This window comes from Homalodisca vitripennis, chromosome 8 (assembly GCF_021130785.1).
Source record: "Homalodisca vitripennis isolate AUS2020 chromosome 8, UT_GWSS_2.1, whole genome shotgun sequence".
Classification (NCBI taxonomy): domain Eukaryota; kingdom Metazoa; phylum Arthropoda; class Insecta; order Hemiptera; family Cicadellidae; genus Homalodisca; species Homalodisca vitripennis.
In genome coordinates, this window is record NC_060214.1 from 111500372 (window position 1) to 111567747 (window position 67376).

At 32.7% G+C, this 67376-nt stretch overlaps 3 protein-coding genes across 3 annotated transcripts; 1 reads left to right on the top strand and 2 right to left on the bottom strand.

Moving 5' to 3' along the window:
- Window positions 1-1231: 1231 nt before the first annotated feature.
- On the top strand, window positions 1232-21650 carry LOC124367900 (tRNA (guanine-N(7)-)-methyltransferase-like). Its single transcript, XM_046825097.1, has 7 exons — window positions 1232-1478; window positions 6464-6588; window positions 7384-7568; window positions 10469-10582; window positions 14335-14436; window positions 18234-18353; window positions 21224-21650. Exons 1-7 carry the CDS (start codon window positions 1384-1386, stop codon window positions 21266-21268), a joined length of 786 nt encoding a protein of 261 aa, XP_046681053.1. The 5' UTR covers window positions 1232-1383; the 3' UTR covers window positions 21269-21650.
- A 2497-nt stretch (window positions 21651-24147) lies between these two features.
- LOC124367897 (putative phospholipase B-like 2) lies at window positions 24148-36604 on the bottom strand. Its single transcript, XM_046825094.1, has 9 exons — window positions 36067-36604; window positions 32178-32424; window positions 31353-31444; window positions 30408-30560; window positions 28832-29036; window positions 28119-28258; window positions 26782-26958; window positions 26532-26702; window positions 24148-24528 (listed from the first exon to the last, which is right to left on the bottom strand). The coding sequence occupies exons 1-9, from the start codon at window positions 36258-36260 to the stop codon at window positions 24258-24260; spliced, it is 1650 nt and encodes a 549-aa protein (XP_046681050.1). The 5' UTR covers window positions 36261-36604; the 3' UTR covers window positions 24148-24257.
- A 6236-nt stretch (window positions 36605-42840) lies between these two features.
- Window positions 42841-63858, bottom strand: LOC124367898 (putative phospholipase B-like 2). The gene is given in 10 exon segments (XM_046825095.1): window positions 42841-43227; window positions 45107-45219; window positions 45221-45278; window positions 45362-45538; window positions 52658-52797; window positions 54936-55140; window positions 56529-56681; window positions 58513-58604; window positions 60829-61069; window positions 63337-63858. Coding segments are annotated over 10 exon segments (1644 nt in total). The 5' UTR covers window positions 63531-63858; the 3' UTR covers window positions 42841-42956.
- Between the last annotated feature and the right edge of the window lie 3518 nt (window positions 63859-67376).

The following is a 67376-nucleotide window of genomic DNA, read 5'->3' on the forward strand; positions in this document are numbered from 1 at the left end:
ACAACATATATATATATATATATATATATATATATATATATATATTACATTTTTAAAGCTGGATGCTGCAGGACTCAGCGCAATTAAATTTATTTCATTAAACCTTGATTTTACAACGTAATTAATGGCAGGCAATTACTCTTGTCTACATACAAATAAACCAATACAACGGAGTATCGAAAGACCCAAAAAGACGTAAGGAAGTCTAATGTAACAAAGTAACCTCGTTACATTCAGTGGCGTAGCTATAAAACAGACAGAGAAATATATTGCTATTGCTATAAGTTAAAATTTGATCGTAATAATTTGAGGTTACTAAAATATGAATACTTAACAAAGTGTTTCAAATACTAAAGTTCTCAAAAGAAAATACGATAAGATATCAAAGGACATGCCACAGAAAGGAGATATGAGTCAACCAACACTGCAACCCTGCACCTGGCGTAGAAACGCTGGCTTGACTTATCAACTATGCAGCCACTTCCGTTTCATCCCAAATTGGACTGGTCTTCCCTCCAAAATTATAATTAGCTCAGAACTAACAATCAATAATTTTCAGAACGTCTCATCGGACAGTAGCAGTGGTGTGGTGTGTGTACTACACACACACACACACACACACGTTTCTTTTTTAATCTTTTTTAATACCCTTAGTTTATTACAGCTATTACATAACTCTTATTACAGATTTTGTAGTGTAATTATTAATTTATTTACTACCAATTAAGGACTCCACATTATAATATGTTGCTTTTGCCCTATTAATTTGAATATATTCCAATAGCACAAAAAGATTATGACATTTTATTCGTTGTGCACCATCTCACATTTTGTAATGTGTCTTTGGAGTTATAAAGAAAGTTCAATATTAATATAATTAATTCGATATAATTTCTATGTTTTGCAGATATGTTCGTGTAAAGTGTCTTTGGAGTTATAAAGAAAGTTCTATATTAATATAATTAATTCGATATAATTTCTATGTTTTGCAGATATGTTCGGATATAAAACGACTCATTAATTCGGATATAAAACGACTCATTAATTCGTGAGATAATAGAAATCAGAACCGTTCCGAACTGAGGTCGCTATCAGCCGCATGTACAGAGTTTGTCAGGAATTTTCGGGATTTATCGGTACTGCTCGGCTCTGCTCGGCTCTGTCCCCACTCTTTCTCTCCGCCTCGGTTTGATCACCCCATTAAATTCCAGGCGTGAGGAGCTCGTGCTTGCACATCGTAAAAGGGAAAGGTCTATGGATTGCATGTGGCCTATGTGGTGGTTCGTGGAGTTTAAAGTTGTAAACATAACCTTAACTTGTAGAATTGGAATATAAACTTATTTTTTCTTGTGTTATGATTTATTTTTGATAAAAAATTATAAAATGTCTGTTTCTACAACTCCAAAATCACTTCCTCAAAAGAAGTACTATAGACAAAGAGCTCATTCAAATCCTATTGCTGATCATTGTTTTGAATAGTAAGTAGCTTGTACAGAAATAGAACTAGCATAGCAAAATAATTTTATGCATAATTTAATCTAATAGTTTTCTAATTAAATTGCACGTTATGAAGATATAGCTTAAGGTTTAACAGAGACCCCAAGGCTTTAGGGCTGTATACCTTTCTATGATCATTTTTTTAATTTTGCAGGCACTTTGTAATGGTCTTTGAATACAAGATTTGTTAAAAAAAGGGGGTAGGGTATGATAAGCGGACCCGGTTTTTTATATCGAAGAATGTAATCATCGATACCTAATATTCACATCTCAAATCCTAGACTATCAATCGATATAAAAGTATCTGTAGTCCTCAATAACAATCATATGTTTTAAATTAAAATATGGATTTAATATTTACAGTGATGAAACAAATTATTATAAGCAAAATTAGGAAATCTGAAGACGACCATACTTGCTCCTCTCACAGTTACAGTTGTTTCTTTCCCACAAATTTCACATGATGGATTTTTCGGTACGAGTCCAACATGTTGAAGCCACGTAAAACATGTCTTATCATATTTCAAAGTAATGTCGTGTAGTTTTCTAAAATTGACTGCCATATTTAATAATCAAATGTTACTTATATGTAAAATTGAAATATTACCTTGTGTATTATTTGAAAGTGTTTACAGCTGTTGATATAGATTATTTAAGTTATTTGTTCAAAATAATTAATTAGTATCGATTGATTATATCGGTGGTTATGATTAAGTAATATCGTTTGCCAATTTCGATATAAAAAACCGGGTCCGCTTATCGTACCCTACCCAAAAAAGGTTTTTTTTATAAGGTTAGTAAGTAATGGGATAATCTGAGCTATTAAATGTATTTCAACTCAATTTATAATCTTTAAACAGCTGCCTACTGCAATAAGAGAATACATTAAAATTATATTGCAAACACGAATTCATGCTGCAGCAAGCGATAACAGAATTAAAGTTATGATAACAAGATCACGTGATGCCTGTAGAACAATGAAATATTATACTGTGTGAGAAAATTAATTCTAATGTTTATGTTCTATAATTTTGTTATATGTCACTTCCACCTATTGAAACCTTATAATGTTTTGCTCAAGAGGACGATAGCAGTAGGTTAATAACGCGAAACTAGTATTTTGCCGGGTCGGTTGTTAACTTCACAATTACAAGAAAAAATGTTGGCGAGAAGGAGGCCAGTAGAGATTACTCTTGCTACTGTTTGTTAGTAGGCTATATAAGTAGGTAAAAACATGTACGTATTATATATTTCAATAGTTAATGAGCACTCACATGGTCTGAGCTTGAATTTGGGTACCATCTCGAAGGATGATTTTTGCCAGAAGTGCAGGGTTGGGTTTATTGCATTGTACTATAATAATAAAGACCTTTAATTTTATATGCTACTCGACTTGTGCTCTCATTAAAACTATTTCTCTGACTTCATGTGGACCGTCTCCCTGAGAACGTAGTGGTCCTCATTGTGATAATTTTTCATCATAAGCAATTACTAAAAATTTACTCTATTTTGACTTTTGCTGGCGTGATCACTGTATTGTTTGTGGTAATAAACAAATTGACTTGATTGACATATTTATTGATCGATTTATTGAATTTATTCCAATGGTACGGACCATTTTACAATAAGGTGAAAATTAGATGGCAAATAATACAATGTAAATAAATAGTTAACAGTAGTGTATAGGCACATACAAAGCTGATAAATATGTTATAAAAGTAACAGTTTACAAAACAAAACAAAAAAAGTAATAACTGCAACAACAAGTAACGAAAAAGAAAATAAATACTATAGATCTCATAACACCAACAACCTACAATAAATAATTTAAATAATACTTACGACAACTAACAATATAGATAAACTGAATGAAACTTTGAAAGACTATGTTGCATATAAAAATAAATAATAACAATGTAACAAAATCAACAAAGATAAGTAACAAACTGTAGTAACAGTAGCAGAACAGTATAACAACAACAATATATATATATATATATATATATATATATATATATATATATATATATATATATATATATATAAATTCTAGAACTCTAAATTTAACATTAACACTAACAAATAACAATAATACTTAAATAAACTTTATAAATAACATGTAATTGTTAGTAGTAGGTACAATGCATGAACTAAATGAAGTCTACCGTTGTGTGTATGCAGTCTTGACATTGTGTTAGTGAGCTGAAGTCAGTACATCAAATCCTACTCTGAGGGCATATTTGTTTTGTACAGTTCGACAAAACGTATGGAACAATGATTTTGCATCAGGTTTTGTTAAAAACTATATTTTCCAAATTGAAACTATTCGCAAAATTCAGCACATCTCTGGGAGAAGACGTTTTTAGTATAACTCATATAAAGAAGTGGTACTAACAACTTTAAAGATGGCCACACTTCGGTGGACAGTAAACTTCGGTCTGAAAACCCGACAAATAGTCAAAATAACAAAGATATCAATGAAATTTCTGTTTATTTGTGTTCATGAACTAGCTACAGAGGTAAAATCAGTACTAGTGGTTCAGTTTATAAACAATTTTAACAGAAGATTAGGTCATGTGCAGAGTTGCTGCAACATTTTTACAAAAAAAAAAAAAAAACTTCCACAGCACAATACTAGTTGTGGCTCTTGCAATTTTTCAGGACAAATCAGAATAATCAAAATTTTTTCTATATGAATTGTGGTTGTTCCCTCACTTAACCCGGAAATGCCCCTGAAGATCCTAATACAAGGAATGACATAATGCTAAACTTGATGGCTGAACTAAATTCCATTGTGAAAAAGGAAGACTTGCAAGAGCCAGGAGACTTGCTTCTGAAAGTGGCAGGATACTAGAATAAGTGTTTGAGGTACAAGGGGGAGGAGAGGAGATAAATGAAGGACACAACTTGTTAATTAATAAAGAATCTTTTTTCCATATTAAGACTGGTTACATTTTGAACACATTTTGTATAATATTGATATATAATCTATCCTCATAAGGACCCCTTGACTCTCAATTTTCTAAGGTTGACAGAGTTTAACCAATTAAGAAAATCCAAACTATGTTGGGATTGGAAAATCCCACCAAAAAGCATGGCAAGGAGTGAAGAGAAGTACTAACAGTATACTGCTCCCATATTAATAAGTATAATAGTGAAAGTATGTTAATATGGAATAGGTTAACAAAATTCTGTGTTGAGTACCCCCAAAAGTACCCGTTTGGGGGTTATTGGAGGAACCAATAATCCTCCTAGTTTAAAACATTGTCCAGTTTTTGAAAAATTGGATTTTTAAATATAAATTTTGAGTTTAGCTCTATTTCTCCTTCTACTTCGTGCAGCATCATAAGATCTGACTCTATCACAGACTTTACTCCTGGAAACTGGAGTCCATATCCATCTGAAGGAATTCAGTATGACCAAAGCAGTAGGGTACCTTAGCAATACAACTCAGTACTTGCTGTGATTTCAGTATTCAAATCACACTCATGTCTACACAATGAGTTCTTAGTTATTTTTGTGTTGCATTGTTTGAACGTAAGAGACACTTAGGCCACAACAGAGCTCTATCTGGTTTACAAAAGCAGAAATCCAGTGCAATCTAGTTGAAGAGGTATTCTCATTGTCTCATGATCAGCGATTGTAGGAGACCTTGTGCATACTTATAAATTATTTCTTCTGACCAAAATAGATTTACCACGCTAACTTCACGTCATTTCATCACGGGAGATTTTTTACTTTTGTTTTTGATCATAACTTGTGAAAACTGAATTGTGAACTGAACTGTGAGTGAATGGTCTTTCTGATGAATGATCCAGACAGCCCAACAACAATTCTGGAACGAAAATGCTATTCGTAGTACATCCACACATTAAAACAGCAGAGTGGAGTGAAAGTAAAAAATCCTGTACAGTATTGTTAGAATTGCTATCATTCTTACTTCCTCCGGAACCAAAATAGACTCGTACAGTTGTAGTATAGGCTATCTACTACCTCCCTCATCCTTGGAAATGGCAATTACTTTCGCTATTTTATTTGATTTTACTTATATTTTCATGAGATTTTAAATACTGAATTAAATGGTTTATTCTGGGATCTGCAAGTTTCACAAAATCACTCTACATAAATCTTTAATCAGTTCAACTCCATTTATGGACTTAAAATAACAACCCTTGTAGTACTAGTTAGATATTTAAATTTTACTTTCCAAATTTGTATACTTGCAAAAATATTACTGTCTTGAAAACTTGCATTAATTATAAAGTGAATTCAAATCTTCTTATTTCCTTTTTGTATAAAAATTAATACAATATCCATGTAAAAGAAAGCTACCATTGGTAAACAGCAAAACTCCCATCTGAAAATCTGAAAATAATAAATGAGCTACTTACGCAAAATCCCTCGTAGATGGGGGAAGGTACTAATAAGACGAAAAAACCACAAACTCAATTAACCTCAAAATAACACTCCAAAAAGACGTCGAGAATCGCGTGTTGTAGCTATTTATACCTCCTCTTCCAGTAATAAACCAGCTAACTAAAACCAAGCCTTTGATTGGCCTCCAACGTTAACAAACTAGACTACCAGAAAAACCTGCGATCTCATTGTATCATCCTACATCCGCAGACCCTTTCTTGAGAAATTACATAATTTAATTTATCTATACTTTGACATCACTAATCAAATTCTAAAATATTTTCACATATATTTTCTCCCATAGATATTTAACAAATTTTAAATTGCCTATGTAGCAATTTAAATTTAAAGCCCTTTAACATTTAGGCTTACTTCTAAATTCATTGATGCTTGAAGACTGTTAAGAACAAGTTCTTTGATGTGCTATTGTTTTCAAATACCACTCTCTCTCTCTCACAAAGTTCAGCTATTTGGATGATTGTTTACAGTGAGTTTTATTTTATGTTGAAAACAAGTGAATTACCTTTAATAATATTGATTGTGTTGACAGCCCTGTGTCCCCTGATAGAATGGACTGGTCTACTCTCTATCCACAGTATGTGAACACGGCAGATCAAGGCATGGTCAAGAAAGTTGAATTTGCTGATGTAGGATGTGGTTATGGCGGTCTTTTAGGTAAGTTATCCCTCCAGAATATTCCTTCTTAGGGCTAATTTGTAGAAGGTGATTTGACCACTGTGAGCGAGCCTCCGTAATTTTCATTTTGGCCGATTCTCACAAGGCTCTATTGAGACTATTTATGGACGTAGTAAAGGGATTACGCTGCGGTCAAATGGTCTACTAATAACATCTGCCAACGTTGCAACTTACAGGGCTGTGTATAGCAGATATTTTAACTGCTCATTCACTCTCAGTTTTGCCAACTGCAGTATACAAAATTCCTGTCCAGTATGTCCTGTCGTTCATGTTTCTGCCTTCTGTCCATGCAGTTGTGGAGTGAATGTCAAAATGTTCACTATGGAAAGGATTTAATGTGAAAATTCTAAAACAGAAGTCATTGCTTCCAAAAATCCCTCTACTTTTAGTATTTTCAAACTGTTCTACCACCTGACTGATGAGTTCCCATACCATTCCTATTGGTAATGGTTCCCTACCATTGGTAATGGTATCCTCCTTTGGCATGTAATCATCCCTCTACTTGTGGTCATGGCTGTGCACCAATAGCTTGTGATTTTGTCACTTGTTTGATCACCAATGGGAAACATTCACCAGTGCAAAACATACCAAATTCAAAATGAATGAATGCTTCCGTTGAAGGGGGTCAATAAATGAAATACATTTTGGTCTTTAGTAGCAGATCAATAACTATGCTATGTGTCTATTGTATATATATATATATATATATATATATATATATATATATATATAATTTAAAAGTTAATTTATCAATCTCTTGTTTGCAACTTGCAGTAACTCTGTCTCCGATGTTTCCGGATACACTGATGTTGGGTATGGAGATCAGGGTGAAGGTATCAGACTATGTGATGGACCGTATCGCTGCCCTGAGATCGCAACACGAGGGGCAGTACCAGAATATTGCTTGTGTTCGCACAAACGCAATGAAGTACCTGCCCAATTATTTTCACAAAGGACAGGTTTGTTAATTCTGTTACAATTTTAATTTATTGCATCATATTTTTCTTGCATGCATAAAGTCGTTGGAAATAATGAAAGTTTAACATATTATTATAGTCCATAGTTTATATGAGGGCTATTCAGAAAATAAGGAACGTTTCTACCTGATGCTACCAGGCGTTCTCCAATCACTTATATATTGGTGTGCTCATACTCGGCACCTTAGTCAGCATTCAGCCGTAACTACGGGAACATCTCCGTGCTGCCAGTTTTTTTTTATATTTAAATCTGAAATGTGTGCTGCAATCGATAATCCCACCCATTGTGAAGTGCAGTCTGGGATTAGTTTTTTGTTGGGAAAAGACTTAAAACCAATAGAAATTCATCAGGAACTGTGTGAAGTGTATGGGAACAACGTAATGACTGAAAGTTCTGTCAAAAAGTGGTGCATTCAGTTTGAAAATGGCAGAAAAAAACCGTTCATGATCTAGGTAAGAATAGATGTCTGAGCAATGCGACTTACGATCTGGTGGCCAAAGTTGACGAAAAATTGGTGAAAACTGCTGTTTCCCAATAACTGAGCTTTCTCTTTGTTTTCCACAAGTTTCACAGACTTTATTGTTTGAAATTGTTTCACAGAAGCTAGGCTGCCACAAGTTTTGTACAAGATGGGTGCCGAAATGCTTACAGATCACCATAAAGAACAACAAATGGGGGCAACTTTGATGTTTTTGGAGGCCTACTACCACAGTCATGGTGATGCACTACTGGATAAATTGGAACAGGAGACGAAACCTGGGTGAAAATGTGAACTGTGATACAAAATAACAGTCCATGGAGTAGGGGCACACGTAAGTTCCCCTAAAAAACCAAGGAAATGTCTGCAAACTTTGTCAGCAAGAAAGATCATGGCAACAGTGTTCTGGGACAGTTAAAGTATTCTTCTTATTGATTTTCTAGAGCGTGGTGCAACAATAAACTCTGACCGGTACTGCCAAACATTGCAAAACCTTAGGAGAGCTGTCCAAAACAAGCGCTAAGGAAAATTTTCATTCAAAAATTTTGCTTTTACATCACAATGCCTGACCTCACACGGCAAACCGTACACAAGAACTCTTTAACTCGTTCAACTGGAAAGTTTTCCTCATCCCCATACAGTCCTAATCTTGCTCCAAGTCATTTTCATTTGTTCCCGAGAATGAAGACCTGTCTAGCAACCCAGCATTTTGATGATGATGAGCTCCAGATACGCATCACTGAGTGGCTGAGATCACAAGTGGCAGACTTATATGACGACAGGAATTTCATAGCTTGTCCACCGCTGTGATAAGTATCTGAATTTGTATGGTGATTATGTAGAAAAATAGTATTTTAGTCCCTCTTTCATGTGTATGAAATAAAATATTTTTGTTGTACTTGGTTTTTTTTAAAATTCTAAAATGTTCCTTACTTTCTGAATAGCCCATGTATAAAATTTATTGAATATTATTTTTAAATTGTTAAAATTCATATCAACAGGTTTGGGGAACAGACATGTTTAGATGTGTCTGTGGCCTTAAGAATTAAAATTATCTATCATCTTAACATTTTATCTACCAAGTGACTCAATGTTTGATAGTACAAGTGTCATCTCTACCATTATTGTGGCCTGCAGCAGTGAATGTGTTAATTTAATTTTCAACACTGTTGCTTATCTTTTAAATAAATGTAGCTTGTAAAGAGTTATGTAAATAAAAGATAATACAACATGACACGTGTAAAGGACTTAACACAAGAAGTGCTGATTAAGAAGGTGTTTTTGTAATGAAATAACACAACATGTGAATACGTTTTTCTTTAAGAAGAATGCAATTAAATTGAATTTCAAAAGTGAATTGACTTGGTGTTGGGTTAATATTATACTATGTAGGGCCTGTTGGTAGTGCACTGAAAACGTGATTGTCACTAGAAGCTTAATTCTATTGAAATCAATCAATAAGATATTTTTTGTTAGTAGAAACTTTATTGTACTTTACAATTTCCGGATATTTTAGTGATATATACAATATTTTTTTCAGTTTATGGTGTAGAAAACCAGTTTAATAACTTCCATGGTACTTCCAGGTCGTACCGAGTTGGGCAACAACTACAAAGAAAATTTTCCATTACCATCACTCCTTCTTCCATTAAGCACACAGTATCAAAGCGCATTTCCTGAACAGTATGCTACTTGTATATTAGTAGATCCTGAAATAAACCGGTCCTGATTATTCTTGTGTAGAATTAACTGACTTGATTTACAAAAAGCAAACAAATCCTGAGCTAAAAGTTGAAAGTAAAGCACTAGAATGATGAACCTGTTCTATCCGGCTACTTGTGTATAACGGAGTTGTCTGCAAAACAAGCCAATGCAATATAGTGTGCCATAATTCGATTATTCCCAATCTATTGACATTGGTTGAGCGATACAGTTAATATGAGATGATGTGTTGCAAGTTTTTTTACAAATGGACTGTTTTGAATTGTATTATAATAGCTTTTAACATTACAGAATATCTTGTCCAACACTATCTTGACGATTTATGCATATCACTGCTCGTGGCTTTGTCGAAGTTGAGCCTATCCAAAAAGATGGGTCTATCTAGAATATTTATTAGCATGAAGTACTACAGCATTGCCAGCCAGTGAATTAAGAAATTGGCTCAACAAAAACATTTTTTTTTCGTTTATGATGTATATTTGTATAATTGTTTGTTTGATCACATCAATAATATCTCTCCTGCTCCATCTCTGTATTGTACCCATGAAAAGTTTTCTTTTCCGGCATTAAGTACCTATAAAATGTGTTGAACGTACCATAATGTAGAAAATACAATCTAGAAAATGCCTTACATAACAGTTTTATTACAATAAATTGATTGTAAATTTGTTTTTGTTGCAGTTGAAGAAAATGTTTTTCCTCTATCCTGACCCACATTTCAAAAAGGCGAAACACAAGTGGAGAATTATCAACACGACCTTGCTCGCTGAGTACGCCTATGTTTTGGCCGAAGGTGTAAGTGTTGCAATGTCGTATTAAGCCTGGTTTCTATATCGTAAGTTTATTTAACTTAACATGGTACATTTTAAGCCACAGTTGGCTGGAGAAGATATATTATATGTAGATGACATTCCTTCTGTCTAAGTCTATTGCAATGCACAGCATGGGTATGAAAGTTGTTGAATGTGAAATAAACTATTAATATTGTACTACACATATCCACCTCATGAATCGATGAATTTTAGTAATAAATCAACTCATCTTTTTACTTTAAACTTAATACCTGCCAAAGAGATATTGGAAGTTTATTAATATTGGAACAATCTGTATTATCAGTCAAACTTGTTTCTATGCCTGAAATTTGAGTTTAGCAATAATTAAATTTAGGAGTTTTCTGGGTATTTTCCAATATTCAGTATTTTTTTCATGGAAGCACTGCGTTATGATTTCTTCCTCAGCAGTGCAATAACAATATGAAAGAAAGAAAGAAACACTTCTAAACAAAACACACACACACACACATTCTCATTTCATTCATTTTTTTCATATCTTTTTTTTTTTTTTTTGTGCACTTGCACATTTCTTCTTTGAATATGTGCAAGAATTCAAACAAGGTAGTTGAAACAATCACAGTTTTTAAAAAACCTTTGGTTTAATCCCTACATCTTTCTATATTTTTTTCCATCTGTGAGGTTACAAAAAAAGGTAAAGGAAGATTTTACCAGACTCCTAGATAAAGCTGTATTTTAACAGTTTCTTTCATTTTGTCATCTGTAGCGAAGTGGTTGCTGCCGAGAAACTCGTTCAGGTAGGAAAATATGTGAAAACAGCTCAGCACCAAGTCTGAACTGAATGAGTGGCAGAATGGAGTCCATCTGCTTAATAGTATTTTTCCGTAGGTCTTCAGGGACAATTACAGCATTGTTATACCATGTTTACAGCATTATAGGGTGTTCACTACTGTTGAGACACTGTGAGGTCTCCATATATATGCGATATTGTACTGTGTTACTAGCAATATTTGAAACCCATATTATGATAGGATTAGATTGTGTGATACAGGGTGGTAGGAAAATGATGACGGATAAAAATGTAATACATCGGAGTACAAGCTAAGGGTCTAATTAGTTATATGAATAGAAATGCTACGAATAAGATGTATGTAAACATGCATAAAAAATTAAAGTCTATTAGCACAAATTAAAACTTCTAAGGTTAATAAAAAATCTTAGAAGAAAAACAACGACATCATAAAAATAGCCACAAAAAATCACAGATTAGAGCTATTTGATGTATAATACATATAAACCTTTTCTTAGAGAAAGGCAACAGAATAATATCTTTTACAAAACGGTACATCACAGTACAAATTTAGAACAGAGCAAAGTGTACATAGAGTCTTTTGTTGACAAAAAACAAAACATGAAGACAGTGTTGATGTATTGTTCCTCCAGTCCAAGAACTCCTTCACTGTGCATTATGAATGTCAGTTGGTCGTGGCAATCTTTTTCTATTCACAGGAAGTCTCTTCAAGTGGTCAGGTAGTGAGATAAATAGACAATATTCTTTATTTACATATTCATAGAGAATAGTAACAGCGTTCTTAAAACTAACAATATTAAAATTTTGAAGAACACAATACAATACAATAAATTGGTCTTTTGTTTTTTCTATCAAACATCTCTTTCTAGATATTCTTCAATGGTGTAGAAGGGATTTTCTAGCAGCCACTTCTTTACTTCACTCCTGGAAGCCTTTGTGTTACTCTTCTTCAGATCTTCTGGTAAATAGTTCCACAGCTTCATACCCATGTATGATGGCTTCTCCTCAAACAGGGCAATTCAATGCACAGGAAGATGAAAGTTTTCTGCCCTTCGAGTGTTGTAATGATGGATGTCACGACCTCTTGGTAGTCCGTTATTGTGAACAAAGGTAACTGCCTCCAGAATATAGAGAGCCGTGACCGTCAATATTGATAAGTTGACAAAGAATGGACGACAACTGTCTCTCTGTTGTAAGCCAGTCAGTGCTCTTACTGCCTTATCTGGATTACTAAGATGCGATGTAGGTTGCCTATTGAAGAGTTTTCCCATACTAAGATACCATAACGGAGATGAGATTCTAAAAGAGCATGATATGCTATAAAGCTGCATCTTTGTATGCAGGCTTTTCTTCATAAAGGCTGAGATAGTGATGATCCAGGAGAAAGTTATGCCTATTTCTGGTACTGTATTGGTGCTATTTGATTTGATGTTTTTTGGCCTGTTGGGAATATGCCCTGTTCTAAAGATTTGTTTATTATGTTCACCAATGGTTCAATCAGTTCTACTTTACACAATTTAATAGGTTTGGCTGAGACTTCATCTTCGCCTGCTGATGTTTTAGGTTTAAGTGAATCGATGACAGTATTAACTTCTCATTGGTCAGTTTTGATTAGCTTAAGTTTGTTAACAACTGACTCTGGTTGAATTGTATGATTTCTTAGGGGGGGGGGAGGAGTGTTAATTTGGTGTTCCTTGAGGGGGATTTCAGCTATGGTTGGGAAGTGTTTGTTGATGAAATGGATAGCAACTTTATAGGAGTCAGTAATTGTTTTGTTTTGAATTTTAAGACTTTCTATGGAGTTGTACAAATTTTTTCTCTTACGCTGCTGATCAATGATTGCCAAAATTGTTTTTGAATTTTGATGTCTACGGGGTGCCTTAAGCTTGAGATTGTAAGTATTTTTCTTAGCTGCTGTGTCCTGTTTGTCTGTCTCACGGCTTGAGTAGTTCTTTGTTAAAAGCAGCTAAGTAAGCTTTCTGGAGCTCTTCATTTTCAGCATCCTACCACGGCTTTTTGGAGTGTCTTCTCTGTGTAACTACTGAGAATGGGCATGCAGTATTCATGGATTGCTTCAGGATACACTGAAAAGTATAGAATGAATCATCAACGTTTGCTTTTTGTATTATTTGTGTCCAATCTTGGTCTAATAACAGTATTCTTAGTTCTACAGTTCTTTCGTTTATGCGAAGTTGTTTTGAAGAGGGGTGGGTTAGCCTTTGTTTTCATGTTGATGCTTCTATAAATCACTCACTGCAACTGGTGGTATATTAAAGCTTATATGTCACCTGTTATAATAATGTATTACTATTCTCCTATTTTCTTTATAGTGTTTCACTCCAATTTATTGGAAAATCAAGGTTTTCCTCTATCTTGTTATTATAATAATACATCATAATAATCTGCTATAAATCATTCACTGCGATTGATACTATATTAAGGTTAGTATAATCTGGAATCTCTTTTATAGTGCTCTCTCTCTCTCGTCAATTTATATGAAAATCAAAGCTTTCTGAATTTGAAAGCAGCTCTGATTAACGCATACGATATTATAATAACGTTTTATCACTCTGTTATAGTATCTCTAGTGCCATTACTGCCAGACAAGGCCTTATGTATTTTGTATTATAATAAAATTATTTAAAAAAGTTCATGTAAGAATTTTGATTATACATAGAGTTAAAGGTTATAAAGTAATCTAATTGCATACTTGGCATAATATTCTAGTTTTCAAAAACTGTACATGTGTTTTTTATAAAACAAAGTTTTGGTTTCTATTGTATGGTCTTAAGCATAACTATTTTTGTAAATATACTTCGTGAAGATGTAGAACATTTTTGAATTAACTTGTGTCTTTGTTGACTTACCTCTTAAAAAGTTTCACAGGAAAATTACACTTTGAGATCTTTTTATGGACTTACTGACTCTTGATGTGGACTGTACAGGGCAGAGTGTACACAGTAACTGACGTTCAAGACCTGCACGAGTGGATGGTAAAGCATCTCAGCGAACACCCACTCTTCCGTCAACTCTCGCAGGATCAGCTGGTGAGTTGTGTTCCTAGAGTACATCAGCTGGTTTCGTACTTTGTTTCATTATGAATAGTCAGTTTTGGCAGTTTAAGTTGAACATTGTGAATTTTGAAGGAATAATTTCAGCAATTTTGAGGAGTACATTAATGTGTAGGTATTTTTATTTAGGATGCTTTTAAGAAACTATTTAGAAATACTTTTTATTGAACTTGTGACTTCTATACGAACAAATTGTTCATAGCGTGTTTATAAATTTTAACCATTCTTGAAAACGCTTACATATTATTTAATTTTCTCAGGTATATGAAGAAAATGAAATTTGCAATAGCATACTATTACAGTGTATCTGGCAGATGACATTTTGGCTTACATTTTTCCCAAGAAATAATCATTTACCAGTTTTTACTTTTTTATAATTTTGTCACTTTTAACATTTTGTCACTGGTGTACTTGTAGTAGGGGCAGAAATATATTTTAATAATTAAATTAAATACATTTTTGCTCAAATACATACATTTTAATGTTAATGTGAATAGTGTATATGCATTATATAAAGTATTTATAAAAATATAAACTCTGATCTGAATTTAGCCTTCAATTCAAATTACCGTAATTAGATATTGAGTTAAATTTATTATATTCAGTAGCTAGATAGTCATTAACCTTGTAGAAAACTTTTTTTCAACAATTTATTCAAACAATTTTAAAATTTATTAACTTATTAATTTATGAATTTATTATTATAGTGTGAGCGGATTGTGACGATTGAATAATGTTTCCTTCACGCAAAATATGCTGTTATTTGTTTCTTTAACCCTAGAAGTGTGTCCATGTTACCAAAGATAAAACGTCAGTCCATTTTTGACGTGTTGCAAGGATTTTTTTAAAAAAATTCGTAAAAAATACTTAATATCAAGAAAACATATATTGTTATATATCGTTTTTCTTCTCAGAAGTTGTACTATTTGAAATAGGAATAAATCTTTTGATATTCTTTGGTTTAGTATATATTTTCATGAAAATAATGAGAAATTGCAAAAAGTTTTATATGAAAATTTCAAGTTTGGACCTCTGTAAGGTATTGAAATATTACAGTAAGGTCAAAATGTTAAATGCATAAAAATGTAGAGAATTCTATGCCAAATTAGAAAATATATTAAAAATGTCTATTAAACAAAAATTTTAATTTTTGTCATTTGTTTTTTACAAAAGCGAAAATTTACAAAAATGTACAATGGTTTGGGCTTTTCATTTTTTTACCTCCAAATGTGACTATATATTTATATGAAAAACAGTTTTCTATTGTAAATTATACATGCTATTTGAAAACACTAAAAGTAAACAACAAAAAAATAAACTATTATTTTATTATAAGCTTACAAAAAAAAATCTGTTGAAAAATGAAAATATTTTGTAACAAAATTCAGAAACAAGCTAAAAATGTTCACTTATACTTTATGTTTATGTAATCTTTGAATATACCCTTAGTACATATGTTTGTTTAGCTAAAATAAAATATAAAATATGTTCAAATACTTTGAGAAGGAACTGAGTTATGACATTTTCTGTTAACAGTCGCACGTTGAAGAATTTACTCATAAAAAATAATCTGGTTTGCAATGTAAAAAAAAATATGAAAACATGTTTTAAATTTTTTTACTTGTTATATTATGTTAGCACATAATGTTTGAAAGAAATACACTCAATAATTTTTGAAATTTAGTAAAAAATAATTGTTGTGCGTCAAATATTGTAAAACCTTGCATTGTAAAATTTTTGACAATATATAAACAATAGATATTATAGTTCAAAATAACATTTTTTTATAATGTTTTTGTTATTTCATATGCATTTATGCAGTTGAGTATTTCAACCTGAAAAAATAGAGACCTAAATTATGAAAATCGGTAAAAAAATAAGCTCGTGGTGAAATAAGATGGTCAACAATGGCCGACAGGGATGGGTTGGGTTGGTCTTGATGCGACGCCGTGATTCATCTCTTTCGTTTCGCACTGCCGGAAACCTACTGAACTAAATTTTACCGTTGAAAGATTGTACCGGTAGATCGTTTCTTTCACTTTACACGGTTTTTTTTATTTTCTTTATTGACAATAAATAACTGTGTGAATGTTGTTATACTAACCAGCATAAAATATGCTGGTTTTACAACTTTAGAATTGTCCCTTTTTAGAATATTCATAGTAAATCAACCATTCGTTCTAATGACTTTCCGTTTGCACTGGAAGAAAGAATATTTCATTCCGCGTCTATTGACATATGGCAGCACTGTTTGCAGGCAATACGTAACTTGCTGTGATTGGTTTAAAATGACGTATTTCTTTGACCCGGCCACCCGCGAAATTCAACTCAAATGATGACTTCTTAAGAAAACATTTCACCACGACCGTAATATTGAAGTTAGAAAATAAAAGTTTATATGAAAATTGTAGAGTGGAATCTCACAATTTCAATGATACCAAAAACATGGTGATTGTTTGAAGATAAATAATTATTTTTAATGAAAAACTGAACCGACATACAATATGCTGGTTCCGCACAACACACATAAATTACAACCGACATAAAATATGCTGGTTCCACACTTCTAGGGTTAAGTTAGCAGGTAGTAAATATAGGACATTATTTTTTTCTTCTGTTATAGTTATATATGTCAGATCTAATTTTATATTTATCCAAATTTTCTTTTACATCTATCAGATATAAATATTATGTACAAACATGAGAATGTCATTATTTTTAATTCTTTGAAAACAGGAAAACGAGATTCTCGGTTGTCCAACCTTTTTATGATTCGTATGGGATATTTTTGCCACCTAAAAACTTGTTCCATGTAAGTATTATGTCCTCATAAAGTTATACAATCTCATACACAGTCTCAGAGTAAAAAAAGCACAATACGCATTAATCAAAATATCACTCTTAACACAAGTTTAAGTTTTATTAATAAACTAGCTGTTTCCCGCGGCTTTGCACGCTTATCATAAGCTTTGCCCGTAGTTGAGCACTTTCTGGTTCAAGCGAAATATGTTTACAACACCGATGTAGAATTGGCCTTGTTGCCATGATCAGGAAAATCTGTCAATAGTGTATGTTTTTATATTTGTATCCTTACATGTACTTTATTATAAAGTGGTCTTCTATTCAATTTTTAAGTTCAATCAATAATTTATTTTTAAGACAAATATACACCATCTTAGCGCCTTCAAATAGTTTTTGGCTACTTAATATACGTAACTGTGTCGTGATTGCAGTTTATAACTTGCAGGCACTTTGAAAACTTTCATGTTTTGTAGCACTGCCTGGTGGTGAATTTTACCAATGGGCATAGAATATAAACCTTCTCCATCGAAAAATGCATATACATACAAATTTTCATAACGATTGGTCAAATAGTTCACGATTCCATAAAGGACAAACATACAAACATTCATTTTTATATATATAGATAAGTAATTGTATTATTTAGAATGTAGCCTACCTTTAATGAATCAAAACTACTCTATCCTTAAAGCTATTTTTTTAACAATAACAAAAATATGTACTCATAGAAAATATTAAGATTTGTTTTTTTCAAACTAAAGGAAGTGGAAGGATATACGAGAAAGTAAATTACCAAATAGATAACAACATTATAGGTCTAATATAACGTTAGTAGTAGGTGTAATATAAATAGTTACAAATTGTATATTTGTACAGACTAAATATGTTTATATGGTGATATTTTTTATTCTCCTAAGAGTAGAGATGTTAAAGTTACTATTTACATTATTTGAAGATATTTATTTTGATAGGATGAAGATCCAGTTGTAGCCAAGATCCTGGACAGCACAGAAGAAGGACAAAAAGTGACTCGAAACCATGGAGATAAATTTTTGGCAGTATTTGAGAGAATAGCTGATTCGTACATCAAGGTAAACCTTGTGCATTCCTGTCTAACTAAAGCCAGTCTGCATATTTATTACAACATGATGACTTGAATACAAAGCTTTTGTTTGTATAGACATTTGGTTTTCTAATTACCAATATCCCATTTTACACGTTCTTATCTGTGTTTAGCATAGAAATTATACTATGATTGTTCAAAATTCAAATTTTGTGTTCTGATTACAATATCTATGATGTTTCTGCCCGAGAAAAAAATTAATTTTAACAAAAGAGTACATCCATATGTGTTGTTTTCTTCGTGTGTATATAAGCATCAACCATAGGTACTTAAAAGTTGAGTTTAGCTTCAGTACACCTTCCGCTTAGTGCAGCATTCGAAATCTGATGATCAACCATAGAATCAGACATCAAACATAACCAAACAAAGAAATTTATTTTTAGTCAATTTTTGTTAAGTGTTGTTAGGTTAGTTTTTAACTTTTTTAGTTTCTTTATCTGTTTTGACGTTTTCTGCCAATGAAGTCATATCACTTCAGGTTATGCCTAGTTGGATTATATATATAAATCCACTTCGGTTGTATAAATGTAGAAATGCTCAATTATAAACATTAATTAGACTTCTCGGTACAAAATAATGTCCTTTAATATGTCGGCATTTTCTGTTTTCAAAAAGGATTAATAAAAAATAATACAGCAAAAAGATAAGAGAAGGAGGTATAAGATGTATATGGACATTCAAAATAAATCTTTCATTTACTTACAAGGATAAAGTAAGTAAATTGTTTATTTTTGTAATATAACCAAATTAAACATAATTTAGTAAGCTTTTCTGGAAAAACAGTTTTTTTTTGGGGGAGGGGGGCTCCAGGTAACTGATATTTACAGAGAGTAAGTTTCTTTGTTGAGAACAATCTTTCAGCTGTACATGTCAGTAATACCGAATTATTTAAATAATAGTAATCGTTTACTAAAAAAGTAATTGAAGGCATACTTATATGAGAAAAAATGTTGTTTCTTCTGATTAAAGCTCTAAATACCATAATTTGACCCAAAGGAAGATATTGCCCAATTGAGATGAAGTTGTGCTAGTAAATTACTCACATTGTCACTGAAGTGTTATTGTTTAAAGCTCTTATTTTTATTTTATCTGGCTAAAACTCAAAACTTGGGGCTCATAGGTAAATATAAAATATTTCCCAATTGGGCAAAAATATTACAAATTAAATATTTTCATGATGCAAAAAGGTTTTAAAATAAGCTATTCTGGTTGAAGACGACTAGATAAAAATTGTGTTAATGTTAACTGAGATATTGAATTGGACTTTTAGTATTAGTTTCTCTCAATCAGCATAAATGCTGTAGCATTACAAGTCACTCTACGTTTTTTCTAGGCTTTGGTGTGGACTTCACATTCTGCATAGAAAACTTGTTGTGTGTTTTATATAATATAGTAGCCTACAACTATTGTTTTGTAATAAATAACAATTGGAAAATAAACGTGTTATTTTATATTAAAATCAGAATCAGTTATCACTTTTGCTTGTTGTATTTTGAACTCTTATGGATATTATTTTACTGCTTTTAAAACGTTCCATCAAGAATATTTAGTTTAACATAAAAAAAATTTTTAAGAGGATTTTAATTCATTACAGTTCGATTTATTTAACTTTGCGTGTCATCGGACTCGAATTAATTTGTACATCTGCAGCAGAACAGTGAAGCCATGCCGCATCGAACCACCTGTTTATATTATTAATTATAGTATTATAATTAACAGCACATAATAATGCATGCAACTGATATAATAAAATGCAAAACTAGTTGCTGTTGTAAAAATGGATGGGGATAACAATATATCTCAGTAGCGCTATATAGCATAGAGTAAATTAAGCTAATTCTTTAACCCCTCGTAATCCATTAACTTTCCTATAAGGCCAAGGCAAGTTAAAAAAATTGTTTTCTTTAAGTCAAAGCTAATATTTACTAAAGCTAAATTATAAAAGGTAAGAGCAAAAAAAATATCAAACAGAGCATTTTAATCGAAATTAGTTTATTTATTGATACAAATAAAAAAGAAGCTATATACATAACTGTTTATTTAAAATAAATTTAAATTAAATTAAATACACCTCGTCGCACTCTAAAACAAGATAAATATTTCAAACTAATCACAGCACTACCCCAGGATGTAGAATAATAATGAGATACGTAGTAGACGCGCACTAAAACAACCGAGAAAGCAGTAATACACACCAAGGATATGTTTGGTTATGGCTCTGTAGGAGACACAGAACTGACGAGCAGGTGATCGGAGTTAGACAAAGGGCATCCCCCTCCCCCTGCCACTGAGTAAAGGTCGTTTATAAATACTTCCTTGGCAACCGCGATAAGCATGGTGCGTGCACCGGCCATTTGGAAGGCCTTTTGTGAACTAAAAAACTCTCCAAGAGACATAATCTATAATATTGGATATAACTGTATTTGGTGTTTTGGTCAAAGTCTACCATTCTAACATATCCGTCTACAGCGTGGAAAGGGTTAACTTCTACATACAACTGTAATCTGTATAATATTTACAAATGTGTCCGAGAAAACTAAAGAAAGACCTCTGTTAAAAACTTTCAGTAAACTAGTAAATGATCTCAAACAGTTCTCTAGACACTTTTAGAACTATTAGGGAGTAAAATAAAAAGCAGATCGCTCTTGTGACCTGAGCCCATCACCGTGCCCCTAGATCCAGCTCCTGAATGACAAGATATTTCGTTGTTGATCCGCAGTGGGTTAATATAACCACTTCTTTAAAAATACAATAGCTTAGAGTTATTTCAAAGTTAATTAGTATGAAGAGTATTTTATTGAAAATATTGGATTCTTACCTTTTTCTTTTTCTTTACAGAGTTATGCCATAGAAGAGTGCGAGATGATAACAGAAAACAGCTGACATTATATTGGTGCCAGAGAGTTATGAGGGTTGTTTTTATTATTATTATTATTTGATTTGACATAGTTCTGTTAACTTATACAATAAGTTTTTACTCGTTTTTACAACCAGGAATCTAATTTGTTTTACTGTGCATTTATCTTTAACATTTTTATAACTCGTAAATGTTAGAGCATTGTAATTTTAAATAAATGCTTTTTGGTTGTGTAATTTTCAATAGATGTTGTGTTTGCCATAATATGACTAATGCATGTGTAAATACAAGAGTATTAAATTTCTAAGTTTTTACTGAAAAGTATACAACCATTTTGGACAAGTATTTAGCTACTATAAAAACAATATTTCTGTTTTATACAACAATTTAAACAGCTGATTAATCTTTTAACGTGTTATTGTTTCACCTTATTTACCCCTCCTGTATAATTTTAGCAATTTTGGCTAAATTTAATATTATGTATATAACTACTACATGTGGATTGGTCATCGGACTTTGGATCTGAGCTAGAGATAGCGCAGGTTTAAAACTTATCTGCGTCTTTATCAAACCTTCACCTTATTCTGTTTGATAAGGTTCTCACCCACGAGGGCGGCAAAGAAAACTTAAAGGAGGATCAACCTTTTTAAAAAAAAATTAAATTCCTTAAATTATGTTGTGTATTACTTTTTATATTTGAAGGTTTATTATTTTTACAAGTTAAAACATTTAAAAAAATACTTTTTGTCACTTACATATAAGTTTTCACTCTGTGCAGTTGTTTGGGGTGGTACTTCAGCAAAAAACCTCGAAAGAATACTGCTTTTGCAAATAAAAGCTATTAGAGTCTTGGCTGGTCTTTAATACTTAGAGAGCTGTAGAGAAGCTTTCAAGGGTCTAAGAATTCTTACAGTTGCTTCATTGTAGATCCTAGAAGTAATAATGTATGTTGATAGCAAAGATTTACCAAGAAATAAACACATACACCATCACAACACAAGACATGGAGATCTCTATAACCTACTAAACCACCACCTAACTTTGTATTAGAAAAACCATTATACATCCGGAGGCAGCTCTTCAACCACCATCCACCAGAGCTGCAATCGAGGACAGGCAAAGCACTGAAGTTGTTTATTTCAAGGAACAACTTGAAACATTTACAACTACGCAGGATATTCATGATTATCCTACTAGAACAAAACATTTGTTACAACTCTTACCAGTTAAATTAACCAAAACAAAATGCAGTCATGTTTTTATGAAAATTAAATTGTTTAATAAGTTACCATTAGATGCTAGATCTGTATCTTTGGTCAAATTTAAAACAGTTTTGAAGTGCTGGTTAAAAGTTAATATATTTTATTGTGTTGATGAATTCTTAAATTGTGATACCACAACAATAATTTTTTAAATTTTGTCTCTCAATGTATTTATTTATTTATTCAGTTTTAATATTGTTGACTTTTAAAATTTTATCCATGTTAAATGTGTTAATAGTTATTTATTATTGTTAATTTATATAGATCTGTTGGTTGTTTGGTTATTGTTGTTATTAATTATATAGATCAATATATTTACTGGTAGGCTGGATTGAGTAGGTAGAATCTGAATTGTTTGTTTTAGTTTTAGTGTAGAGTTTTAGTAGTAACTTGACGAAGTCTATTGCACTATTGAATGTGTTTAAAGACCAATAAAGATCTTGAATCTTGAATATGGCACTGACCGATTGGCTGGTTACCTGCCCATTTTACACCCTGGAAGAATTTCTGACAAGAACACTATAAATAAATAAGACAAAAAACATATAACTTTACTTTTAATTACGACACCATTTGTAATCTTAAAGATTTCAAATTAATAATGACCTACAGTTTTAGTAAACATATTATCGTTTGTAAAATTTGTATGACACCATTTCTTAGCTCTATGCTTATAGAATAAAGACGACTTCTATTCTAACTATAAAAAAAACATCAGATGATAAATTCGTTAAACTAACTTTAAAGCGTTTAATAACTACAAAACTTACCTTGACTTTAATTTAGAGTGTCTTGTGTTTTTTTTGTCCCAATAAATATCTACTACTTTTTGTGTCTTCAATCTATAGTCCACATCAAAAATGTGATATAATTCTGTCATTAATTTTAGTGGTCCCCTCATTGTCTTCTGAGAAACTCTCTTCCAGTAAATCTTGTTTGGTAATTATCTGTCTGGGTCAGCGTCAAAACAAAATGGAGTCTTTTCAAAGTTTAATAATTAATGTTGTATTTAATAGTTTATACCTTGTTTTCTGCTAATCTTCATCTAGGTTTAGGTCAAATTCAATTCAAAATTCCCTAGTTAGTAGGTAGTTGTATGATTCCAGACTTAATGTCTTTAGTGACTTAGTACAGCCGACTTATTTTTTCAGGTTTGTTGTTTCCTATGTTTTATTCATATAGCATTTGCCAAAATCAGCTTTGTATGTTGTAGGTTCTCCTCACTTATGCTTTTGCCAAAATCAACTTTGTATGTTGTAGGTTCTCCTCACTTATGCTTTTGCCAAAATCAACTTTGTATCCTGTCGGTTCCTCTTATATGTGCATTTGCATATGGTACTGATGTTATTTATTTACTTAAAATATGTGTTGTAGATTATCTGCTACTTTCTATTCATCTCACCTATTATTGAATGGCCGGTGGTTGGATGTGCATGAAAAATCCAGTTACAACAGATTAAATTTCTTAGTTACCACATACATTGCAATTGCCCAAAAAACTCCAACTAGTTAATTACCCCAATGTAAAATCTTGTTGATCCTTTATCAACCTTTAGATTAATTATATTCTAACAAACTAAAAGAAAAGTTGGGAAAGGGATGGAAGGGGTAGAAAGGTAGACCATTAATGAGGGCTTTAGAGCTCCAGGAGAAGTTTCATATTTTTTTAGATATCCCAGTGACATTTTTTATGTAAAGAACAAGAAGTACTAATTATAGCCCATGATTTACATAAATATACAAATGTATGAGATCAGTCAGTCCGTTGTTGGGATGGCCAGGAGAAGAGAACGGGCTGGAAGTTGAACAAGTCGGGGTGTCCCCGGTGAGGCAGACTACGGTTGAAGTCGGAAGTGCTCCAACGGAAGGGTGGGAGGTGAGCCCCGGTGCTATGGCCACTGACAGCCCACAGGCTCAAGCTCTGGGACAGTTTGTAGCTGGTAACTTTGGCGTCGATGGCTCCGTATGAGCGGTGGCTCAAAGCAGGGAACGGATACGTACCGTTGATCAAGTTGAGGTCATTCCTGAAGACATTAGAATCAAATCGTTTATTGTCATTGATCGCATGTATGCAAATGAAATAGGCATTGGCATAAATTAAGTCTAAAAAGTATAAAATCATAATATGCAGTACATTGTTATGAATTAAAGCGATAAAATATGAAAATTGCAATTATGCAAAAACCATATAAGAACTTTGCAGAAGACAAGTAAATGTAGAATCAAATAAGAACAGTAAACTTTGAATATAACTTTGAGTGGTAGTCTCTTACCACATTTTTTACTTTTTAATGCCTTATGGATTTTCTCACTTGAAGAAAAGGGTATATTTTAATCCTCGAAATGTAGTATTATACTTTTTTGTAACATATAACGATGGCAAACGTCTGAAATCCTACTATTCTTCCAAACCGTCCATCGTCACTGAGAAAGTTAAACAAAGAAGTAATTGAAATTCTTGAACAATTTATAAATTGTATTAGCTTTAAGGTTAAAACTTTATCGATTGAATATTTATTATTTGCTTTTAAACGTACAAAGTAATATGTAATTTAAGTTATAAGTTGGCCTATTTTTAAAGTATTTTTATTCGCAAAGTAAAAGTACAATCAGTCTGTAATATCAACAGAAAATAAACTCGTTTTCATATTTTGGAGGTTAGACTCCACCAAATGCACTAGTATTGTAATAAATTAATATGACACTGTAGCAGCTACAGTGGTACTAACATTCAGGTAAAAAAAAAACGATGTTTACTGTGGTATGTGCTGCAAATAGAGAAATTTTAATTTAGTTATTTATTTGGTTGAGAGGCCACAGGTGGATACGGATTGGATTTTATAACTATGCAATACAGTGAAGTGCACATAACGGCCTTACAAGCTGAATGGCCAAAACAGGGGAGGGCATTAACAGTGGCCCAGATAAGCGGAGGGCCAGGACGTGGTCATAAACCTCCAGCCTATCTGATAGAATACCTATGGCCACCCATAGTGATCCCACAAGCTGAGAGGATAATTACATGAGTTCAAATCCAAGTTCAACGTGTCATATTAAATCTGATAATATTCAGATATAAAACCAAAATCTCAATAACTTAGCAAATTTAACATCACCAGAGTTTGTGACTACTCCAGGAAACCTCTATAAATTTTATCATCGATAAAAAAACAATTTTAAAAGAGATTTGAGAGAATTCAACCAGAAAGAAGAGCAAAAGAATGCTGTACTAATATTATGATAATTAGTTCCAACCAGGTACTTATACTCTTAACAAAGGTGTGAGACATAGTGTTGAAGGTGTATGTGAAGAAACATAAGAACTAAGATCAAAGATGGTTGAACCACTACTCTTTCTTGTAGTTAATCAGAGTTTTGTTATACATTGCGGTAACAAAACTATACAATATAGTCTTAATTTTCTCTGGAAAGTTTTTTAAATTAAAAAGAAATTGGAGGATAATAAGGAACCCTTGTGAACCACCGTGGTTAATTAACCCAGGTCTATCTCTAAACCAGTGTTGATTATTTCTATTTATTCACTTCATTGAGAACACCAACCAAAACTAATAACTTTTTTATTTTTAAAAAGTTATTAGTATTTGTTGGTGTTCTCAATGTAGTGAATAAATTAAGAATAGCCAATATAAGCTCCATATTGTGCAATGTTGATTATGTTTAACAGTTCCAGTAACATCACAGTAATGTAATCCATATCATCAACCACACAAGTACTGAAGTCCTTGACTCATTTTATTATACAATAGTTGTAGGACTTTTCCTTCCCTTAGTCATAACTGTAGGACACATTAAACTATTTTACAATTTTGACCTGAATCACTAACATGTTTAACTTTTTCTCTTAATTTTATAAGATGCTCAATAACAAAACAAATCCAAAATGTTTTGTACGATAAAGTGATTTTGACTAAACTCTTATTCCAAAAATATATTTTTTTTATCAACAGCACGTGGCATCTCACATATGAAGGTGCGTGTTAGTAGATACTATTTACTAAAATCCCACCTTGCAGCAATTGCGTTCTCAGTGCTATAGGGTGGACTGCAGTTGCACCGAGACAAGGGGTCGTGTTGGAAGTCATTAGATCGCATCAATTGCATCATCGTGTGGGCATTCAATACCTTCTCATGGTCCCTCTTGAATATCCGAGCTCTTGGGCACTTGTCATGGATGAAGCTAAACACCAAAGGTGTTAAAAATTTAAAACTTGTCGTTTTCAAGTATTGTCACAATTGTACACCACCAGTATACTTACAAGTCTCCATACTTGTCAGCCAGTGCCTGGGTGCCGCTCATGTTATAAACGTCAGGATAGAACGGGATGTTGTAGCTGGCCCAGTAACTCTGAGCAGTTAAGGCATCAGTCTGATCTTCTGCTCGGATGTATCCCGGCATCTGTTCCAGAATCCACAGCAGCTCTGGCTTCACTGATCTGTAAGTTCAAATGTTTTAGGTTCCGGGAGAGATGGACGATGTTTTATGTTTATTCCCAGTCTGTTGGTTTAACTGGATTACAGAAATGGTGAAAACAATTATACGTCATGGAAGTGAAATGGCAAAACATGATATGACAGCAATGAGTGAAGGGATGATGTGAGACACTACTGACAACACATGACATTATGGCAACACGTCATATGATAGCTAATTGTAAGATGATGAAATGTAGTGCATGATGGGGACATAACATGAAACGCAATGGCATCTGTGCCATGTCTCAAAAAAAGCATTACAGTCATACAGGTTTAGTGAAATGACAACACATGATATGACAGCCACACGTGATGGGATGATGTGAGACACAACTGACATTATGGCAACATGTCACTTGATAGCAAAGTGTAATATGAAGAAATGGTAGTGCTTAAATGGTACATATAAAAAATTTGGTCTGAGAAAAAAAAGGCTGTTTGGTACTTACTATTAACTCTTTTAATATCCTAATATTTTGACCCATACCAAAACTAACCAGGCTTGGTGATAAATCTTTTTCTTGGGAAAAGTTTCTGTTATATATGAATATTCTTTGTATCATTATCTAGTAAGTTTAGATATATTTGCAACAAGTGCACCTCACCCCATATGACGTAATGTGTCGGCTGTTTTAATCGTATGATTTTGAATAAACGGCATTGGCTACTCGAGATCACCTGACCCCCCTCTCCTTTGGTCACTGCCTCGTCCGAGCATTCCTTGAGCCGCTGTAGGCAGTCAACTCCCAGTCTCGCTTGCCACACCACCCCTCGTGTGGCCGTGTTTTAAGAAATGTAAAAGTGTTCTTTATTTCGATTCACCCGCCCCCGGCAAAAGTACTGTTATTTAGAACAAACATAACAGTTTCTCTATCAATTTCATGAAAATCTAGGTTGTGCTCATACAATTTAAATTGGCTTTCAGTTCCTACACTAAAAGGGTTGCATACTCCACTATTTTGGATCCTTACAATCTTGTCATTGGTTGGATCCCTCCCATGATTGAAAGGCACATAGAGCACTGTCTCCCTGGGCAGTATTTTCAACTACAAATAAATCTGTTACTATATTACTTGTGTTCTTTAAAACTGAAATAATTGCTTGTGTAGAAACAACTCACCCAGGCGAGAACTTATTCATGTCCACCACCATCCACTGGTTGTTGTAAGTGCCACTGTTGTACTGGGAGAATATCTTGGTCCAGCTGCGGCCACCACCGGCCAGACGGTTGGCTACTGTCACACGGATCACCTCCAGCACCTGAAACATGTCAAGACATGTTCACTTGCTGTTGATAAATAATCAAATAGTAATAATAATAACAATACAATAATAACATGGCCACACCAAATGTCACGTAACATGCTTTGTTGAGATTGCATGCAAAATTTTGAGATTATAACTCATTTTACTATGCTATATGTCATTTTTACTACGTCATACGTTAAAATGTCCTATTATTGTACTTAGTTTGTTGACAAATTTATTTATCTCTGAATTTTCTCATTGCTATTATGGCTACGCATAAGACCAATGTAAAAATATTCGTTAGTGCTCAGCCAAGTTCCATGTAGTGACATGCACAATCATTAAACTCAATGCTGTTTATATAGGAATGAAGCGTGCAAAATTTCAAGTTTATAGGTCAATTTGTTCTTGGGATATCATGCAGGAGACAGAGACTGGCAGACAGGATTTGTAAACGCTCTTCCAATAATATTTGTAATATTTTTCAAATATTTCCCCTTACAAACATCTATCTTAATTTATGGTACATTAAAAATCAGCCTCCACTAGCTTCCAAATCTTATCAGCACAGATTTTTTCACTTACCTGCCCCGTTGGACGAACGTATGCCCAGAGTGAGGCATTGTTGTTGTCGTTGGTTGTCTCCTGCACCACCAGACCAGAGTTGATGATGTAGAAATCATCGCCAGATACCAGGGTTCCGGGATAACCTGAGAAACTCACCATAGTTCCTGTCACGTTCTTGTATGGCAGATAATAACGCTTCATTATCCTTCTCATAGTCTCGTACCTACAGCATCAGAAATAGCTAATCACAGCAATGAAACATACACAACTTTGTAAAATGAAAAATAAACTACCTCAACTATATTGAAACACCATAAAATGCAGAAAGTTCAACCAATAAAACTTAAACTTGCTTAAAGCTAATTTGGAAAAAGAAGAATTGAGTGAAGTGCTTTCTGCTGGTTCACCACAAAAAGCGTAAACAATTTTGTATCTACCATTATGAATAACACATGCCCCCCTCAGAAATGTTTGATGAAGAAGAACTAGCCAATATACTGCGTTGAAGAATTGAGATACCTGAAAGAGACTTATCTGAAATGTTGACAAGCAAAAGCTGAAATGAATAAAGCCAAAAAAGATTATGATATTAAAAATCTTTGGTATTTATCTGCAAACCGTATAGCAAATGCTGAAAAGAATTAAAAGCTCTGTGGTAAATTTTTAAACAGTGAGAAAAAAAGCAAGACCAGTTTAACCCCATTTCAATATTGGGAGAGAGATTACCATAACTCAGTTTAAATTTTCAATCAATCCAACCACTTTTTAACCACCATAACAGAAAATACTCTAAACTCGCAGCAAGACCCCTAAAGCAAACTACCTATTTTACCTACTTCAAACCACAAATGAACTCAGCTAACTTTCACCAATGAACAAGAAAATAAAGCCATAATAAATAGTTTGAAATGCTAAACATCAACCAAACTCGATTAAATTTCAGCAAACACACTAAAATTCTGTAGTAAAGCTTTAGTTTCACCTCTAGTCATCATAACAAATCTATCCCTCACCCAAGGACACTTCCCTTCAGACCTAAAACTCAGCAAAGTATACCTTAAACTAAAAGATGGAGACCATACAGTAGCAAATAATTATAGGCCCTTATCATTAATTCCAAAATACTCTAAGGTAATTGAGATTTTATAAAGACTGATGGACCATTGTGAACTTCACAACCTTTTGACAGAATATCAACATGGCTTCATCAAAGGAAGATCAATAACATCAGAAGCATGTCCTCTGTACTTGGTTTAGTCCTTTTTATCCTTCTGAAAAATGACCTCCACCCCCTTGTCTGTCAATAAATAAAATTATTGTAATGCATTATATTCTGCTAATGTAGTGTTTTTCGTTTTAGAATACTCAGAAAGATATACTGAACATCTAAAAAATGTTCTTCAATGAGAATTATTTTGTTAGATATCATCTAACAAGGGGTTTGATGACAGGTTAAGTATGTCCTGTGTGCAAAATGTGAGTTTTAGCTCAGACCATTTATTATTTATTGTGTTGGATACTAAGACAACACAAAACATGCCAAACAACCTGTTGAAAGGTTTACCAAATACTTAGTCAATAAGTTACTACTCACCCAGTCCAGGAGTTATGTGCGACCAGAATATCAGACTTTGACCTCAGCAGTTTGATCAGTGCGGAACAGTGACTGTTGCCCTTCAGAACTTTGTTTGTCTCGTTCTTCATTGCAGACTCTAAATCTCCAAAATCCCAATTGAAGTTGATCCACCTTAAGAAAACTTTTAAGTTCATAGGTACACAAATGGAACAAACTAGGACTAGCGCAAGAAAGGGACATAGTAAAATAGAATGAGAGAGATCTAGGAAGGATAACCATTCTCTCCAAACTCCCTTATATGAGGAGGAACTATAAATCATTTGTGCACAGCATTCAAACAATAACACACTATAGCATTAGTAACAAGTTGTGTAGTTCTGGTTTAATATTCATAGCTCACAAAAAGTTTTTTTTCTGCAAAAAATATTGTATTTGAGTTTTTAATTAAAATAAAATTTCACAGTGACAATTCTTTGAATATTAGGTTTATTATAGAATCATATTATGTAGGATTTTTTATCTTAAATAACTCTTTTAATTGTAAATATATATCTAAAATATTGACGCTTTTATGAATATCGATGTAAATTTTAATTTCAGTAACGGAAACCATATTTAAGCTAATTTATGTAAATGTGAGAGCAAGCATTGACACTATCAATACTTACTGGTACATACAAAGCTCATACCATATTTTAAATTGATTAAAAGGAATCTTTTTAAATATTAAGTAGAATATTGAAGAGATTTGTTTAAACAAATTTAAAAATCTATTCTTTTATTAAACGACTGAATATTTTAGTAAATAAGTAAACTAATGTACTCTAAATTATAATCCAGTTAAAAAGTGAAGTTAAGAATTTTATAAGAATTTAAACAATATTGTAGTACTGAAATAGAAAACTGTAGGTTAACCACAGAGAAAATCCTATAGTTAAAACGCAATACAAGATCTGTACTTACATAATATCTCTGACTGTTAATATTTTGTCTCTAGGCGCAACGCTGTTGTAACCGAAAACAATTCCAGCCATTTGGAGGTAGAATAAGTTCACCTGCACAATATTGAATAGATTCTAGTTTCTTAAATGACTTCTGTTAATATGTGTCCATTATTTGAGAGGCCAATGTACATTGTATAAGCATTAGTTAGTTCTTACAATTTAGACATAATTTCTCCTAAGAAATTGATTGCAGTTGTGTTAGTTTTGGTGCAGGTCAAAATTCACAAGTATTTAAGAAGGTTAAAAATATGAAATTTAAATTTTTTCCTGATATTATTCTTTTCTTAGCTTTACACAGGTAACGCCAACTTTCATACATATAAATAAATGTTAAATCAGTGTCAATTAACCATATTGAGAACGCTAGTGGTCGAGCGGTTTAAGAAGTTGAACTTAAAATGTGAGTTAGAGATAGTGCAAGTTCAAATTCTCTCTGTGACCAAAGCACTTTTATCAGTACCCTCAACCTTGTGCTTGACTATCCCCCTTATTCTGTTTGGTCCCCATACGGGTCAGTGGCCTATGAGGATGGATAGAGTAAGGCTTAAAAGTGATTCAGCACATCCTTAAAAAATACAGACCCACAAAGTGTTGACTTGGTCTCCACCTCTAGTTGTCTGACAGTGATAGAACTATTATTTGTGTCTGACAGTCAGTTTTAAGAGTATCCAAAACTCTTACCTAAACATCTTTTTAGGTAACAAAACAATGTTTATGGCAAAACTAATGTCAATGAACTTATTGGCACAATCTTGTAAATGGGAAAAAATATTATAAAATTCACCTGATTCCAGTAGGGGTCATTGGCAGCATGTTGCTCCACCATTCCCTTGATCCATTCAATGTTGGTATCCAAATAGTGGTTGATTCGCTGGCACAGTTCTGTCTTGTCGTCACACGTAGACCTGACGGTATTGAAGTAGTGGTCGTAAATGGCCTCTTGAGTCTCCGCACCCTCCAGGTATCCGGCAAGGAATGCTTGTTCATTGTCATCCACCTCAGGGTTCGTCTCCAGATCAAATGAGTCCCATCTGGAGATTTTACACTGTTTAATTAATCTCAATCAGGATATGCTGGATGAACAACCAAATTTTTCAAGTGAGCAAGGAAGGCTTAGAACTCATTCCTCACTACAAACCACCATGCCTGTCTCAACGTGCTCTCAGATTGCTATAAGTCAGCCGTTTGGACTCATTGCTACGCCAACTATGCCATTGTAGAAAGAAGTAGGGTAAAGAGAGACGAAAAATTGGTAAAGTGCCAGCACATTGTAACGTAACGTTACTGTCAATGGAACTGTACTACCTTATTTTGATAAAGTCAAGAACTTAGGACTGACAATAAATTGTACTCTTAGCTGGACTGATGCAGTGACAGAGACTTATAAGAAAATATTTGTATCAATGCATTTACTGAAAAAACTGCAGAGGATTTTACAGCTGTTGTTGGTTAAAGTACTCATACTGCCTCATTTTTCTTACTGTAACAGTCTGATGAATGACATGACTGTGGCTTTGGGTGAAAAACTCCAGAGAACCCAAAATTATTGTATGAGATATGCATTTGATTTCAGGAGAGATGAGCATATAAGACCTTATTATATTAATTCAAAGATGTTAAAGTTAAATAACCTCAGATCAATAAAAGTCTTAATATTGGTCCATTCAATTTTAAATTCTGGCTTTCCAAATTATTTTTTAAACGATTTCCAATTTGTCTCTCAAAGTGGTGTGGATAGAACTCGCTCTGGTTCGTCTGTGCTCCGCATGCTGTATGATAAGTCTTTTGTAGTAATGCCATGTCGTCTGTGGAATTCTCTTCCTCGTAGCATAACATCCTTAGAGAGTCGTCCTCGATTCGTGACGTCGCTGAGGAAGCACTATCTGGGGCAGATGGTTGGGGTGGGGTCAGCATATGTATCTTCATTGCGGTTGCACTGGCATGAGTAGTGTGTGTGAGGATAGTTTGTTTCTAATATACATTATATACAAGTACATGTTATTATTTTGTGTGTGAGTATGTGATTATAAATATGTTTATATGTTTTTTTATCATTATACATTTTGTTAGCTTATATTCTTCAATAAATTTCTACTTTTTGTTGTTCATGTTCAAAATGTTTACAGTAAAATATTTAGTTTTATTATTATTTAAAAATAAGAATATTTTGTTCTAGCTTCTATATGAGATTAAATTTAAGAAAGGACCATGAGGCCCTAATTTCACCTCTTTTTCAATATTTCACCTAATATTTCTTTTTCATTTTCATTTCACATCATGATAGGATGTATGATACTAATATTTTGTAGTTACTATTATGGTTTACACTAATATTGGATCGATTTGTGCCTAAAGCTTTATCCCTATGAAAATGTGCAATTTTTGAGGACAATTAAAAGATTATTAACAGTAATTTCATTGTGTGACATCTCATTTAGAAAATCTTGACAAATGAAGAAAAATTATGAACATTACAGGTCTTTATAGGTATAACTGACTACATACAACTTAGCGTCCAATTGAATTTAGACTTTTAGCTTATTTCAGACGGTACCCATTTTGGAGAAAGTGGTCAGAAATTTACTTACTTGATGTTGATTTCGTCTCAGTGAGATTTCTAATTTGAAGAGGCACTCAATAGGTCAACTAATTTTAAATTTCTGAGTTGACCCTACCCCATTGTAGGCAAGCCTGTCCATCCAATTGTAGGTAAACGAGGGGTAACTTTAAAATGCATTAAAATACCCTAACGTAATGTTATTACATATTTTCAATATATATATATTAAAAATACAAATTTGTTTATTCACACTTGTTCAAAGCCTAGAACTAGTACTGTGCAGTACATATTGGTACATCCAGTATATATATATATATATATATATATATATATATATATATATATATATTTGTAATCTTTCTATAGCCAAACAATTTTGAAAATTATTTCAGTATATGCTTTTTAAATGTTCAGCTGTTGCTAATTATGTACTATATTTAATAATATCACTTATTCATATCTGTACAAAGCATAGAACTGATAGTGCATACAGCATGTTCTCATTTTTTAATTCCAAAAATAACTGCTAATGGGCAAAAACTACATTTAGCAAATGAAAATTGAGTTAAACAAACTGCTTTAGAAAATCAGAGAAACATGCAATAATACCTTACAAACTTTCAAGTGCTCGTGTACAAAACGGTTTTTAAATACTCTTAAATTTCAAATAATTTACTCTAAGAGGAGAACCTGTCAACCTCCATGCACCTAAACTAAAAGGACTTTTGCATTTTTTCTGGAATAACAGGTTATTAATACCAAGGGCTGATATATTGGACTACACACTATATTATTTTGTTGTTAAGTCTGCCCACTCAGATTCTTTGTTTAATTACATGAAACAAATAATTATATTAGTTATGATGTACAGAAAAAATACCTTCATGGCCATTGCATTCAGTATGTTTTTTAGCAAAATACTTTTGTAGTCTTTCATTTTGTATATTAATGGCTGAACAGAGGCACATACTTGTAAGTTTGTACAATAATTGTAATATTATTATTTATACATGTAATACCTTATTTCAAGATAAGGCCTCAAAATTTTGTTTGTGAGCTAGAAAGTAACCAAATAACCAGCTCGATAAAATATTGTACTTAAGGGGTTTCCATCAAAACATACTTTAAAAGTTTGGTGTACTGGCAGTTCATCTTTAGTATTAGCTCTATAATAGCAACGTTAGACCTGAAACACTTTCTTGGCCTTATTTTTAGTAGTAGGGTTTTGGAAATGTCTCATTTTTTAAATATAGTTAATATACATCCGGATACGTTTTAGCTTTTTCAATATTTCTAATGGTTATTAAAAAGCCTCAATATTTTTTCTTCATTATTGTTTAAATATTAAAAAGTATATACTTTACAATCTTTTAAAAAAGGGTTTGGGTAATTAATTATATCTTTAAAATGAGACGTCTCTGACAAATCTATGACCAAAATACAAGGGTGTAGGGTTTGAAGTTTAACATTGTTTTTATGCAGTGTTGTTCACTGCGGCCAGTTCTTAAATTTTTCAGATGGTTTGTTATATTAAACAGAAATTTTACTACTAGAGTCCTCTATTACCAAGTGGTTTGTTTTTGGATAAATGGTACAAAACAAAACAATTTATTTCCATCTCAAGAAGTTTGCCACATGTGTCAAAATACACATTACAAAACACAAACCAGTGTGATAATTTGTATTTAAATTGTAAATTTATATCCATGTACCTTAAATTAAAGACATTGTGGTATAATGATGTTAACAGTTATTATTTATTTTAATTACTTATACTATTTCCAATTTTGATAGAACATTGGTTTTTCAGACTATATAATCAAGATCTAATCTTAAAACTGGCTATGGTCACATGTGACTGGAAGTTTATTACGTACTCGTATACTCTAAGTTATAATAATAACAACAAGTTTTAAATAACATTTTTTACAATAGAGTTTTTTTTATAATACATGATTATGAATTTTAGTTCACACACTGAAATATTTATGAATTTTGTATACATTAATATGCTTGTTATAAAACATTGCAGCTCAAAGAACAACATTCCACCAAAATATTTGTACAAAGCTCTAAAATATTTTAGTGGAAGTTTAGAAAAATTCAAACTTACCCAGTAGTTAAGTATGTTTTGTTGTACACACTTCGTACTACCCAAGGCAACGATGAAAAACGTTTCTGGTGAAGAATTCTGTGGGAGACTCCGTTTTTCGAAAAATGATACTCATCATATTCCTTTCCATTGATATACACTCCTTGACATTTCACACATAGTATAGTTAAAACTAAAAAATTAAATAAAAACATGATCTAAGCCTCTCTGCACTAGTTTGAGGATGGTGTTGTGAAGTTCACCTACGGTCAAATCTTAATAGGCTTTAGTTTTCGACAGCAAGATAAAAAAATACATTAAACCAAAAGATAACCTTTAAGTGATAAGTTATTCCATTTTAATTTATTGATCAGTTGTTTCCTGTTTAAAGATGACCTTTATATTTATAATAACAAACCCCATAATTTGAAAATAAGTTTTTGAAGTAAACTCCAAACTAATAGGCACAATTATATATGTTTTATGAAGCTTTACTTTTTGGAATATTTAATTACAATGATATCTGTATGTTTGACTCAGTAACATGTACATGACTCACTGCCAGACACCAATCAACCAACTGGACATCAAATGGTTGTCCAACCTTAAAGCCTAACCTTGAGGTTTGACAATGCAGATTCAATGACATATACCTCTGCCTCTTGTATATAGTTTATAAACAGGGTGATTCGGGTAGTGTTGCTGGCACTTTCTGAACTTATTGTACTATAACAAATAATAACAAAAATTCATATAAAAATAGGTCCGGAAATGCTTTGTTACTGAGTAACGGCCAACAAAAGATTTCACCCACAATTAAGTTAAATGATCATTTGCTGGGAGTTTGAGAAGAGGGATTTCGAGACAAATGCAATTTTGTCTAGTGGTTTTTGACATTATAAATAAATAAAGTTTGTTCCATAACTGTATATCTCTTACTGTTTAAGATGTACTATGTAAAACACAAAAAAGAGCATTTGTAAAACGATTTTTTATGTTTAACGTACAATTAATTTGTTAAATAGGTGATAAAAACATAAATATTTACAAAGAAACTTGTAGAAAATGTAATACTGAAAAAAATAATATATTGAAGTATCATGCCAGATTTTTGAAAACTTCTCTAAATTTCACTTCAAACATTAAGTGTACAAATAATTTTCTGTCATTCAATTTTGTTAATTTGTTTTTCTACACAATGAACGAATGTTGGTAGTACGCAATGGTGTTGGTAGTAAAATTTAGTTTTATAAACTATTACTTCATTGTAATTGCCTTATTGTACATAATTTTCTTTAGCATTAAATTTTCACTACCTGAATCACCCTTTACATATAAATATTTACTAATATGTAAATATTTAGTATTTTAAGTGTTCAAAGGTAAGTTTGATGTTCTAAGTAATATTAATCTGTTGGGGTATTACCACTTAAAACACACTTTTTTGGGAGACCTTTGCTAGAGACTATAGTCAGTCAGCATACTTTTTGTACTCTCTCCAGGATTATGTTTCCCTAAAAACTACCGAGTGGTTGGATAATCTGACCTGAGCTTCTGTGGAAAGTCACCTTGAGAGTGCCTTCAATACAAGATACCAGGAATTGTTCATACGGCTGCAACTTGGCTCTCTCCTTCAGTTAAAACCGTGGCGATGTCTCGGATTCAGAGAAAAGGATGTAACATCTGCAGGAATGCCAATGTTGAATTTAGCTCCAGTTCAGCTTCCTCTTAAGTGCAGCATCTGAAATCTGATGCTGTTTGCAGACTTCTCCTGAAATCTGGAGTCATGTTCATCTGAAGGGATCCAAAAATAGTCGGCGACGAAGAATGAAGAAGCTCAATCAATGAATTCCTCCCCTCAATGCATCGTTTTCAACATCAAAGACACCCAGAATACAAAAAGTAGTGCAATCTAGCTGAAGATTTATTCTCATTGTCTCATCAGGTGCATTGGATCAACTTGCTCCTATAAAAATGAACATCTCACCTTTTTTAGAACCAGGCAGCAAACGTCAGACCTCCAATATAAAAAGTAATGCATCTCCCTTAGAGCAAAACAAATCTTCAAGAAACAAAAATATTTAACTTAACAGTTTCTCCATCAGAATATACAAGGACTTATCTAACAGATCAAATAGACTGATACACTTTATAGAAAACCTGAAACCAACACCTAATATAATAACACTAAGTGAACACAGTCTCAAATCCTCAGGAAATTGAAAATGTTGCTCCAATACATGGATATATCCTCAGAGCACATTTCTGTAGGGAAAAGCATATAATGGGTGGGTTGCAATATATGTAGAAGATACCTTAGAAAGGAGTACCTTTAATGTACCAATCAGTCAGTACTGTGAAGAACTTGTATGTGAAATGGCTTTGGTAAAGGTTATGCTCAATACCACCTGCTTATACATAATGGGTACCTACAGATCACCATCATCCAACTTAGACGAATCACTTAATATTCTTTCAAAAACTATTGAAATCAGTAAACTGGAAAGTTCAAACCTTCTAATCATGGGAGATATAAATGTAGACATTTTAAAACCTGACAGAAGATCAGGTAAATTACATGAGATGTTGGCTTCTCACAGCATTCAGAGGCTGGAGCTACCACCTACCAGAGTAACCCTCCAACACCATTTCATCAATTGACTGGATATGTACTAACTTAAGAAGTGAAGAACTAACTGCAACCGTGTACGATTCTGGTCTATCAGACCACACTGCTCAAGTCTGTACTATTAAAAACAGAGTACGCAATTGAGGAATTTCAGTAGTACATATCGAACCTTCAAGACAGAAAACCTCCTTGAACTAAAATGTCTACTTCAACATGAAAACTGGCATGACATTGAACTATTTGACACCGTTGAAGAAGCTACAACAGCTTCATAAGGACAGTGACAATGGCCCTGGATGCTGCCTGCCCCAGAAAATTAAAGAAACCTAGAAAAGAAATTAAAACCTAAATTCTTTGCAGATGAAGAAGCCAGCAGGCTTAAAGAAAACTTTCTAAGACTACAACATCAGTTTGAAACAACAGGGGAACTCGACATCAAACAAGACGCAGCAAATGCAAAGAAATCCTATGACCAACGCTTAAAACAACTGAGGACAAGAGGCCTCCGCCAACTTCATAGAAAGAGCTGAGGACAAGCCCAAAGCCATGTGGAAAATAGTTAATAATGCCCGTAACCAAAACAGGAGCTCTACAGATGACATAAAACTGAAAATAAATGGACAACTTTCACATAACCCTCAAGAAGTCGCCAATCATCTGAATTTATTTTTTTGTTAATATGGCAGAAACAACACTACAAAAAAATCCCAGCGGATGAGAAGAAGGAATTGGAATCTGTGGAACCACATGAAACAGCATTAATGGAAACAATGACCAAAACGAGCATCGAAGAGGTTAAAGATACAATTAAAAACCTCAAATTCAAAAATTCAGCCGGTATTGATGAAATTTCTTCCAAAGTATTAACATTTTGTGCTGACGAACTAGCCCCCCCATTGGTTGCCATATTCAACAAATCTTTTAAAGAGGGTCAATTCCCCTCAAAATTAAAAATTTCGAAAGTGTTCCCTAAATTTAAAAGTGGGTGCAAACATGATGCAAACAACTACAGACCAATTTCACTGATTTCAACATTTTCAAAATTATGTGAAAAGAATTGTTCTTCAAAGACTCCTGGACCATTGCGCTCAGCACAATCTCTTAAATGAAAACCAACATGGATTTACAAAAGGGAAGTCAACTACAACGGCATTGATCAAACTAATTGAATCAGTGACAGACAGCATTGAAGAGGGAAAATTGACCACAGCTTTGTTTCTTGATTTAAGTAAGGCGTTTGATTGCCTCAGCCACGACATCATTCTGAAGAAATTGGAATTGCTTGGAATCAAAGGGACAGCAAATAATTGGTTTGAGAGCTACTTAAAGGGTCGTACCCAACTAGTAGAGCTCTACCACTCATCAAATGGTATCACAAAGGCAGTCAGATCAAAAGTCCTTCCAGTGCTGAGAGGTTGTGCCACAAGGTTCCGTATTAGGACCAGTGATTTTCATTCTCTTTACCAATGATCTACCCCAACACCTAGGAAACTACTGCACACCTCTAATGTATGCGGACGACACTACCTTATTTCTGACCCAACGTTCAGCTGATGGCCTTGCGGTCTCATCTTATACAGCTCTCAACATGGCCATCCAATATTGCTATGGAAATGACCTTGTAGTATAATCCATCAAAGACTAACCAGATCGCTTTTGGAAGGAGAGCATCAGAAGTCCCAACCATTCCAGATGTCAGTATTGAAGATCATTTAAAATTCCTTGGAGTAACAGTGGATACCGAACTAAATTGGATTAATCACGTCGACAATCTTAGTAAACAACCCAACACTGGTCATTTTGTCATCAAGCAAATTCTTTCTCTCAGTAGCCTTGAAACAGCAAAAATAACTTACTTTTCCCTTTTTGAGTCCTCACCTGCGCTATGGTCTTGCTGCCTGGGGTGGAACTACTGCTTCAAATCTCCAACGGATACTTATCATACAAAAGAAATGTATTAGAACACTGGCAGGACTACAACCTCTGGAGAGCTGTAAGAGGCATTCAAGTCTCTGAGGATTCTCACTGTTATTTCGCTTTACATTCAAGAAGTAATAATGTACGCTGATGGGGAGAATCTTCCAAGGACCAATGATGTACACCACTACAACACCAGAAATGTACACCTCTACAGCCTTCCTGTACATCGTCTGAGCTTTTATGAGCGAAAACCATCATATATGGGAATGAAGCTCCACAATCTCCTACCACCACCTCACCTGCTGTCCAAAAGAGGAAAGGAACTCAAGATAGCACTACATCAATGGCTTCTAGACCGGCCATTCTACACGCTGGAAGAGTATCTCTTCAAAAAAACCTTTTCCTGATGTTAATTTATTTAATGACACTGTTTTATAATCTCAAGAGATTGTAAATAAAGATATTCTCATTCTCATTCATTCTCTCATTCATCATCTCCAGGAAGTGGATTTTTTCAATGAGTCTTGGCACCTCCACAAACACGTGTGCACGCACACAAATACACACACCCACTCAAATACAATCCTGCATCCACTCATAGATACACATAAATCTACGGATCTAAACTAAGTAACTTTGGTATCTTAACCATTTGGTATACATTGGTAGTCTGCTGGGGTCTACACATAAATGATACAAAATACAGAAGCTTTATTCATAAACATCAAGTTGAGAACAGGTGCCAAATACATAATAATACAAATGAAAATCAATACAATGTAATGGAAATAAATTGTCTTTAGTTCCTTGTAAGTTTTTAATAGTTGTAGTTGCTGCTATTTGGATGTTCAAGGAATTCACTGATTGTGTAAATTGATTTCTTCACAAGCCAGGAATACGTCCTTTATTTAGTTTTTTTTCTTCAATCGAGCTAGTCTTGAGCTTGATAGGTAAAGCATTATATAGTCTAGCTCCAGCATATGAGGGTTTCTTTGCGAACAGAGCGGTCGTGTGAGCAGGTAAGTTGTAGTCAAGTCCATGTCTTATGGTCTGACCGTGATGATTGTTTCTTGTCAAGTTTAAGTTAGTAGCAAGCATGATGACTTCAAGTATGTAAAGAGATGTGATGGTCAGTAAATCTAGGTTTTTGTATGCATCTCTGCAGCTGTCCCTCGGTGCAATGTCAGCCATTATTCTTACTGCCCGTTTCTGAAGAACCATGACTCGTTGAAGTTTGTTGTTTGAGGATGCTCCCTGAGGATACAATAAATTCCGTATTGGACTCTGCTCTCAAATATTGCATGATGAGCTGTTCGGGTGGCTTCCGGGGTACTTACACATTTTATTCTTCTTAGGGCAAACACTGCTGTGCTCAGCTGATGACACAAAGAATCAATATGAAAGCTCCATGAGAAAGAGTCATCTAACGTCAGTCCAAGATGTTTTGTGTAGCAAAAAATTTCAAAGGTATGTGGGATTGTTATTTTGTCCTTGTTTTTTCCAAATATGATGTGTTGAGTTTTTGATTCATTGAAAACTAGGTCGTTTTCTAAGCAATATTGATGGGCCATGCTAACTGAAATGAAGGTGTTAATATCAAGAAGCTCGATTTGTAAGAGGTAGCCAGAACAGTGTCATCTGCATACATGACTGGGTAGCAGTATGTGTCAATATAATTTGGTAAGTCACTGGTAAATAAGATAAACAAAACAGGGCTCAGCACTGAACCTTGAGGAACACCTCGAGTTATGGCTAGTGGTGGGGACGTTGCTGTTTTGGTTATTCCATTAGTTTGCGTGCTGAATTGTCACTATTTGTTTCCGGTCGCTTAAGTAGCTCTTGAACCATTGTAGTGCTATTTATTTTGTATGAAATCTAGTTTATCGTACAAGAACGTTTTGAGACTGTTTTCTGAAAAGCAATAGAAAAATATAAAAAGCGCTTGTGTGTATATTAAGTATATATTTAAAACGAATTAACTCTCATAATCCTATGACCAAAAATAAGATATTTACTTCATCCGCTATTGACTGGTTGACGGAAATAAGTTGGGACTGATGTTGTATCAAGTTACACTTTACCTTCTGTATGACATACATACATTGCAACTGACCTAGAACATGTTAATTTCTCAATATAAAATCTTCATAACCCATCATCCATCCACCTTTTAATTATTTTTCTAACTTATAGACAAGTTGTGTGAATTAAATTTGGGAAAGGGGTGGAAAAGTAAACTTTTAGTCTGAGATTTGGGAGGAGATTCTTATTTTTAGAGGCACTCCAGTGATATATTTTTATTTAAAGCCTATGAGGCAACAGTTGTAGCCCAATATGTACATAAAGATACAAATGTATGAGATCAGTCAGTCCGTTGTTGGGATGGCCAGGAGAAGAGAACAGGCTGGAAGTTGAACAAGTCGGGGTGTCCACGGTGAGGCAGACTACGGTTGTAGTCGGAAGTGCTCCAACGGAAGGGTGGGAGGTGAGCCCCGGTGCTAGGGCCGCTGACAGCCCACAGGCTCAAGCTCTGGGACAGTTTGTAGTTGGTAACTTTGGCGTCTGTGGCTCCATGTGAACGATGGCTCAAAGCAGCAAACGGATACGTACCGTTGATCAAGTTGAGGTCGTTCCTGAAGACAGTAGAAGACTATTAATTTATCTTATCTATTATATTATCATTAGTAGATCTAAGAGTGTGGAGTAATGCTTTTGATCCCTATAATTAATATTTTCCAGCCATATAAAAAACATGGCTGAAAATAAAGTTATAAACCTTTGAACTTTTTTTATTAATTCAGATAAGTGTATAAAAAAGGTCGATTTTCTAGGCAGTATACTCGTATAGTGAATGTGTGACAACACAGGAAAATAGAGGTCAGGATGATGTATCTAATATTACAAAGTTTACTTAATATCACAAAGAGAGCATCACCAAGACGTTAGTTTAGTTTTCCAAGTAAATTGTGTTGTACAAAATTAGAAGATACACTCTAAGTAAAGGGTTAAGAGGCATTTTAATAAAGGCATATTTCATATTATATTCGTAAATGTTTTTTGGCAAACTTATCCTGAGTCAAGGGCTATGACTTAAACCAGTAATGATTTGATTATTGGGTTATAAAAAGGCAAGGAACAAATGGGACGAGTTAAATATTTTACATGGGGAAAAGTATTAACGTAACTATTGGGCACCTTGTTTCTGGGCAGAAAATTTTCTCAAACAATATATTTTGTATAAGGTTAGCAATACTGGTGGGCACTTATATTTGAATGTTTTGTGATCCTTTATTAAGAAATTTACTCTAAGGCTTAAATTGGGTGTACAATTTTAAAGTTGTAGAAAAGTTTTATTTTTCAAAAGCTTATTTTTATACATTCTTGATGATTTGGGAGAATAATAATAAAAGCTTCATGACACATATTATTTCATGTTAGCTTCTCTAATTTATGTTTTCCATTTTTAAATAAGGTCTGTTTATAAAACTGAATACCATATGGCCTATTTTGTATTCATCATTTACAAGTAAAAACTCTTAATTGTTTCATCATTGCGTGAATGGTCCAAAACCTATTTTAATGAGATTTCAATGTTTGAAAATTAGGTTTTAAATTATTACTTATTTCTTACTCATTTTCCCATCACGAAATCAATAATTGGCTGTAGAGAAAAGATAAAAAAGAGAAAAGAGAAAAGATCATTTTTTTAAAATGATCATTAAAAAAAAAATTAAAATTATTTTTATTTTATTACATGTTTGTTATATTTTTATTATATAATAAGTTCTGTTTATAAAACTGAATATCAAAAGACTATTTATGAGTAGATCAAAATGTATTAGTTGAGAGAAATGCAAGAACAGTATAATGTTTTATTTCTTTTAGTATAATAATAATAATAGTATTATTAATAGTATACCATCAACAAAACTAAAAATACGTTTGAAACTGTAGCAGCAGAAATTTATGTGTTACAAAATGTTAGCTGTAAGCTAGAATGTATTATACCAATATCAATGTGATAATTTAAAATTAGTAATATTTTAATGAGAAATTTCAGTAGAAAATACTGTATTGGTTTGAGGAATGAAAATATTGTCAGACCTGGTAATGGCACAAATATATCTTATATTAAAATCATTTTTCTATAATGTTTTAGCAGTTTATACAAAATTCACAAATTTTGCACTTTTGGCCAGAATCATTAGTATGGATGAACATGTTTAAGTCATTCTCTCTTAATTTTAATAGATGCTTAATATTAAAAGAAGTTCCATATGTTTTGAACAATAACGTGATTTTGATTGCACATTTATATTTTTATAAAGAAATTTACTCATACTCAAATTTTTAGTTCATAAAGTTAAGTTAGTTTTTTTATGGTACATGAGGATAATAATTAAATTTCTTTCATGAAAACTTTTTTTCCAACATTTTGGAGGGTCCATAAATTTCATGGCCCCTTATCTGGATTCGCCACTGGTTAGTAGATGTTGTTTATAACAACCCCACCTTGCAGCAATTGCGTTCTCAGCGCTGTAGGGTGGACTGCAGTTGCACCGAGACAAGGGGTCGTGTTGGAAGTCGTTGGATCGCATCAGTTGCATCATCGTGTGGGCGTCCAAACACCTTCTCATGATCCCTCTTGAATATCTGAGCTCTTGGGCTCTTGTCATGGGTGAAGCTAAACAAACATCAAAGGTGTTTAAAATTTAAAACTTGCTATTTTCAAGTACTGTCACAATTGTACATCATCAGCATACTTACAAGTCTCCATACTTGTCGACCAGTGCCTGGGTGCCGCTCATGTTATAAACATCAGGATAGAACGGGATGTTGTAGCTGGCCCAGTAACTCTGAGTAGTTAAGACATCAGTCTGATCTTCTGCTCGGATGTACCCTGGCATCTGTTCCAGTATCCACAGCAGCTCTGGCTTCACTGATCTGTAAATTCAAATGTTTTAGATGCTGGGAGAGATGGAAGATGTTTGATGTTTATGCCCGAAGTCTGTTGGTTCAACTGGCTTACAGAAATGGTGAAAACAATTATATGTCATGGAAGTGAAATGGCAACACATGATATGACAGCCACAGCGTGATGGGATAATGTGAGACAACTGACATTTTGGCAACATATGACAAAATGGCAACACGTCATCTGATAGCTAAGTGTAATATGATGAAATGGTATTGCAATATGTGGACATAGCATGAAATGCAATGGCATCTGTGCATTCAGACTTAAGTGTCTCAAAAAAAGCATCATAGTCATACAGGTTTAGTACATTGTCAGTTTGTTTCTGGTTACTATATCTTTGATTAGATCAGGTTTAGACATCTACCTCCCTGTACATCTACCTCCCTTGACAGATAAACCATTGTAGCTAATTGTTGCAGTCATTCTTGTCCAGATATTTAAAGATTTGTTTGTTGTCATTTAACAAAATAGAATTTACACTACTTTGAATATCAGTCCTTTTATGGATTTTTAGACTCTCAATATTGTGAATAGCATTTAAGTTCTTGATTAAAAAAATAGATTCTTATATTCTGACACTTGTTTATTGTTGCATATAAATCATTACAACTGTTTGTTGTGGTGACCTGACACAAAAAGACCATCTTGAATTAATTTATTTTAAATTGTTTAAATTTATTGTTAACTGGTTTCTACTATTGTTATCAGTTATTTTTTTTAATTTTAATTAACTTTAATTATGGTTAAAGTAAAGAAAATAAAGTATCCCTGTGGAGTTTGTGATAAAAATGGTAAACAAGAGCAGTAGAGCTGTATTGTGCACCGAGTGTGTTTGAAATGGTTTTCACATTACGTGTATTAATATGGACTTGGAAGAATTTAAATTTATTTCAAATGCAAAATCTAATTGGAAATGTAACCAATGTAATGGGAGTGAGTCTTTCAATATGAGTGAAGTGGAGGGGCTTAACTTGTGAAGAATTGAAAAGTGAAATTGAAAATTTAAACAAAATTATGGAAACACTTGGACAGGACTTAAATGATACTAACAATGAAAACAAATCTCTTAACTTTAGAATTTCAAAACTTAATCAAATGGTATTAGAAAGCGAGGAAGAAATTGTTAAATTAAAACTAGAATTAGATGTCTTGCGTTTTGGATTTAGTAATGAGCAAAGACTTGAAAATAATAAAAATAAATCTTTATAAAAACCAGTTCATTCAAAACCATTTTATATACCACTAAGTAACAGCTTTCAAGTTCTCGCAGAAAGTAATGTAGGTAAAGAAAGCAGCATTTCTCTTTACAACATAGTGAATTCCCACCACTTCATTTTTCAAAAAAGACTTTAAAAAATACTTTAGTTTCCTAAAAGTAAAAAATCTTTGACATCTACAAGCTTTAAAGGTGAGTGTCACAAATCCTCAACTAATAAACCATTATCAGAACATGCAAAACATAATTATAATTTCAGACAGTCACGGACGTGACTTGTCTTATAAAGTACAGCGAAGAACTACAAGCTGTGTGACAGCTACTGTTAGACCTGGTGCGATGCTGAGTGGTGTCGTTCATGGACATGAATGAACAAATCAAGGGCCTTACTAAGTGTGATGCAGCTGTATTGATTGGTGGAACGAACGATCTTGAGAAGAGGAGTGAAAACCTGATCTTACATGATATTCAACAACAAATTCAAGCCACTCTTCACACTAATTTGATCCTAGCTACATTGCCCCTACGACATGACAAGCCAGAACTTGATGAAAAATTAAGTTATCTTAACAGTGAAATTGAGCTCTTAGCCGAATCTGAAGACCATGTCTTTATATTACCACTTCATCTGTTGCCTAGACATCTATACACATCTCATGGACTGCACTTCAATAACAAGGGGGAAGGAAAAAGATAAACCTAATGATCAAAGAAATATTTCAAAATATTAAAAATAAAATTTCAAATCAACATCGTGATGTGATCAGGTCACAGGTTGCCTATTCCAACATCGTCTCCAGTTCTCCAAAGAGGTCAATCAACTGGGAAAAAAATGTTCAAGAAGATTCAACTGATCTGAACTTAAAAAAGCTGGAAGACGGAATCAGTATAGCGGAGGCGGACATGAGTGATGTCATAAACCGGTCTTCAACCTACAATATACAGATCATTGAGCAGAACCAATCTCAAATTGTATCAAAGGGACCTTTTTTAGTGCAGTAAGTAAGCCTGTAAACCATTTAAAAATACTGCAACTTAATATTCAAAGTAATTAGAAATAAATTATTAGAATTAGAGCAATTTTTGTAGTGAATGAAAAAATTGATATTATTTGTGTGTTCTGAATACTGGTTGACTACAGACGAAGTAAACCTGTATGTTCCTCATGGTTATTTGCCTGCTAGTTTTTTATTGTAGAAAAATTAGAAAAAATGGTTGGAGCAGGAATTTTTGTTAAACAGGATATAAATTATAAAGTAATAAATATTAGAACGTTTTAGCATAGAAATGGATATTGAAATATGTACTTAAAATTAATTGAACAAAATATGTATATTGTTAGTTTGTATAGATCTCCACAAGTGGAATATTGATTCATTTTTTCATAACTTTGAATAGGCTATGAAAGAATTATTGATTTAAAAATGCCATGGTTGCCATTTGTGGTGATTTTAATATAAGAAATGACTGCATTACAGAGTCAAAAAACTCAATATATTTTTCAACTTACTTAAGTCACTAAATTTGAATTGCACAGTTAAAACTCCACCCATATTAATTCTTGTATAGATAACATTTTGGTTAATTTTTACTGATAATTTATATTATATTACCCCTTTAGAGGGACATTTTGCTGACCATATTTCTCTCATAAAATGCAGGTATACCGAGATCATAGGGGTGAACCTAGTAAAAAATTATAATAGTGGTTTGCAATAAAATTTTAATCAGAAAGCAAACAGAAAATCAAATAAACTTATTCATAAAATTTGTTAAAGTATGAAAAGTGGGAAATGATCAACAGATTTATTCTGGTATGATAACAGTTGATGTTTTATTTGACAATTTCTTTAAGCATTTTGTCAATCTTTGGCCATTACTGTTCCCCTCTAGTTAGCAAATCTAATAAATGTAGAGTTAAAAAAAAAGAAAGTACAATGGTATAATCAGGACTTAGCTAAGGAAAAAGATTACATGTTGAGTTTGTACAATGTATATAAGAATTTAAGAAGATAGTAGGTCAGAACATGCTCTTATTGGCTTATAATACCTATTTATGTTGTAAACGCAATTATAGGTCTGAGTTAAAGAGAGCAAAAAGGCAGGCCTGTGAGAGTTACATTGAGGCAGCCCCAAATAAATGTAAGGCCGCCTGGGAAATCATTAAACAGGAAAATTCTAGCGGGGCAACTCTCAAGCAGTAACACTTGATCCAAAACGAATCAATGATTTCTTTTTAAATTCAGTCCATCAACTTTCAAATGGTATTCCACCCACTAACACCTCATATATGATCTGTTGGGCGATAGATCAGTTCCTTCTGAAACATTTTTTTTGGCAAACAGTTGAGCCAAATGAAGTAGAAAAGATTACAGCAAAACTCTCAAACTCTAAAAGTATGGATTTTTATTGGATGTCCAAATTACTTGGTCAAAAAACTATTCCTTTCATTAAAGAACCACTAACATTCGTTTTTAATAAGTGGTTTGGAGTTTGGATATTTTTCGGATTTACTAAAAATATCGAAAGTTAATCCCCATTTATAAAAAGGGCGACAAACAATTACCTCAGAATTATCGTCCTGTATCTATTGTTCCTATATTTTTCTAAAATATTGGAGTCTTTAATGCACACGCAACTTTCATTTTATTTCAAAACATTTAATCTTTTTACTGAGTCACAATTTGGCTTTCGAAAGGGAAGGTCAACGACAACTGCTGTTATGAACATTGTAAATTATTCCCTTAATGCAATAGATAACAAAGAGTCTGTGGCTCTTTCATTGTTGGATTTAAGTAAAGCATTTGATTGTGTCCCTTTTTAGTATTATTCTGAATAAACTTCATTTTTATGGGTTGACAAAACATTCATGTATGCTTATAAATTCTTACATGACTAATAGAAAGCAATATGTTTCAATTCAAGGTAAAAATTCACCTGTGGAGACAGTTACTATTGGAGTGCCACAAGGCTCAGTACTTGGCCCATTTTTTCTTCAATATTTTGATTAACGATTTTGCCAAAAAATGTATCTGTGGGTGCTGTTATTTATGCAGATGACACTTCTCTCTTCTCCTGTAATAAGAATCTCATCAATCTTCAAATGACCATGAAATCAGGGGAAGATGAAAGCCTTGAATTGGTTCTCCTCAAATAGATTGCTTGTAATCAAGACAAAACCCAAAATATTATATTAAGCTTATCAGCTCAAACTCAGGAGGTTCAATTCAGTAAAGTTACTTGGCATTTACATTGATTCAAAATTAAATTGGTCTCATCACATTAAAAACCTGTGCTGTAGGATCTCTAGGGTTAGTTACCTGATTTGGAAATTGAGAAGACATTGTTACTGTAAAATATTTAAGAACAGCATATTTTGGTTTGTTTCAGTCCCATATTTCTTATGGTCTGATTCTTTGGGGTCATGCAACATCTGTGAGAGATCTTTTGTTGATTCAAAAGAGAGTTATAAGAACTATTTGTAGAGCAGTGTCCTTTTGATCATTGCCGACCACTTTTTGTTCATTTGAGGATATTAACCGTTATCAATCTTTATATTTTTCAGGTATTAGTATACACAAAATCTAACATACACTTATTCCTCTCACCAAGCAAGACATACATGTACATAATACAAGAAATAAGTTTAAGCTCAATATTCCTCAGCATAGATTAACTAAAATTGGTTCATCTCATAAGATAAATTGTGTAAACTTTTTTAACAAATTAGATGAGTCTGCGCAAGCAGTATCTCTTACTGAGTTTAAAAGTAAGCTAATGAATTGGCTGTTGAGTAATCCATTTTATACATTAGCTGAAATTTCTCAACTGTGAAGTAGATTTAATGTTTCTGTTGATTCTACATTGACTTGTCTTATGCAGAAACTCTTATATGATTATTGCATAATTGTACTTTCATATTTCATAATTTTATAATTTTAAATTTTGACGATGTATTTTATTACTGTGCTTTTATATTTTAGTATTTTAATTTATGACAATGCCTATTTCATGTATGCAAATGTGATCAATGGCAATAAATAATTTGATTTGATTTGATATTCTTCAAATATATAATGGTTTGAATGAATAATTTGATGCATCACTATACATTTGCTTTGATTACAAAATCAATAATTTAATCTATTCAATATTTAGGAAGACATCCCAAGAAAAGGTGTATTTTGTCTGAATACAGTAAGTGAGACTGCATATACAAATGTTCATCATTTTGTTTTACATAACAAATGTGATATACATGTATTTGAAAAGGAAAAGTGTATTACTAGGACGTACATTTGAACACAAGACTGGTTGACTACTTAACCAAGAAAATCAGGAATAGGCTGAGAATGTAATCCTCTTGGAATAATTCAATTCAAAATACCTATACCTAATATTCATGTATGTAACTTTTTAACAACTTTTTACTTAAATAAAACCTACATAAGCATAGGAGCTATATTTTACATTATAGGATACAAATTAGTAGAACTGGACAAATCGAAAAAGTAATTTTTCACCCAAAATGTGAACACTGTGGCATTTCTCACATAATACAACTAGCTGGTGGTGAATTTTTATCATTGTCATATTCAAAGGGTTAAAAGCTATAGATCGATTATATTTGTATGAAAAAATGGAGACAGGAATTACAACTTTTGACTGGGAAAACCAAGAACTATATAAATTGTTTAGAGTTCCCATCCTGCATGGATCAAATTGCCTGAATAAACAAACATGATTAACATTACCTTGTGTAAAGAAAGAACCAGAGGAGTATTGTATATTATATTCTTGACAATGAAATGAAAGATAAATTAGACAGTCTTCTCTTCCACCAATTAAACAAAATAGTCCAGGACGAGATAGCCAATTTTCATTGTTTAAAACACCCAACATAGTTTTCCATGAAATTGATAGCATAATTTTCTGCAAGGAAGAAATCAATAATCAATAATGAAAATTAAAGTCCAGACAACCTTATAAAGACTCGACATTGTATTTGAAAGTGATGAGTGGTGGTCTCTTTGTCTTGTAGTCTGACACAATGAGATATGGGAATTAAGTATTGTTTGATATTATTAACTCTAGATACCCTCCTATTTCAACTACCATAACTAATCTTTGTGACTGCGAGAATTTAACTGTTGCGTACACTGAATTTAGTAGGACTGGGCCCTATATGAACTAAACTGAGAGGTTCATGGACCTTTTAGGAAGGCAGGTAACGAAATTAAGGATCACTGACACCGTGCCGGTTCGTTGAAGGAGCAGGCACCCAGCTTTGATGAAATAAACGACTCCGTCCACTGCTAGCCGTATGGAAGTCTGGGGTAGAGCGCGAGCTAGCAAAGCTTATCAGGAAAAACTAGCAATCCTATCAACAATTAAATAGAGACAGGTAAGTTAAAAGAAAAGAGTTTCAAAAACTAGACTTAGACGTAGACGACAAGACCAGCTGTAACTACGTGGCTGTCAGCCCAACTACCGGCCAACAAAATAAAAGTGGCAGATGCCACATGACGATCAATTTCGTTTTTAGAGGAAATTTCTCTATTGATTTGATGAAAATCTAGGTTTTGCACATATACAATGCAAACTGGCTCCCAGCTCCTAGACCTAAAGTGTTGCTTACATTATAAGAACAGATTCTTAAAATTAGTGTTCAAGAATGTAATATTTAAACATTAACTGGAAGGTGTGGACCCCTGTTTTGAGGATTACTTCATACCATCTTGTTATTGGTTTGATTTAAAACTACATATATCACTGTCTACTAGGATATCCTTTCCTAGTTATAAATAAATCTGCTACTACTTTTTTATTTTCTATGACTCAAATAAATTTTTGTGTAGAAACAACTCACCCAGGCGAGAACTTATTCATGTCCACCACCATCCACTGGTTGTTGTAAGTGCCACTGTTGTACTGGGAGAATATCTTGGTCCAGCTGCGGCCGCCACCGGCCAGACGGTTGGCTACTGTCACACGGATCACCTCCAGCACCTGAAACATGTCAAGACATGTTCACTTGCTGTTGATAAATAATCAAACAGTAATAATAATAAGGTAGGAGTATATCACACCACATGTCGCGTAACAGGCTTAGCTGAGGTTGCATGCAAAATTTCAAGTTATAGCTCATTTTACTAAGGCTATTCAAATTCAAAATAAATTTATTCATATAATTTGTACAATTATATTTAAAATTATACAAATAAAGAATGGTATCAGTCATATTTTATTAAAAATATTTTTATATTTCCATAAATTCTTCAAATTAATATTAAACTTCATTAGTCAAAAATATTTGAAGGTGTTTTTTGAACAATAAATTATTTTCTATACTGAGTAAGTCTTTTGGAATTTTATTTATAAACTTAATGCCTGCCGAGCTTGGTTTCTTATAATGAAATTCCGAGTGTTTATGTACTGTCAGTTGGTTTCTATTTTAAAGTAGTCGTGACGACCCTAATCGAGGTAATTTGTAAACATTTGATCTGACTATAATTACTGTTTCAAGTATATACATTCCATAAACAGATAAAATTCCCAATTTAGAAAAATAATATTTTACATAATCCCGGTTCTTTAAATTTAGTATTATTCTCAAAGCATTTTCCAGAAGAGATCTTTTTGCTAAGCCAAAATGTGCTTATCCCAAGTTAAGTTCCCATCCAAAAATAGTCCTAGAAATTTGGATTTTGTTAACTGAGAAATTTTCAGATTCCCTATTGTTATATTTGGCATGGGTTTATTCCTATTTTGTTTTCTGCAGAAAGATTAGTTTTGTTAAAAGTTAGTAATAAATCTTTACTACAAAAAATAATTCTTGATATGCATTAGCTCCATTTTATCTACAATTTCTATTTCATTCAAGTTTTTACCAGCAACTATTAAATTAGAGTCATCTGCATATAAACACAGCTTGCTCTGATCACTTGTCAAAATATTTGGTAAACCCAACAAATAAACCAGGAAAATAATAGGTCCTAGGATGGAATGGAATGAAATGGATGTGTCACATGTTTAAAATATCCTATGATTATACTCAGTTTGTTAGCAGATTTATTTATTCTGCAATTTTCTAATTGTCATAATGGTTACCCATAAGACTAATGCACAAATATTTGTTAATGCTCAGCCAAATAACATGTAGTGACATGCATCCATATGAAATAAATAATATGAAATAATGAGTTTATTCCTCCACAAAAATACAGTTTAACAACAATCTACATTCTAGGAATATACACTGCCACTTCATCCAGTAGTGTGGCAGTGCAATAATAGAAAAATAATGTTTATTAGCAAGAGTCCAAACTCTTCTTTTTAGACTGCTCACTCCGTGCTGTCTGCTAATCACTTTACTTAATCTTATCAATACAATATCAAACTCAAATGAAGTTTGTAACGTTTCACAATTATATGCCTTATCTGCTCTCAGAAACGGGACTTTTAGAATTAATCAGTGCGGTGCGCGTCCGTAATTGTACGACAACTTAAGGGTAATGATTAGCGTAGATGTTCGTATATTGCCGCTCTCTACTTACCGTCGAATCTAAAAATCCATAGATTGAGCCAGATGGGCTATTATCAGCTGGGATGTAATTAAAAGCTGTTAACGAGCAAGGACAACATTATGGAAGAAAATTTGAAGTTCGAGGATCATCATTCGTCACCCTCAGGTCTTCATTTTGTCTTTGACTATTTCGAGGATTTTCTTGGACTTTGATATGAGAACAATGCAATATATAAATTCTGCTTCATCTAAGGAAGCAATTGGCCTGAGAATTATCTTGCAATTAATTGAGTAACTGATTTCAAATTTCATTCCATTCAGATCTAAGGCTGGCTTGTATAGGAAAAGTAATTTGTGTTCAATCTTACGTATTATTACATTTAGAGATTCCAAGTAATTGTTACCATATAAACTATATTTATTAATCATAATGTTTACTTTGTAAGAATGGTCTGGAGAAAACAGAGACAGGCAGACAGCCTTCGCTAATACTCAGCCAATAATATTTGTAATATTTTTATGATATTTCAACTCACAAACCTATCTATCTATCTTAATTTATGGTACAATTAAATATCAGCCTGCAATAGGTTCAAACTCTGATCACAGGGTTTTCACTTACCTGCCCCGTTGGACGAACGTAGGCCCAGAGTGAGGCATTGTTGTTCTCATTGGTTGTCTCCTGCACCACCAGACCAGAGTTGACAATGTAGAAATCATCACCAGACACTAGGGCTCCGGGATAACCTGAGAAACTCACTGCAGTTCCACTCACATTCTTGTACGGCAGATAATAACGCTTCATTATCCTTCTCATAGTCTCGTACCTACAGCATCAGAACTAGTCAAGCACGGCAAAGAAACGTAACAATTGTTACTGGTGTGTGAATAATATTTCTAACCTTAATATATTAATATGGAACATTCAATCAAGAATTACGATCAGAGTTGAGGGTTTTTCTTTCCTTGCACAGAGTACACACTTTTTTTACATGTTTTAAATGGTGTATATGAACCAAAGCATCTGACGTGTATTCTCTAGTTCAAATTTAGACTTTTGTCAATGATTGTATTGGATATATAGGATATAAATCAATCATACAGACGACGTGTGCTGTGAGATCCGTGGGATTATTTCAGTTAGTTCTCTGGTCCAACCTTAGGTCTGCACCATATAACATTGATTGTTACCATTCACACTGCCTGAGTTACATGAGCCACTCGCTCTAGCCTCTAGGGGTAGCCCGAGCACTTCGGTAGTTTAGTTAATAGCATTGAACGTAACAAACTATGGTGGAAAGGGTTGATTCAATGTGAATGTAGAGCTCAGGCCCAGTTCACCTTCCTCTTAGTGTAGCATCTGGAATTCGATGATGTCAAGACTTGACTCCTAAAATTTGGAATCATGTTTGTCTGAAGAGATAAAAAAAATGTTGTTGACGAAGAAGCTCAAATGAACGTTTTACATCATTTCGTCATTGGAGACACCTATGCTACAAAATATAGTGTAATCTAGGTGAAGAGGTAGTCTCATTGTCTCATCAGGTACACAGTTGAGTGAACTCTGATGTTTTAGACACGATCTCTAAGCACGGTGGAGCAACCAAGATTTCTACACATACCGTAGCTCGGATTATACCATTGGATGACTTATCTTTTGTGTAACTAATGTAATCAAAGCTTTCATGTTCTATCAGTTAAAAATAGGACGTTGGAGCTAGATTCTTCCAAAAATTGAAAAAAATGAACAATTTACTGTAACGGCTATTTTGTTTTGAAAAACTGTAAAAAATAAGAATTTTTGATTGCATTAAAATAGTTGTTCTTTTACTCAATTTGTTTACAATTTTTTTGTAGGCATAAAAATAATTTAAAAGTTAAAAGATTCTTCTTTAAAATCAACAATAATTCATATTGCTAGATAAATTTATGCCTAGTTAATAAATTTAATGTCTTTTACATTTTAGAGACAAATCTCAAAATATGTAGTTTTTTAGTGTATATGTGTACAATGAATTCCTGAAGACAATTTCCATGGCCAATGACTTCCTTGGATCTAAGTCACCTTAGATTGGTCACTTTAATAAATTGGTGTTTCCTTGTGTTAAGAACAATTTTTGTGTGTTTTGTGTGTTGTTTACTAAGACGACACAAAATAAATCAAGCAACCTGTTGGAAAGTTTAGCTAATACTCAGCCAATAAGTTACTACTCACCCAGTCCATGTGTTATGTGCCACCAGAATATCAGACTTTGACCTCAGCAGTTTGATCAGTGCGGAACAGTGACTGTTGCCCTTCAGAACTTTGTTTGTCTCGTTCTTCATTGCAGACTCTAAATCTCCAAAATCCCAACTAAAATTGATCCACCTAAACAAAACTTTTTAAATTCATAGCTACAAAGGTGGGACATGTGAAACAGAACAGCTTTAATATAGGATCAAAGAGATTTACGAAGGATATTGGTTAGATAAAAACTCTTTCATATGAATTAGAACTACTAAATCACTTGTGAACAACTATCAAACGGTAACAGACCGTAGGGTGAACCACAAGTTTGTATAGTCTCATCAAAATGTTTTTTTTTTGTAAAAGAACAATGTATTGAACTTGAAGTATAATGATAATACAGTGTGACAATTTTTGACTATTAGAATGTAGTAAAATACAAGATAGGAGTACTCAGCTCTTTAAATTTTTGACTTATCCTGTGGACAGATAGACAGACAGAAAAGAATTTTTTTCGTCTCCCTTCTGCAGAAAAAAAAGGAAACTTTGTATGCCTACTGAGTGGATAGGCTTCAATGATGATAAGCCAGAGTTGTACTCTGTTAGTTTAAAAATGTATTTATTCTAATATTTTCTTTTCCCTTCATCGTTAACCATAAGACCAATGTAAAAATTTTTGGTAACAATCAACCATATCCTATAGAGTGACATGCACCATCATTGAAATCAGTGTTGCCTGTATAGAAATGAAGTTTCAAGCTACATTTCAATTCTATAGTTCAGTTTGTTTTCGAGATATCATTAGGACAGACAGACAGAAATTAATGAAGACAATTACCTCGTTATTCCTTTAAAATTTCACTTGAGGTAATTTGAGGCAATCTTTGAGGTAATTTATGTACACATGTAAAAGTTGACATTTTCAATACCGGTACATTTAGAGCTCATACCATTTTTACATTAATAAATACGTTCACAACGAAGTGTACCACATTAGGTACACGCAATGTTTCACAACTGCTGTCATGTACCCGATTGGGTTCACACTGGTCTTTCATATAGCGTATCGTGTGCCTGATGGGATACATGTTGCCATGCATTCCCTTATTGAGTTTTATTGTTTGCCTGTCTTGGAGGTTTATTAAATGTGATCCTACGCTTAAATAAATACTGTAGACTACCATATATCCCGTTGGTGCAAGAATTGCTTAATTTTAATGATAAATTGATTTTGTAGGTACCCTTTTTGTCTGTTCTCTTAAGACAAGAAGCTTATACACTGCAAATAGCCCTATAAGGACTTTTGCACTGCTTCCGAAGTGATAGGATATTCTGGATGGGTAAGGTAAGGGAAAGGGAGTAGGGGCGCCTCCTATCGAGATTCATGAGGAAGAATTAGAGCACTAATCTCAAAGTCAAGTCCCCTCGAAAGAAGGGGAGGTCAGCTCTGAACCAGCCTCTCCAGTCAAAGCATAAAAGGAGGGGCACACTCTTATGTTGAGACTAGCAAGAACCTTTGATACTTATGGAACAAACCCCACCAACTCCAACAGTCATAATTTATTTGTGCATAATTGTAAAGCCTAAATACATTTCTCGTTGTACTTAGATATTTAATGTAAAACAAGACAATTACGGTTTTTTATCATTATTATGAAAAAATTCAACAGCAACTAAAAATTTCTGGAAAAAAGCCATTATTGTGAATCTTTTAAAGTCAATTTTTTTAGTATTAAGTGGACAAAATAAAGATTTTTATAAAAAATTCGAAAACATATTCTGTCAAAGACATATTTTGAGACCTAACCTTGATAAATGAGTGAAAAATGTACTCTGAATTTTATTCAAGTTAAAAAGTGACAGAATATTAATTTGAAGGATTAAAACAAAATTGTAGTACTAAAATACAATATCATAGAGTATCTACGGAGATAAATCTATAGTTAAAACACAATACAAGATCTATACTTACATAATATCTCTGACTGTTAATATTTTGTCTGCAGGCGCAACGCTGTTGTAACCGAAAACAATTCCAGCCATTTGGAGGTAGAATAAATTCACCTGCAACATTGAACAGGATCTAGTTTCTTAAACAATTTGCGTTAATCACAACATTATGTGTTATTTTCATATAAGTAAGTAATGCAGTGCCTGGAGTGTTCAAACCTTAAAACCTCGGATTACAATTACAGTGAATAAATGTATATGGCCAATGTGGGATTATGTTTTTTAAGTTATAAATAGCAATGTTTACCAAACAATTTTTTGTCTATTTGATTTTTTTCATTGTTTGAAACAAATTACAATAAAAATGTAAAATTTGACCAAATAGTTTTGCTTCAAATAGTATTTTTTTTATTTATATGTGGAATTTAACCTAAATTGTTGTTGAGGAACTAAAAATAATTATAAATATAACTAAGGAAAGGTAATTATAACTGAGTAAATCAAATATAGCAGTGTGTATCAAGCAAGATCAGTAGAGATCTTGGACAGGTTGTAAAACGTGGAGAAAGAGCGAAGTGGCAATTGAAATTTCTCAGCTAGTTTAATTTTAATTAACACAAGCTCTGTGAATGTTTTATATATATATATATATATATATAATTTTAATTAACACGATGTAATAAATATTATATATATGTAATGGTAATAAAAGTAAGCAAATTTAGGAGAATGAAATATAAAAAACAAATGTATTACTAAATTATTACAAAATTTTACATTTTTAGATGTATTTAATACTTTCTTGGACTTCATCTATTTTTTTATTAGGCAAACTATTGGAGCACCTAACTGCATTTAAAAAAACCTTCACATAATTTATATTTGACACATGTTTGCAGTAAATCAACAGGGCAGTTAGTTACACCACTGTGTAACTAAAGAGAGGGTGAGGGAGATAGAACTCCTCCAAAAAAGCCATGAAAAATTGAAAGATATTTATAATCTTATCAGGTGCACATAACTCATGATTCCAGACTTCAGGAGTTAAGTCTGTTACAGTATCAGATTCCAGATGCTGCACCAAGAGGAAAATGAATTGGAGCTTAGCGCAACATTCAGCATTATGAAACTGAATTGTGCAACTTGCAATAAACTTAGGAATTTGTATATGAACACGTTGAATAGCATGGATCCAAGACAATCCCCTTTAGACACATGTTTAACGGATAAGATGATAACTTATCCGTCACTTATCCAAAAGGATAAGATGTTGCCTAACTTTGAAACCTTGGTCCCTGAGAATTCTTGTCAAAACCTTAAAACAATATAGTTTTGGAAAAGCATATCATGATTAAAATATTGAAGAGTGGTCAAGAACCACCGTAACGAGAGACTTTTTCCATTATCTATTGCTTCTATTAAGTTTAATAAATAAATTAGTAGGTTAGTGTACACACTGTGGCATTTCCTTTACACCAGATTTGCATTTTAGCAAATTCTGTATACATTTAAATGTGTTACCAATGAGCATTATTAAAAACAATCTGAACATTTTCAAGATTAGCCTACATAATTGAATACATTTTCTACACAAAATGAAGCTATGGTGGGAAGGGTTGATTCAATGTGGATGTTTAGTTGAGTTACAGTTCACATTCCTCTTAATGCAGCATTTGAAATCTGATAAACTCTCTACTTAATTGTGCGCCTGATAAGTAAGACAATAAAAATACTTTCACCTAGATTACACTACATTTTGTAGTCTAGGTATCTTTGATGTCGAAGCAATGTAAAGAATTCATTTTGAGCTTCTTTGTTGTCGACTTTTTTTGGATCTCCTCAGATAAATATGATTCCAGATTCAGGAGTCAAGTCTGTGACAGCGTCAGATTTCAGGTGCTGCACTAAGAAGAAGATGAACTGGAGCTAAACTCAACATTCACATTGAATACATTTTGTTTGTTTATGTTAATACACTAGTTGTAAAGAAAAATAACATTGCTAGCTTTTATGTAACAAACTATGTTTACATTAAAATCAATGCCGATGTTCTTTTAAAATTTCAACCGACGTCAACTTGTAAATGGTAAACATAATTATTTCAGCACTGTTGTCGTCTTTGGACATTGACTAATGTTAAACTACATGAGTTGCAGCATTCACGTGCAATATTTCAGCTATGCCAAATGCTATGGCACTCTAAATCGATATTTATTGATAAGTTGCATGAACCTATCTGGTCTTTATCAAAGTGTCATATTGAAAGATAGGAGGACTACATTCTAACTTCACTATCTTGTAGTCTTCACACATCAGGTGCAGATCTTAAACAATTTACCTGATTCCAATAGGGGTCATCATGCTTTTGCACCATCCCCTTGATCCATTCAATATTGGTATCCAAATAGTGGTTGATTCGCTGGCACAGTTCTGTCTTGTCGTCACACGCACCCCGAAGGGTGTTGAAGTAGTGGTCGTAAATGGCCTCGTGAGTCTCTGCACCCTCCAGGTATCCGGCAAGGAATGCTTGTTCATTGTCATCCACCTCAGGGTTCGTTTCCAGATCAAATGAGTCCCATCTGGAAATTGTACACTGTTCAATCAATCTCAACAGAATTCTAAAGTAGCTCAGAAATAAGACTGCACTGAAGACAGACACAATTTTTCAATAGCCAAACCACCATGCTTGTCTCAATGTACTTTCGCATTGCTGTAAGTCAACTGTTACGACTCACTGCCTCACCAACTATGAGATCTTGAAAAAGATAGAGAACAAGATAGAAAAAATTGGCAAAGTGCCGGGTGCATCATGGTAGGATGGACGATGATGATATTTTATCAATCTCTAATACAGTTTACAATGAAATCACAAACCCTATTTTATTGGATTCACCTGTATTTAAAGCTTGTATATATCCATATCCATATCCATTGGCAATAGTTGTGAAACAACAGTCTTATCTTTGAAGCAAATCTTTGTTTTTGTACTTAATCCTTAATTGGTAACTCTAAAAAAGACTCATGCTATACTACAAGAACATCAATCTTTTCTTTCCCCTCTAAATTATCCTTGAATTGATAATTTTCAATTAATAATGGTTTTAAAATGCTACTGAATTTTCAAACTATTTATAATGTTCTAGATCTTCAATGTCACTAATGAATTGATGTAGTTTTCATCACATATTGTAAATTTTTATACCCACATGTGCAAAGTCTACAATTAATACAGTTCATTTTTGTTATTTAAATTTGTAAAATAATTTCTAATAAGTAAAAGTTACCTACATATAGTAATTAAAAATTGACTTAAATGAAATTGCTTTAGAAAATCACAGAAATACCATACGCAATAATATTTTACAAACTTTCACCAAGTGCTAGTGTAAAAAAAGTGTTTAAATCCTCTTAGATTTCAAATAAATTTCAAGGAGAAGCTAGAAACTTTCGCACACTTAAAAGGTTTATAGTTTGTTTCCAGATTGTTTCCAGTTAACCAACTGGTTACTGGACCTTCTGCCATGGTCCAACATGTTGGACTTCACAATGTATTATTTTGTAGTCATGTCTGACCATCTAAATGCTTGGAAATTAAGTGGGAAAACTCAATACTAATATTATGATAAATAGGAAAAATTCTTTCCTAAACAAAAAATTCTAGGAAAAATATGTTTAAACAAAAAAAATTGTTACACTACAATTTTTTTATTTAAAATATTGTAATTTCTAATATATTGTTATTGTCAGAACCCATTTTTTACGAATTATATATTTATAAAAATAATTTAACAAAAATAAAATTACTCTACTTATTATTATTTATGTGGACATTCCATGTTAGGAATTAATAACCACATAAGAAATTCATTTGAAAAAGACTCATATATACCTTTACACACATGAAAATCAAATACCAGATAGGTTCAAACAAAAATTGTCACATTAAAATTATTTTTAAGCATAAAATGTTATTATAATTTAATTTTTATCATCAGAACACATTTATATACTTATACATTTTTAAAACGAATTAGGAACCTTTATTATTGACATATTGTAAATTACAGTATATGGGCATTACATTTTGGGTGAAATACATCTTTGTAGTTTCAGCCCATCAAACAATAACGTATTGGTGCTAAAGGAGTTAAGAATGATATAAGGGAAATTAAGGTTATATCATGCTCTCTCTCCTCCAGCCATGATCCTTGGTTTCGGGAAAGTAGTACAGTACACTTATTGGGTAATCTCGGTTTTAGCCGTTGTCACCTCAGAAGGGAGGACTATCGCTGACAAAATTGAAGAAGTTTGATATCCAAAGGGCATAAACTGGACCTATAAGAAATCCCCATTTCCAAGTGGTGTGTTTTGGGAAAATCTTACAAAACTAAACAATTTTTATCTTGATCTCAAAAATTTGCTATATGTAAATACTGCACGATTTTGTTTAATACATTTTATCTTAAATTGTTTCTATTTACATACTTTAAATAAAATATGTGATAGAAAAATGTAAACAGTTATTACTGACTTACTACATTTATTTTACTTTTTTAACTTTTTTTACTCAAACTGTTATTGAGATGTTATCTTAAAATTGCTTTTGACCACAAAATAAATGAGGATGAAAGTTTATTACATATGTTTTAAGTTAAGATGGTAGCAATAAGTTTCATGCAAAATTTTTCATCATATGATTTCTTACAAAAAATATGATCATTAATCACTCGTTTTGCTTTTGTGAATATAGGATATATTAATATGTTTAATAAGATTAAAATCCACTAAAATAATTTTATAGAGCACTAAAATATTGTAGTGGAAGTTCGGAAAAATTCAAACTTACCCAGTAGTTAAGTATGTTTTGTTGTACACACTTCTTGCTACCCAAGGCAACGATGAAAAACCTTTCTGGTGAAGAATTCTGTGGGAGACTCCGTTTTTCGAAAAACGATACTCATCATATTCCTTCCCATTGATATACACTCCTTGACATTTCACACATAGTATAGTTAAAACCAAAACATAAAACAAAAACATGATCTAAGCCTCTCTGAACTAGCTTGAGGATGTTATGAAGTGAACATGCAGGCAAGTTTTAACTAACCTTTGGCTTTTAACTGTAAGATAGAAATAAGTAAACCAGAAGATAACCTATAGAGTGATAAGCTTTTTGTATAGTGATTCACTAGTTTACTGTTTAAAGATAAGTTTTCTATTAGTAGTAAATAACTAACCAAATTATCACTTGAAAATAAGTCTTTTAAATTAGATCAACTCCAAACTAAAAAAGTTATGTTACACTGTATAACATGCCCATGACTCACTACTAGACACCAATCAACCAACTGGACATCAACTGGTTGCAACAACCTAACCTTGAAGTGCCAACACAGATTAAATGACATGATCTGACAACTGATTTGACTCATCCTGTTCTAACAGATGATATTATTGATTTAATATCCATAATAACATAATTTATTCCTCAACCATGAAAAACCTTACAGCAAACAAGCAGGTTGGCATTTTTATAAAATTTTGCATATTAAAAATTAGTATTAAAGTAAATAATTTATTACAGTACCTAGAACACAATAATAATTATTTTATAGTATACCAAGAATTAAAAAAATAATCAATGTATAAAACTTGGGTGGTTGAGAAATGAGAGCTTCAATTGGTAATATAGAAAATGAAAAAGGTTTCTATTTTGCTTAATGAAAGAACATTTCTTTAATTACCATTATGTTTAATGGTAAATAACATTAAAATTAGTTTAAGAAAAAATTATACAAATTTTATTAATTTAATAACAGCATGACCCCTAATTTGGCTTGCACTATAATGGTTTGCAATATTTAAACAACAAAACAGTGCTTAACAAAATTTGATTTTAAACTCATTACATTTTAATATTTATGAGCAATTCAGTTTAAATATAATGATCACTCAGAAACTTTTAGAAATTGTGTGGTGCACAAACAGTACACCAAAATTATTTAATATAAAATTATTTTTTAACTTTAGAGGCTTTCCTAGTTATATTAACAGGGGTATCCAGAATCATATTAAATAAAAACTAGGTTCCTGCAGTATTCAAACTTCTTGAAAGAGTTCTTTTCTTAGTCAAACTTTCTGTATCTCCAATGACACATACGCGCGTGCACGTGTGTGTGCGTGCGTGTGTGTGTGTGTGTGTAGTGAGAGGTTTGTAAATATATGGGTTGTCCAAGGTTTAAAGATTCACTTATTAGTCTTTAAATATACAATGTACGCAATTGAAATAAATAGTCCTAAACCATTACAAACTAAAATTTAAATCTTTAAATTAACTATGTTTGGCTACCCATAAAAATCACATGAATGCATTAAGATTTATTATAACGTTATGTATAATAAAAACGATTAAAAATCAACATAATGTATCGTAACAATAACAATAATGAACAAATAATAGGCCACTGTCCCAATTTAAAATCTCACATCACAAATCTACAGCTATACTATTTATTTTAAAATGTGTTAATAAAATAATTTCAAAGCTTATATCATGAACATCACTGGACATACTGTATACTGATCTACAGAATAAACAGAATTTTTCTTCAGCCAGTTACTCAATACATTTTTAAAATTGTTTAAGTTAACTGTTCATGCCTTTTAAGTAATTTATTAAAAAGTTTTAACTTGATATAAGTGTATGCCTTCTTTTGTTAACTCTAATCTAATACTTATGGGGTTAAGATTGCCCTTATTTCTTGTGGTATAACTATGTACATCTCCCCTTATTGATAAATACTTAATTTTTCATTTACCTGCATTAGAGAACTAAATATTTACTGTCAAGGCAAGGTCATAACATTTAATTCTTTGAAAACTGGTATAACTTTGTACATCTCCCCTTATTGATAAATACTTAATTTTTCATTTACCTGCATTAGAGAACTAAATATTTACTGTCAAGGCAAGGTCATAACATTTCATTCTTTGAAAACTGGTATAACTTTGTACATCTCCCCTTATTGATAAATACTTAATTTTTCATTTACCTGCATTAGAGAACTAAATATTTACTGTCAAGGTAAGGTCATAACATTTAATTCTTTGAAAACTGGTATAACTTTGTACATCTCCCCTTATTGATAAATACTTAATTTTTCATTTACCTGCATTAGAGAACTAAATATTTACTGTCAAGGTAAGGTCATAACATTTAATTCTTTGAAAACTGGTGTAACTTTGTACATCTCCCCTTATTGATAAATACTTAATTTTTTCATTTACCTGCATTAGAGAACTAAATATTTACTGTCAAGGCAAGGTCATAACATTTAATTCTTTGAAAACTGGTATAACTTTGTACATCTCCCCTTATTGATAAATACTTAATTTTTCATTTACCTGCATTAGAGAACTAAATATTTACTGTCAAGGCAAGGTCATAACATTTCATTCTTTGAAAACTGGTATAACTTTGTACATCTCCCCTTATTGATAAATACTTAATTTTTCATTTACCTGCATTAGAGAACTAAATATTTACTGTCAAGGTAAGGTCATAACATTTAATTCTTTGAAAACTGGTATAACTTTGTACATCTCCCCTTATTGATAAATACTTAATTTTTCATTTACCTGCATTAGAGAACTAAATATTTACTGTCAAGGTAAGGTCATAACATTTAATTCTTTGAAAACTGGTATAACTTTGTACATCTCCCCTTATTGATAAATACTTAATTTTTCATTTATCTGCATTAGAGAACTAAATATTTACTGTCAAGGTAAGGTCATAACATTTAATTCTTTGAAAACTGGTATAACTTTGTACATCTCCCCTTATTGATAAATACTTAATTTTTCATTTACCTGCATTAGAGAACTAAATATTTACTGTCAAGGTAAGGTCATAACATTTAATTCTTTGAAAACTGGTATAACTTTGTACATCTCCCCTTATTGATAAATACTTAATTTTTCATTTACCTGCATTAGAGAACTAAATATTTACTGTCAAGGTAAGGTCATAACATTTAATTCTTTGAAAACTGCTTCATTCGATACTCTAACAGGAATGCTCTTAATAATCCTCAACACCTTTTTGCCACACAAAAAAACTTTCTTTGCTGTTCTACTGATGTGTTTCCACAGCTCTGCGGTCAAAAATGAAGATATAAAGGTGTTTGTGGTTTTACATTGTCCTTATTGATATATGATTTGTGATATTTATGTGATTAAAATGGAAATTTCTCCCACAGCTCTGAGGTCAAAAATGAAGATATAAAGGTGTTTGTGGTTTTTACATTGTCCTTATAAGGCTACAATCTAGATGTCTGCCATTACAGCTTGCTCTTTAGTAAAAAATTTTATGTAGCCATGTCTTGGATAACACTTATTGAACTGGGTGCTCTAGCAACTATAGATAACAATCTACATTATCAGAGTTATTGTAAATTTGGTTTTAGATCATCATCAGTGGTGTCCAGTAAATACTGTTAACCCCAGTATCTAGAAATTTAATTAATATCCGTACTTAATTCCAAATAGCAAGACATGACTGAATATTTTTTTCAAATTACCATAAAAAATTAAAATTATTGTCAATTTCCTGATGTAATATCCAAGCACGTGCAAAACAAATACTGGCTTGAGTTGTTTTGTTTGTGTTTTTATTAAAGGACGTTTTCGTTATGAATTCTTTTTAATTAAGTGCAAATCGTCCTTACTTAATAGTTTTATATGTTACTGACCAGCGAAACTCAAACAAAATGGCTTTGTTAAATGTATTACAAAACTTCCAAGTTCAGACAGTTGTTTTCATTTGAGAAACCTCTTGTGCAATAAATTCAAAAGAATAACATAATTATTACAACTTAGAATCAC

Excerpts from the sequence above, each read along its gene's own strand:
- LOC124367900 (XM_046825097.1), top strand. The coding sequence starts at position 1,384 with ATGTCTGTTTCTACAACTCCAAAATCACTTCCTCAAAAGAAGTACTAT. Across the intron at positions 6,589-7,383 it reads TGGTTATGGCGGTCTTTTAG|TAACTCTGTCTCCGATGTTT; the intron begins GTAAGTTATCCC and ends TGCAACTTGCAG. Across the intron at positions 10,583-14,334 it reads CCTATGTTTTGGCCGAAGGT|GGCAGAGTGTACACAGTAAC; the intron begins GTAAGTGTTGCA and ends TGGACTGTACAG.
- LOC124367897 (XM_046825094.1), bottom strand. The coding sequence starts at position 36,260 with ATGTTTTTATTTAATTTTTTAGTTTTAACTATACTATGTGTGAAATGT. Across the intron at positions 31,445-32,177 it reads ATGACCCCTACTGGAATCAG|GTGAACTTATTCTACCTCCA; the intron begins GTGAATTTTATA and ends AATATTGTGCAG. Across the intron at positions 24,529-26,531 it reads GAGAACGCAATTGCTGCAAG|GAATGACCTCAACTTGATCA; the intron begins GTGGGATTTTAG and ends TAATGTCTTCAG.